The sequence below is a fragment of the Podarcis raffonei genome, chromosome 1 (assembly GCF_027172205.1).
Source record: "Podarcis raffonei isolate rPodRaf1 chromosome 1, rPodRaf1.pri, whole genome shotgun sequence".
Taxonomy (NCBI): Eukaryota; Metazoa; Chordata; class Lepidosauria; order Squamata; family Lacertidae; genus Podarcis; species Podarcis raffonei.
Window position 1 is genome coordinate 30,901,379 of NC_070602.1, and position 69,098 is coordinate 30,970,476.

The 69,098-nt window shown below is 43.0% G+C and overlaps 1 protein-coding gene and 3 long non-coding RNA genes across 4 annotated transcripts; 3 read left to right on the forward strand and 1 right to left on the reverse strand.

Annotated features, from left to right (window-relative positions):
• The first annotated feature begins 25,070 nt into the window (after nucleotides 1-25,070).
• LOC128408995 (uncharacterized) lies at nucleotides 25,071-26,420 on the forward strand. The gene is made up of 2 exons (XR_008329174.1): nucleotides 25,071-25,146; nucleotides 25,974-26,420. It is a non-coding gene; the product is annotated as an uncharacterized LOC128408995 (long non-coding RNA).
• Nucleotides 26,421-32,118: 5,698 nt separating this feature from the next.
• FOS (Fos proto-oncogene, AP-1 transcription factor subunit) lies at nucleotides 32,119-35,568 on the reverse strand. The gene is made up of 4 exons (XM_053379041.1): nucleotides 35,075-35,568; nucleotides 34,179-34,424; nucleotides 33,715-33,822; nucleotides 32,119-33,598 (listed from the first exon to the last, which is right to left on the reverse strand). Exons 1-4 carry the CDS (start codon nucleotides 35,213-35,215, stop codon nucleotides 32,990-32,992), a joined length of 1,104 nt encoding a protein of 367 aa, XP_053235016.1. The 5' UTR covers nucleotides 35,216-35,568; the 3' UTR covers nucleotides 32,119-32,989.
• Nucleotides 35,569-37,680: 2,112 nt separating this feature from the next.
• LOC128408999 (uncharacterized) lies at nucleotides 37,681-42,088 on the forward strand. Its single transcript, XR_008329175.1, has 2 exons — nucleotides 37,681-39,111; nucleotides 41,706-42,088. It is a non-coding gene; the product is annotated as an uncharacterized LOC128408999 (long non-coding RNA).
• A 7,341-nt stretch (nucleotides 42,089-49,429) lies between these two features.
• Nucleotides 49,430-50,411, forward strand: LOC128408984 (uncharacterized). The gene is made up of 2 exons (XR_008329171.1): nucleotides 49,430-49,643; nucleotides 49,967-50,411. It is a non-coding gene; the product is annotated as an uncharacterized LOC128408984 (long non-coding RNA).
• Nucleotides 50,412-69,098: the final 18,687 nt, after the last annotated feature.

Consider the following 69,098-nt stretch of genomic DNA (forward strand, 5'->3'; position numbering starts at 1 on the left):
AACCACTTTAGGCTACAAAAAACTTGTATCCATTATTTTCAACGTAAAGGTCTCATTCGTGTTCAGCTTGCAGGCCACATTTAATGAAGACAGTCCGTAAACAAGAAAGATTTACCGTATATCCATTTTCTTCCTGAGGGCAAAGTCCTTTGAGGAGTTGGGAATATGCTTAGCCTAGGCCCTAAAGAAAATATGATCAAGGAGGTGGATTTTCAAACATTTAAAGATATATGAGGAAGCAGAACTGATTTGATTTGATTAACTTCAGTAGTAGCTTTAAGAATGATGTGAGACTTAAGATAAATTAAGATGCAGTCAAATTATGATAACAGTTTGTATCGGCCACAAGTTTGTGTACCTGAATTAAGGAAGTCATTAGACGGGAAGTCATTTGTGTCTTTGAGTGGGTTTGTATTAAGTCTATTTGTTTTTTGTATGGTTTAGGTGTAATGGGTGTTTGTCCTTTTTCTTTGTGTATTACAAAAAAAAACATTTTTTTTTAAAGGAGGCAGAATTGAAGATAAGGCAAGAAGCAACATGAGGTAACTATAACAACAGCTCCGCAATGGAAGAAACTTCCTAAAGTTGCTGTGGAATTTCTTGCTGTTTCTTAAGGGAAAGTTGGTGCTTCAGAAGCTGTCTTCAGCCATCCTGGCTTCCCAGCACGGATGGTAAAATTGGACTTCATAAATGCCCTCCAGAGGACTTTGAGGGGGTGTGGGGTTGGCAACCTTGAATGGCGAGTGTCCTCGTCCTTTGGCATGCATTGGACCCTCTGCCATGATGATCCCTGGATCTTGGAACCAGCTGTTGCCAAATGGCTACGTGATCTAATAAATACATCAGATCATTTGCTTGGCGGCCAATTCTGAATCAGGCGTGCTGATTCAAGCGTTATGCCAATCTCCATGTTAATCTACTCCTTGCTTGCTGGTGTAAACCACAGGTACGGTGGCAGGGTTGGTAGAGGTGATACAAGGGAAAACAGCAGCTAAGATATGCAAGACCCCAGGCTATCTGTAGGCGCAACGTATTTCCAGCACCACCCTCCACAGGCTACATTTAGCAAATATTTCTCAGCTTTTATACAGGAACTTGGCAGGGATCCCTGCTGTCAAAAGTGTCTCTTCAACCCACTGCACCATCTACTGGCCAATGTTAACCACTGCATGCTTTTGCAGACTACGAAGTCAGTATTCAAAGAATTGGAGGGTCTGAGAATAATAAGAGTTGGAAGGGACCTCAAGGGTCTTCTAGTCTGACCTCCTTCGATGCAGGATTCAATAAAGTACACCAGCATCTAATGGGAATTGATAAAAATCTTACAGCAAAACTTTTACCGTTCTAATCAGCATAACACAGAACTGGTTCGGTGTGTAAAAAGGACTACAAGCAGACCTCTTTCCCCTGCACATTTTCATTTGACACCTGTCGGTATATATCTAAAGAAAGCTTGCAGAACAGAAGACCCATCAGCCAATCACAGGTCCTGCCCAGCCTATTTGCAGCCCTCTGGAGGAATTCCAAATATCCTGTGGGTTGTAGAATCAAGTCTCTTCTTCTGTTAGCACAAGGATTTACCCTTACACAATGGAACTTCCCCTTCTCCTCCCACCACACCCCCCCAATATGTTCTGAGGGCTCCCCCAAATCCTCCAGAGCAGATTTGTGGAGGGCTCGGAGGCACATGAAAAGGATAAGCCACACTGCACAAGCAAAAATCCCCATAAAACAAAGGCATTGGATTCCGCCCATTGTTTGTGACTTTCCTTACATCTTTGTGAGAACATCCAAGGCTTGTCTCAGCCTGCCCAAAGCAGAAATGGGGAGAATGCTTGCATCGCTCACTACATTTGAGCTGGCTCAAGACGTTTCCTGACCGAGATAGAACAGTAAACACACACCGCCAACAAATAAGGATGCATACTATGGCTGGCTGCATTATTTTGACACCTAAGGCAAAAAATCCCACCAGCACCCCTCTCTAAAGTAAGAATGCAATAATAATCAGTACATGGAATGAACTTGTTTGCCTTAACGAAGTCCCCTGAATTATTTAAAAATCTCTGAGCCATGCCTGAAAGTGGTTCCATAATTGCTGAGTAAAGTGAACATGAATCAAGTCTATTCTGCGTTAGAACGCTGAATCATTTCTAGTTCATTTTCATGTTCATTCTCTTGTTTCTCCTTAGACTCTTTGGGCTTTTAAGGTTACAAAATGTAATGGTTGGGGGAAGTAAATTAAACCATTTGCATTCCGCTGTGTACATGTTTTGATGTTTTCTTAGCCTTCATAATTATATTTTACACTTTAGCACAGCAGTCTGCAACATTCTAAAACCTGAAAGAAAAAATGCAAAAGATCATTTGGATGAACTTGAATTGAACTGCGAACTGCATGTGAACTTTTTGGGAAAGGGATTAATGTGAACTGAAATTAGCTGTAAAGGAAATTCGAACAGATTGCTTTGTGCTAGTAAATTTGTGGAGTCCCAAACAATTTCCCGCTCTCAACTTGGGAGGATTCAAGTCACTATGACCAGAGTAAGTTGTGGGTGGGGAAACACTTGCAGTAGCCTAACTTCTGGTGTCATGTTCCATTTCCAATCAATGTGAAGCAATCTTTCCAGAGGGGTAACTTGCCCTCATCAGACTCTGTTGTCAATGTGAAGCAGTAACTCCAGCTGTTGTGCTAAAAGCATTCTCCAGATAATCCCAAGCATTTTGATTAGGTCAGAAGACGGCTGGAGAATATGAAAAAAAAAGTTGAATGCTGGCTGAAGAGCATTACTTCGGGGACAACCACTTACCAGCAGCTCCTAAGGGCAAGCTTTCATTGGGAGCCACCCTTTAAAAATGTGCTCGTGAATGCAGACCCTCTAAGTGTCCCTATTTTCCAGGTACATCCCTGATTTAGAGAAGCCATCCCTGTTTCTGAATTCATAGAATCATGAAGTTGGGAGGGACCCAAGGGTCATCTAGTCCAACCCCCTGCAATGCAGGAATCTCAGCTAAAGCATCCATGGCAGATCGCCATCCAATCTCTGTTGAAAAACCTCCAAGGAAGGAGAATCCACCACCTCTCGTGGGAGTCTGTTCCACTGATGAACAGGTCTTACTGGCAGAAAGTTTTTCCAAATGTTTAGTCGGAATCTCCTTCTTGCAACTTGAAGCCATTTGTTCAAATCCTACCCTCCAGAGCAGGAGAAAACAAGCTTGCTCCACCTTCCCTGTGACAGCCCTTAAGATATTTCAAGATGGCTATGATATCTCCTCTCAGTCACTTCTTTTCCAGGCTAAACAGACCCAGCTCCTTCAAGCGCTCCTCATAAGGCTTAGATTTGATCCCGGAATGTCCCACTTTTCCTTAGGACGTTCCTATTTTCATTGGAGAAATTTTGGAGGGTATGGAGTTATCCGACCCATGAGCCACCTGAAGGCAATCCTGTATAGGGAAGTTTTTTTAATGTTTAATGTTTTATTATGTTTTTATATATGTTGGAAGTTGCTCAGAGTGCTGGGGCAACCCAGTAAGATGTATGGGGTATTAATCGTAAAATTATCATTCTGGAATGGGACGTCCCTATTTTCATCGGAGAAATGTTGGAAGGTATGTGAATGTCTGACAGAAAGCAGCCTTCTGCTCAGACGATATGTGTGGGCTTTAATGGGAACTAATCCTTCCATTGAAGCAAGGAGTTCCAGGCCCAATTTCTTCTTTGGAAGTGACAGGGCTGCGTTTTGTAAGCATTATTCAGCAGATAAGGAGTGATTTTGACCTCTTTCTCACACACTGTTTCCTCCTTACAGTTTTTGCAACCCTTTCCCCCTCCCTTCTCTCTCCTCCCTTCAGAGAATTGGCTTTACAACGGAACTGTAAAATAATCCAGCTGTTCCTATGGTGACCTGTTGGCAGTTGCCCGGAATGACACCATCAGGCATAGACCTGGCCTGTTCTCTGCCAACACCCAAATCTGTTTATTCTGAGCAAGGCTGTGTTTGCTTTTGAAGCAGGTCAAGTACATGTCTAAAAGCTGGATGAGAGATGATGCAATCCCAGAGATCGTCCAGGAAAGCTGCTGTTTTGCCTGCATCTGATGCTTCGAGGGCAGGGATGGGGAACCTGCGGCCCTCCAGATATGGTTGAACTCCAACTCCCATCTGCCCCAGTCAACATGACCAATAGTCATGGACAATGGGAACTATAGTCCAATAACATCTGAGGGGGCACACGTTCCCTATCCCTGCCCTCTTTACCTATTTAATTTAGTTTTTATCACAAATAGTCCACATCAAGGCCTGATATATCCAATTCTCTTTTTATATAGGCTGTTAACTGACTCTGTTTATGCAAGGGAGAAACGTGCTAAGAGGAAGGCACGCTTGGCAAATCCACACCATGACCAACTCCCGCCCGGAAACCAAGGTCCCCACTGTGGAAGGACGTGTGGGTCCAGAATTGGCCTCCACAGTCACTTATGGACTCATTGTTAAAACTGTGTTTATGGAAGACGATCTTACTCAGCTACGAGTGATCGCCAGAAAAGAAGATGTAATTATTCTTGGTAATTATCTCTATTCTTTAACACTGCACACCCTCCAACATTCCTCAGGTGAAAATAGGGACATTTCTCATTCCCCAACAACTGACCCTACTCAACTCACCATTTTTAGTGTGTGTCCCCCCCACCCCACCCCTCACAGAGCATTTCCTATCAGAGGAAGGGAAAGTGCCACCACTGCCACTACAGCAACGGGACACAGCACACAAACACCCTCCACCATCCTGAGAAAACCCCTTAATCCCGATTTTATTTTATTCCTTAGCAGATTTACAAAAAGAAAAGCACACACCAATAAATAAATTTTAGAAAGGGGCAGAGTCACACAAAGGATTAAAAAATAAAATAAAAACCAAGATTCCTTGCGCTCTGCTCCTCCTTTCTTCTCATTCAGGGGGGCCCTGCCCTCTGCCTGCCCCTCAAAGCCAGCACATCACATACAGGGTTGAGCGTCTCCTCCTCTTCCTCACCCACTCTCCAGCAGCCACTACGAACTGCCCAAGGGAGGAGGCTGGCAGGAGCGGTCATGGCGAGGCCACAGGATGCACTCTCACAGCCGCCATCATTCAGGACAAGTGCTGGCTCATCCTCCTGCCCGAGCTCAGCAGTGGGGGCACTGGGGGAGGAGATATAGGGTCAATCCAGGATCCAATCAGAAGCCGAGATGGCTTTCGTAATTCCGGGACTGTCCCTGGAAAATCGGGACACTTGGAGGGCATGACATTGCTGACAATTTAATCAAGTTTAGTTGTTTCAGAAATGGTTGCAATGTAAGGGGAAAGGTGAGTACAACCACGTTATTCTGCTGTAACCCCTTTATGTTTTGTAAAGGATTAACTATGTGGGGAGATAAACTGGGAGTTCATTTTTGACTTGAGGCCAGAAAAGATACCACGTACGTGGGCTCACTTGTCAGTCTGCCTAGAAGCAGCTAAGCTGCTCGTTTCGAAAGGGCTGCTTTGTTTACCTACTTGTGGAGGTTTGAGTTATGGTGACTAATAACAGGATCTAACTTTTATATGGTTCAGGTGACTTGAAATGTGTCGAAAACTTCTGGAAGTCCTTTAGCCTCCATGGGCAGAGGCAGCAATGCTTCTGAATACCAGTTGCTGGAAGCCACAGGAAGGAGCAGTGCTCTTGTGCTTGGGCCCTGCTTGCAGATTTCTCACAGGCATCTATCTGCTTGGCCACTGTGAGAACAGGACGTCAGACTAGATGGGCCATTGGCCTCATTCAGCAAGATTTTCATATGTTCTTGGTGGACTTTCTATTCGTTGGACTTTAATGATAGGCCAATGAGGATTCAGAGCCATTAAAGATAATACCTGGCTCTCCTACTAGTTCAACCAGTTTGGCAGACTACTACACTGTTACAGTCACAGGGCTGGAAGAGAATGTGAGGTTATCAAGTTCACGCACACACCCAATCTCATTATAATGTCAAGGTGGTTAAACCAATCCTCATAATTTGCAAGATCTGAATTAGTACAGAATTGAGTTGGACTGAGATTATGGCTATAGGTAAAGGATGCGGGTGGTGCTGTGGTCTAAACTACTGAGCCTAGGGCTTGCCAGAAGGTCGGTGGTTTGAATCCCAGCAACGGGGTGAGCTCCCATTGCTTGGTCCCAGCTCTTGCCAACCTAGCAGTTTGAAAGCACATCAAAATGCAAGTAGATAATTAGGTACCGCTCCGGCGGGAAGGTAAATGGCGTTTCCATGCACTGCTCTGGTTTTGCCAGAGGTGGCTTAGTCATGCTGGCCACATGATGCAAAAAAACTGTCTGCGGACAAATGTAGGCTCCCTTGGCCAGTAAAGCGAGGTGAGCGTCGCAACCTGTTTTTTTTTTTATTAATATTTATTGGAATTTTTCAAAAAATAAAGAAAAAACAGGAAAAAAATTAAAAACACGTAAGATTTACATTTCTTACTGTCAATGACCAATTTCCTTGACTTCCCCACACCTCCCCTTCTTGTATTCCAGTTCCAATTTTTAGCTCAGCAAGTTCTTGTCCCCAAACTTTACCTTATTTTCTCTAATTCATTTTAGTTAACCAATTTTAACATATAAACCTCAATCTTTATACATCAATACTTATTCTTAAAAATCTTATTCTAAGGTCGGCCCCAATTCCCTTCCCCGAATTCCCCATATTTTATGTTAGTGGCAAAACAAAATTAAATGAAACACAATATAATTGTACACCCTTTGGATTCCCAAAGCCCCACCACCCCCTTTCCCGGTTTCGAACCCCAACAAAAGTCCATCAGTCCATCTGCAATCAGCCTGGCGACCTCACGTCCGAGGCTCTTAATTCTCTCTCAATTCCTCTCTGCCAGTTTTTTTGATAGTCCTTTATATTGAACTCCAAATCTCGAAGAAGCTCTGTCCCAGTAAGCTCCATGTTTCTTCCAGCCAGGCCTCCATATTTAAAAGTGGAGCCAAAATCTTGTTTCTTACTTCTCTTAAGTCCAAATGTCCCAAAAGCTCCAGTTTCCACTTTAGCCAGGTTTGTATTCCATAGGTCTTCAGATCTCCACATAGGGAGATCTCTCCATTCTCCATTCTTCAATTCAAACCAGATTTTCATCATCCTGATCTTATTTTCCTTTATATCCATCTTAGCCGGCCTCTGGCTCTCCTCAATCATCTGTGGCATTATAGCTCCTCCTTCTTTTTCCTTCAAATCATCATGTTCCTCTTTCATCACATTCTCAGATTTCTCAAATTTCTTTTCTTGTTCAGCTGCAAAAATTTTAAGTTCAACTGCAAAACTTTCCTGTTCAGCTGCAAAGACTTGAGTCAAGTCCCTCCCAGGCTCAGTAACTTTATTTACTGTTCCATTCAATATTGTAACATTTGTAGCCAAAACATCATTCTGTGCCTGCAACTTTCCCAAGAGAAAAAAAGTCCTCTCCAGTTCAGCCAGTGTTTTTCCACTTACAGCCATTTTTGTAATGTCCTAAACCCCCTCTAGAGGGATTCTGGTTTCTTAGTATCTTCCAGTTCCAACCCAAAAGTCAAGTTAGCCTTTTCTTCTTTATTTTTAACAATTTGTTACCAAATTGTAACGAATATAACCAGCAAAGACAACAGAAACAAAGTTCTCCTTTTTTCCCAACTTTGACAGCTAGTTTGACAGCTGTCAAAGTCTTCTATGTCTCTTCCGCAGGCTCTCTCACCGATCGCTCCCGGGTCTTGGGGGAGGGGTGAATTCCGCTCTCAGTGTTAGCTCTTATCCTCCAGCACAATCACTTATATTGCCAAAACGTGGAGTTAATTGCTTTTATCCACAAGAAAGAAAGGTATTCTCTCAACCTTAGTTGTAAATTCCTTGCTTTAAGATGTTTACAAGGCGGGTAGGCGGACTTCCTCTTTACACCTTACCCGGTCGTGCCTAATTCCCAAAAAAAATTCCCTTTTAAGTCCAATTTCCGTGTTACTCACGGGTTGTTACTTTTAGTCCAAATGTTCAGAGAAAGAAGTCAGCGCTCTCCGTCCATGGCATGCGGCTTCACTCAGTAGGGGAAGCAGTCGACTCACAGCACCGCACCGCTCTCTGTCCCCCATTCCGGAGCCTTTAAAAAGGCTCCTTCGCGGGTCGGGGGGGCGCAAATGGTGCCCGCCGAGTCACCAGGTCCACAGGCTTCAACGCCTGTGGTTTCTAAAGGTCCCCACGTCGCCGCCGCGGCAGGACCCGACCCCTACTAAGCCGATTCCCTCCGGAGCTTGGAGCGAATCCGCCATTAGGCGATGGCGCTAACCCGGAAGTGAGCGTCGCAACCTCAGAGTCGTTTGCGACTGGACTTAACTATCAGGGGTCCTTTATCTTTTAAAGGACTACAGCAGTAGAGTTGCTGTGAGGGGTCAATTTGAGAAGCTTCACAGCAGTGAATGAAATACTCAGGAAAGGCGTGGAAGATGAAAGAACGGAGAGACGACTTGTTCATGCGCTATTTGTACACACTTCATTCTCAAACACAGGTTATCCAGACCACTAATCGGGCTGGCTGGAGGCAACCACTGGATCAGAGAAGTTGCTTCATCCTTCACGTAACAGGCCCCTGCCACATTCCAGCACTCGGCCACAATCGTTTTCTAAGAGCACTAAACCAATAAAAATGCCAAGTTGGTCTGGAGTCAGCACATTCTGTGTGACAAGGAATACCACACCTATGCACTGCCTGACGCCAGACATCATAGCAATTGTGGCTTCTGTAAAATCACTCCTTTTGCAAATACCAACATGTGGGGTTGTGCCCCAAAGCAACCAAATATCCAAGTATCCACAATGCAGGAGAAAGGAAATGAACACATTAAATGCTAATGAAAAAGTTTTGCCCTAATGGTGGAAGATACTTCAGAACCCATCATTCTCTCTGCTCAGGACACAGGGGTCTAGCAGTCCTGGACCCCCTTGGTCTCCACAGCATGAAATCTCTAAGGCCTGAAATCACTAACGCCTGAACCCTCTTAAGGGATTGCAAGAAGTTCTGAAGGGACCTCTCAAAATTGGGAATGGGTATTAAAATGTCAAATGTGATGCAACATAAACAAGTGGAACGATATTGCCCCAATCTTTATGTTTCATCAGAGATTTTAAGGGTTAACATTTTAAGGGTGCCACACAGTGTTCACCTTCCTTCCACAATAAATAAGGTGTTTAGTGTGTCTTTACCTAGATTCTGGAACTCCTTCACTATTAATTTTAAGCACCTTAAGAGTCTTCTCTTACATATAGCTCGACCATCAATTATTGTCTAGCATTGTCCAGATGTTAAGTATGTTTATTTTCTATGAACGTATTAAGTTCACCCCCTGGATACTTTGCATATTGTATGGTATATAAACCAAATGAATCCATAAATAGTTTGTTCATTAACGTAAAATGATGCACAATGGGGCAAAAGAAATCCTAATGTCATATATATACTTATGGGGTCTGACCTGGCGGTGACAGACCTGGAATAGGCCTGTGAAGAGGAATGCTGGGCTGCACTGCGCTGGGGTCACCCCTTGCCCACCTCTTTCCATGCCTGCTGACCATCTGGTGAGTGCATCAAGCAAGGAGTGAGCAAGCGCTGGCTGGGTGGTCATTCAGCAAGGGAGCTGGGAGCATGGCAGCAAGGCAAGGCCACACTCCGGGGCCCTGATACCCCTGCTGGCAGGCAGGGAAGGATGGGAAGCTGGGGACGGAGCCCGTCAAGACAGGAATCCTCACGGAAGCCAGCATCTGTGTGGGGGCGCTTGGTTCAGGCCCCCTCAAAATTGTGTGCCTGGGACCACAGCCCCATACCACACCTCTGGTTTGGGGTGGGGGAACAATCTCATTGTTTTTTAAGCTGCTAATGTGCACATGGGACGCGGGTGGCGCTGCAGGTAAAACCTCAGCGCCTAGGACTTGCCGATCGCATGGTCGGCGGTTCGAATCCCCGCGGCGGGGTGAGCTCCCGTCGTTCGGTCCCAGCTCCTGCCCACCTAACAGTTCGAAAGCACCCATAAGTGCAAGTAGATAAATAGGTACCACTTTATAGCGGGAAGGTAAATGGCGTTTCCGTGTGCTGCTCTGGTGCTGGTTCGCCGGAGCGGCTTTGTCACTTTGGCCACGTGACCCGGAAGTGTCTGTGGGCAGCGCTGGCTCCCGGCCTCTAGCGTGAGATGAGCGCACAGCCCTAGAGTCTGTCAAGACTGGCCCGTACAGGCAGGGGTACCTTTACCTTTAATGTGCACATGCCTATAGTGACCTTTCTGGATAAAGGGAACTGATGTTCTTTTTGCCTGCAAGTTGGGTACAAAGCTTTGATTACAAACTAGGGAGAACCCCGACTGCCTTTCCCACATTGCAGTGTCAAAGTACTCTGAGCCTCCCTGGTCTAAGGTAGCAATAATTGCATTGTTTTATGTTACTGATTTGATTTATTCTCACACAACCTGTAGTGTTGGACTGTGGGTAGGTGCTGTTTTGATAACTCAAGATCAAAATCATAATGCTAAAGTCAGCTTGGTGTACTGGTTAGAATGCTGGACTAGGACCTGGGAGACCAGGGTTCAAATCCCCACTCATGAAATTCAAAACCTCATGAAGCTCACTGGGTGACCTTAGGCCACTCACTGCCTCTTGGCCTAACCTTCCTCGCAGAAGTGAGAAACCTAGGGCCCTCCAGATGTTGGATTCTTGACACTGGTCAGCCCCAAGCACCGTGGCCAAGGAGCAAGGATAATGGGATTTGGGTAGTCCAGCAACATCTGCAGGGCCACAAGTTCCTTATCCCTCCCTGCTCGTGTAAGCCAACAAGCTTTCCTCCTTTTCCTGACCGTGTAGTATGTGTGGGAAAATCTCTCCCAGGAAATTCATAAAGCTGCCACATTATCCTTTTTAAAACCCTTTCTAACAGTTCCTTCTTAAAGATCTTTCATTGCAAAGTGTCTGCTAAATTGCCAAGTAACTATGGATTACCATTCAAAACATCCTCCTTTTGCTTTCACCTAAACAATACATGCCTTTTCTTTCCTACACTTGTTTAATCTTGCCTTAAACCAACATGATAAGCCCTTTGGGGTACAGATTGTCTCCTCCCATTATGACTGCTGCTATTAACCCCCGAAGATCTCAAAATCTGGGCACGTTCATGAGAGGGAAATCAGTCTATCAAATAGCTTGGAGCTAAGCCATATAGGACTTTGAATTGTGCCTGGAAACAGACTAGTAGCTAGCAGAGCAGTTAGAGCAAGTGAGTCATATGCTCCCTGTAACTATTCCTAGTTAGCAATCTGGCTGCAGCTCTTTGAACCAGTCAACGTTTCTGAGCACTTTTCAAAGGCAGCTCCACGTAGAGTGCTGTGATGGCCTGGGACTCGGGCTCAGACTCGGAACCAGAGGAGTCTCAGTCTGCACTGGATCCTTTGCCTGAGGCATCATCTGAACCAAGTCTGGGGCCTGATCCTGAAGAGTCCCAGTCTGCACAGGTTCCCCTGCAACAAACCCCAGCTGGGCCGAGTCAGGGGCCTGAGCCTACCCTGGCTCCGGATACGGGGATTACCTCGTTGCCCTCAGCTGGGCAATCACTTACAGCTGCTCCACTACCAGTTTGGTCAGGGTAGACTGAGGCAGCCCCTGGGTCTAGTAACCCACTGACGTCTCCCGAGCTGCAGAGACTAAGGTCTGAGAGAAGGAGAGACCTGAGTACTCACAGGAGGAGTGCTCGCCTTCAGGCAAAACAGGGAGTTGAGTCACCAGGGGATCAGGACTGGCCGTTACCTGGACAAAGATAAAAGGCTGTCAGACCCCGCCGCAGGTTGCGGGAGCAACATTGCTGTATGCCAGACCCTGCCTGAGATCCTGTACCTGTCCTTGCCTGGTTTCCTGCCTTGACCCTGTTGGACTGACTCCTAGTGGAACCTACGGATTCTGGACCGGACCAGGTTACCACCGGGCCCAGCACAGGTGCATTACACCACTCCAAATAAGATGCAACTGTGGTCAAATCAGACATCTCAGAGAATGGTCACAGCTGGCACACTAGCAAATGCACACCTGGCCACTGCATAGGCCTGGGCATCCATGCTCAGGGCTGAGTCCAGGAGCATTCCCAAAATGCAAACCTGTGTCTCCAGGGGGAGCGTTATCCCATCCGGCACAGGCTGAATCCCTATTTCCTGTTCTGCCTTCCTACTTGACCAAGAGCACTTCTGTCTTATCTGGATTAAGTTTCAGCTTATTCGCCCTCATCCAGTCCTTTACTAATAACAGGCATTGGTTTTTAACCTAGAAAGCTTCCTTGGATTTAGGTGGAAAGGAGAAATAGAGCTGGGTGTCATCAGCATACTGGTGACACCGAACCCTGAAATTCTGGACAACCTCTCCCAGCAGTTTCATGTAAATGCTAAATAGCATGGTGGGGAGAGAACAGAACCCAGAGGGACTCCACAGACCAGTGACCAAGGTGTTGAACAGGAGTCTCCCAGCAACAGCTTCTAGGTTTGCCCCTATGAGAATGGAATCATCATCAACACTATCATCTGACTGGGTTTCCCCAGCCACTCTGGGCAGAGTCCAGCAAAATATAAAAACATAATAAAACATCAAACATTAAAAACTTCCCAATACAGGGTTGCCTTCAGATGTCTTCTAAAAGTTGTGTAGTACTTTATCTCCTAGACATCAGATGGGAGGGTGTTCCACAGGGAGGGTTCCACCACTAAGAAGGCCCTCTGCCTGGTTCCCTGTAACTTCACTTCTCGCAGTGAGGGAACTGTCAGAAGACACTTGGAGGAGGACCTCAGTGTCTGGGCTGAATGATGAGGGTGGAGATGCTCCTTCAGGTATACTGGGCCGAGGCCGTTTAGGGCTTTAAAGGTCAGTATCAACACTTCGAATTGTGCTTGGAAACGTACTGGGAGCCAGTGAAGATCTTTTAGGACTGGTGTTTTATGGAACTTCTGTGCATCCTATTCTATTTTGTCTTTCTTATGAATACCTACCCTTTCTTATGAAAGAATGGTGCTCTGGACAGTTGCATCAAATCTGGCATCAAGGACAGAGCAGATGTGAATGAATCTGCCTGCAAAGCACTTTAGAACACTGACTGCCCATATATGGGATAGACAGTAGGGGTTTTCTACTTCCCTTTGCTTTCTGTTGGAGCTGAGATTTTGCTGTAACTCATCAGAATCCTCAAGTAAAGGAGCCCAAAAGAGAAAAGAGAAATGTTGGTGTCAGCAGGAAACAGACTTGCTGAGACAATAATAGCATATTAAGGGATCGGATGCAAAAGCAACAGCATAGTTAAAATTAGAAAAAGACCCTCCACTTTGGCATGTGCGTAGCATTAATCATATAAAGAACAGCACAGGTAGGAAACTCTGCCCTCAGCTATCTGGGACAGAAGTCAGGGCTTCCAATCGAAAACGGTGAGATTCCAAGAAGACAAATGATGGAAAGCATGACTCATGCCAAGGAACAGAGAGTTAGTTCTATCTTGGAGGTGGTCAGAGTGCAGCTTTCAGTCCTTTTGGACTGTACTATAATGACTGGAGGTCATGCCCCTTCTCCCTAGTTTATCTCTCCTTCCCCCTTTAGCCTATCATCCTCTCATCTCACCCATCCCCATGTTTATCTGACTAAAGTATTAGGACTCTGAAAGATGCCTTCCAACATGGTACTATCTGTGACCAACATAAAGGGGGCGTAATGAATTTAAAATAATTATTATGTATAACACCAAGTAGTCCTATTTTGTTCAACTTAACATTGCCTTTGTGGCTCCCAGACTTCCTGCACTGGTATTCTCATCTGTTTTCAGACGTTGTTCTAGAATCAGGTTTTTTATTCTTGCTGCCACAGAGAAAGCATCAAGGTTGCACAAAGAACTGAACAGAGGGGTTGCACAGCCAAACCCAGTGTCTTATTCATTCAAGGTTAGCCTTCATTAGGCCGAGTGAGACAACCACCTTAAGCAGCAGATGCTGGGGGGGGGCAGGGGCAGAGGTCACCTGCTGTTCTTTCCCAGCCCCTTGACTGTTCCCCATTACTGGATATGTGTGCCACACAACCCGCCCTTCATCTTCTTTGGGTGTGGTAGACCACAGTTTCCTGTCACCAGCGCTGAAGTAAGATTCAGTTCAGGTGACTTCTGTACATGGAATAGAGCTTCCCCTTGCCCTGTCTTATCCTTCACCTCAAGCAGCAAAACATTTTGAGCCAGCCCTGTCTTAATTTCACTACACTGGTCCTGACCCAGAGATGACAGGAAGCACATGCCCTCCAACATTTCTCCGATGAAAATAGGGACATCCCATTCCATAATGATAATTTTACTATTTATACCCCACACATCTTACTGGGTTGCCCCAGTCCTCTGGGCAAACTTCCAACATATATAATAATAAAACATTAAACACTAAACAATGTTTTAAAAATCCCTAGACAGGGCGCAGGGATTGGATAACTCATACCCTCCAACATTTCTCCGATGAAAATAGGGACATTCTAAGGAAAGCGGGACATTCCGGGATCAAATCAGAAATGGGGATGGCTTCTCTAAATCAGGGACGTCCCTGGAAAATAGGGACATTTGGAGGGTCTGAAAGTATGGCCTTTTGCCTCGGAAGTATAGAAGCCAAAGCAATGGACTTTTCACTGGGAAGGCATCTATTAGAGCCAAGACTGGACCAAGACTGTATCACTGCATGATGTGGAACAGGAAACGGCTCTCACACACAACCTAAGGCCAGCTAATTTATTTTGAGATAGAAAATCCCTCACAGTGCAACAGCAATCAATTAAATAATTAACCATTCACTCCAATTTCATGACACCCAAAATCAGCTGCCTGCAATAACAGGCTTACTCTGCCTGATGGTAGGACTAGCCTCAATTAGAGCTTTAGTACTGTCAATAAATTTCATCTAAGTGAGTTTTAGAAGAGTAGCAGAAGGTCACAGGCATCTTAATCACTGACGGTTACAGTAGCTTATGGTAGGGTTGCTATATTTCAAAAAGTGAAAATCCGGACACAAAAGTTGTTGAGCTCCCTTTTTTTTGCTCTTTGGTGCCAAAACAACACTGCCAACATGGGTTGCCATACATCCAGATTTTCCAGGACATTTTTGCGATTTCCGCCCAGACACTGCTTCCGACTGCAGTATTCTGGCTATGTCCAGGAAATTCCGGACGTATGGCAACCCTAGCTTATGGGATGGACTACTTTGGAAGGTGATGGGTTCTCCAGTGGCATTACTCAATTTATGCAGCTTAGACATGTTGCAAATTAGAAATAAGGAAACTTATAAACACATTTGTTAACTGCTGCAATATAGCCATTGTCAGAACATGGAAATCCCTACAGATATTATAGACCAATGGTACAATTTCATGTGGCAGACAGCACTGCTAGAAAAACTGACACAAAAATTAGAAGTGTCAAGAGGACAAAAGAAACCTGATGGTTTGGTAAGACTTTATTAATTACACAAACAATGAAATCTATGGTAGGACAGTACCTACAGCACATAGTTATCCCTTATTTATTTAATTTATATATATATCCAATGACAAAAATAAATGAATATTGAAACATATATTTTGAATTGTTACTGGTATAAACTATTATTTGCCTGTGTTCACCAATCTAAACAGTATACAGCGGTACATTTGGTTACGTACTTAATTCGTTCCGGAGGTCCATTCTTAACCTGAAACTGTTCTTAACCTGAAGCACCACTTTTAGCTAATGGGGCCTCCCGCTGCTGCTGCGCCGCTGCTGCGCAATTTCTGTTCTCATCCTGAAGCAAAATTCTTAACCCGAGGTATTATTTCTGGGTTAGCGGAGTCTGTAACCTGAAGCATATGTAACCTGAAGTGTAAGTAACCCAAGGTACCACTGTATGTTATTGTACATCATAAATGTAACTGTAATCGTTCTAGAATTCATTCTCTCTCATAATTCAATCAACAAGTTTAAAAAAGTATTATTTTGGCGGTTTTGTTTAATTTAATTGTTATAAGTTATATGTTCATATGCAACCAAATTTGTAAGTCTATGCAAACATAGTTTTTTTAATTTAAAAAATTGATTAAACCCCCGCCCCCAAATTTAAAAACAAACAAACAAATAAACATGCCTGATTTAACTGTATGGGAAGTTGCTTGACTGTTTCCTTGTTTTTCTTTATGATATGTTCAGGTTTATTTTGGTGTCAATGGATAATTTTAAGTCTGCTGATACCGAAATAAATGAATGCATATAAATCAGCATACAAACCCGGGGTGGGGGGGAAGCACGCACAGTTCCACAAAGCTAAGAGATGCCAGAGTTTATTACCCAATGAAACAATGCTGCATCTTTGTGAGCATATTCATATAGTGGGTTTGTTTCTCCTCCTTCCTTATTGGGAAAGTTCTCTCAAGACCTGCTGTAGTCACTGGAGAAGTAAAAAGGGAACATTTGCCCCCCACCCCTGGTTAAAACCTCAGCATCAGTCTGTTCTCTCTAGTTCTCTGTAATGTTTGTATCAGAAGAGGCTGTGCATGTTCTAAACTGGTGTCCAGATGCAGCCATGGGCAGTTTGAAGGCTAGTAAGCTGTGGCTGCATAGTGACAAGATTCAAGAGTCAAGAATTGGGTTTTATACCAGCTCTGGATGTGTTTGCCCTCCCTCTAAAACAGCACATGGATTGACGCCTGAGTCACAAGGGAATTGCTGGAATTTAATTGATCTTTGTTGTAAACTTTGCACAAGATAACTTTGAAAAGAAAGAGGAGAGTGCCTCTTTGGAATTAAGACCTATTAACAGCAATTCAGCACCCTAATTTTACAGTTGGTCAGCCTCAGAAACATTCCATGTAAAATTGCTAAGGTGAAAAAGTATTAAGGAGGGAGGTGAAGAGAAGAAACCTTTCCTCTCCACATGATCTGTGTGTAACAATTGCATTTTAGCCTTTAAGCCTCCTACTAGGGCCAGTCAATGCAGCATATGAGCTCACTGCCTTCCCTATAGCCGGGATTCTTCCATAGTGTCTACTCAGAAATCCCATTCACCAGTGGTCTTTTCCAATGTTAGTTAAAAGGTTCCCAATTTCAGTCTCTCAACATGTTATTGGTTGCTTTTCATCATGACTGTGGGCTTACAATAGAGGCCTAGTGATCAAATGACCTTTATTAGTCAGCTTCTCTTCCCTACTGGCGAGAGAGTTTGAATTGCTAGCTTTGTTCTTTATTTCTCCAATAGCAAAATAGCTCTTGTTATGTACTGAAGTTTTCACCCTGGGCCAGCAGGGGCGATACTGTAGATATGCAAATGAAGGGTAGAAAGTGACGTTCAGTGATTGGATAGTTTTAGAAAGTTGTTACAGTAACAAGGTACTGGAGCTCTATATAAGCAGGCTGACTGAGCCCTTCAGTTCAGTTCTGTTCTGGCATCTGAATAAAGAAGAGCTGTTTGAAGAATCGCTGTGTCGTCTGATATGTTCACCCACAACTTAACAGCTCTATTTCAGTATTTTAACAAGTGAAAAGAAGAAAAAGGGTAAGGTTTTAACCATGGGTAGGCAAAATAAGGCCCGGGGGGCAGATCCGGCCCAATCGCCTTCTAAATCCGGTCTGCAGACAGTCCGGGAATCAGCGTGTTTTTACATGAGTAGAATGTGTCCTTCTATTTAAAATGTATCTCTGGGTTATTTGTGGAGCCTGCCTGGAGTTTTTACATGAGTAGAATGTGTACTTTTATTTAAAATACCTCTCTGGGTTATTTGTGGGGCAAGGAATTCGTTCATTCTCCCACCCCCAAATATAGTCCAGCCCTCCACAAGGTCTGAGGGACAGTAGACCGGCCCCCTGCTGAAAGTTTTGACTAAGGCACAAGTTTTGACTAAGGCACAAGTCACTGGTGAAGGTCTGTCCACACTACCTCTGTATTGTCCATTAAAACGTGAGTGAACAAATGGTGACATTTGCAGAGAGAAGTGCCAGTGTGAAAGCAACCCTCTTCATCAAGAGGAGATGAAACCCTCTGTGACTATTCTGACTCTGGCTGTTCCCAGTTTCTGAGGTAAAGTGAATGCCACTGAGCACAAGAGATAGGGCCTTCTCATCTGCTATCAAACACATTCACATAATCAGTTTGCCTGGCACCAAATTTGATGTCCTTTAGGCACCAGGCTGAAACAGTATTATCCCCAGGGGTTTAATGGTCTCAAAACTAGCTTCCTGTTGGTTCTGAAGGTGTTCACTACTTGTAGAAAATGCTTGTTTTTATATAATAATATTACTAGTTTGAATGTATGTTATAGGTCACCTTGAAAACATTTCATTGAAATGTAGGAGAAAAAAGTTTTAAACAGATTAAACAAACAAGCATGGCATGGCATATTCCTGAGGAAGAATTTCTCTCTTATAATAAATAATATAATAATAAAATTTTATTTATATCCCGCCCTCCCCAGCCGAAGCCGGGCTCAGAGCGGCTAACAACAGTAAAATAATACTGCTTCAAAAAATGCTTTAGGGCACTAGTTGTGGCTACTAGTAGGTTGGACATATGCATAAGCAGGCAGTATACGTCTGACATCCGTTAATAGGTATCATCTATGCCAGGTGTGGAGAAGCTTTGGCCCTCCCAGTGTTGCTGAACGACAACACCCATCAGCCCCAGCAAGCATGGTTAATGATCCGGGATGATGGGAATTGTAGTTCAGTGACACCTGGAGGGCCAAAGGTTCACCACACCTTATCTATGCAATCATGCTTCTTACTATGTCATTTCTAAGGTATGTCGTGCAGGCATCCCTCTGTTGCACTTCTTCACATTTTCATTTTGCTTGGTTTTTCTGGACTTATCACTCAGTGACCCTCTGTACCTCTTTATTCATCTCTCTCCCATGGAAAATTCCTTGTCTCTGGACTGTGGCTTGCTCTTCTGGTTGGGTTAATATCCAACAATAATGCTGAATGTGTGCAAATGCACCTTGCCCTCTTCACAAACAAAGTGCTAACTGATATACATTTAACTTCATTCAGGATCGCAGCCTAAAGACATAACTAGATGGTGATTCTCCCCTGCCACCGCCACCAGGGGTGGAAAAGCAACATGGATTTCAAGATTTAGCGCACAAATAGTGTTCTTCTATATTCCATTCTGCACGGCAGTGCACATTTCTCCAGCAAGACAGAGCAGTGCACTTGTAGGATTTTGTCATCAGAAAGAAGTCTCACACTACTCCCATGTTCCTTTCCCTATGTACAAGAAAATTATCATCAACAACAAATAATAATAATTAATAATTTTTAAGCTGCTGTGTGCTCATCCAAACCAGCAATGGGGTATGGAGAGCATTTAAGCAAATATGTATGTATGCGAACATGCTGTTTTGAGTGCGTGTACTTCTTCCATTTTTAAAATATTTACATTTTTGAAGTTATACAAGCTGCCACAGGGTGGGGAGAAAGCAAATATGCAGAGAGCATGCCAAGAGTCATGGCACTGCCCCAGTTGGAGGCGAAAGCAAAAGAACAATTTTAATTACTTATGGCATGTGCCTTAAAACTTTTTCACCTCTGTGAAGGATCAGAGAATGTTATGCTGTTCATTAATGCCCACAAACCCTCCAAGGCACTCTGATAGAAAGTGCTAATCAGAGGCAAAGTATTTATTACAAATTCACATGTTTATAGCTGTGTCTCACTTAATTTTTAAAACATTAAACAAGGCTTAGGCTTAGTACTCAAAGCTAGTCATTATCACGTTTCTCAGAATGTGTGAAATTGCCTTAAGGGCATAACAGCTATCAAAGCAACCCGTAATTAAACTACACTTATGGCACAATTGAGAATGCACGGGACTAAATTAATATTAAAAAGTGGCTACTGCATGATGCAACAAGCATCTCAGAAACAATAAATTATGAGGCAAATACAGACAAAAGTACTTGTGTTAAGTTGGCTGTATGTGGAAAGTGGTTTGGGAAAGGGCTTTGAAAGGGACTTTAACTCAGGCTATGTGCACATTAGCACCTTGAAACACAGCAAAATCATCCCCCCAATTTCATTTAAAGTTGTTTCTTTATGTTGCTTTTCACACCACAGAGAGGGAAAGGGTGTTTTCACCAGATACTCAGCAACTAGTCTGTTTCCCTGCACTGAACTCCAATTCACTGGTCATGCATGCATGCACAACAGCTGGATGAAATGTATACATCTCAGTTCAACTATGCCTTCCATTTCCTAATTGGATGGAAGCTCGCTTGAGGAAAAGCACATAAAACAGAACAGAGGCTCCAGCTTCTCCAGAAGATTGTGGTGCCCCCACACAACGTCATACGATGTCCTGATGTTGTACAAATGAAATTCTTTGAATATTGAGGGGGCCCAGCTCCCTAAAAAAAAATATTCAGTGGGCTGAAAGTGCCTTAGCCCCTAGAAGTTGGCACCTATGAAACAGGAGTATTTCTCAAGAAGATACAGGATACCTATGGATTTTGGCTAAGACCATGCATACAGAACTTCAAACAGCAGTAGTTGGAGCATGGTTAAGACAGAATAAGTGGTAATGTGTACACAGTGTTTGTTAGCTGTGAACATGGCAGCCTTAAGTGGGAATTCTGGATGGCTCTATTTTTCAGCCAGTCATCTTATCTCTTTATTTTTCAAATTTTTGAATATAATTACTGTAGGTCAGGTACAGGGAATCTTTGCCTCTCCAGATGCTGCTGAACTATAGCTCCCTGGCCATTGGCTAATGGAAGTTGTTAAGATTCCTCACACTTGCTGTATAGCAACCTTCGTTTCTCTGTCTCTCTCCTTGCCCCCATTTGATGACCTCATTTCCTCTTTTGGAAGGCTCCAACATTCCCAGGGGATTACATTTCTTCTAATTGAACAATCACAACACACACATGCCTTGTCATGAGATACAAGTTCTCTGTCATTCTCAGGACACTCTCCCTCCTATTTTGTACCTATAATTGCTGTCAGCCTCAATGCTAAAAATAGTGTGTGAACTGCTCAGCACACAGCACTTCTGAGCCACGTGAACACCATGATCTCTAGGGAGAAACTACCTTGGCCACAATCCAACAGAGTTCACTATCCTAGAGCTGAGATCAATAGTCTTAAGTGTCTTTAACTCTTTGTTGGACTCTGGCCCTTCTTTGGGGGGGGGCACAGCTATAGGTTTCCCCATAGCTATAATAAGCTATCTGGAAATTACAAAGTATTTACTCTGTGAAAAAGAATTAAAGCTCATTCGAGCTTTCAGACATATTACAACTTCATTTTAGAGTTAGGGTTGAGTAATTTTCAGTGCTTGTAACGGATACATATCATATTTAACCAAATTTATTATATTGATTAAGCATACAGCTTTGTATGTATAACACACTTTTTGAGTGAGTTTCACAGAAATCCTAACTGAGCATGAAAAATGAACAGCTTCAACTGAAATAAACAGTAAATAGGGAATAGCTACACAGACAAAATCATTCCAGGAGAAAATATGGAGAACTATTTCATGATACCCTGATCCATAACACATTTCTTGTCATTAACCAGGGGGTGCCAACTTAATAAAATATTGGGGGGGCCCTCAGGTAAGCCCCACCCCCCATAATCGATCACATTATACAGTGCATACGCATTATTTGAGTGGCAATGCCGATCAACTTTGGGGGGCCCTTGCCCTCTCAAATATACTACTGGTGTGGTGAAGACCCCTCGGTCCCTAGGAGTTGGCTCCTATGCCATTAACAGAGACCAATGTTCAAATTTCTGAATAACCTTGGGCCATTCAGTATCACTTAGCTTAACCCACCTCACAGATCAAATGGGGAAAGCCCATGTATTCTGCCCTAAGCTCCTTGGAGGAAAGGTGGGATACAGATAAATTGATGTCAGTGGGACTTACTTCTATGTTAGGTACTTCATACTGAGAAATGTAAATGATTTCAATTCCTTCTAGATGACAGAAGTTTTCAAGGTCTCCTAATGCTGAAAGTCTCGTGCCCAGAGACAGAGGTGTTGGCTTCCACAAAGTAATTAACCATTAGGTGTGCATCCAAGAGGAATATACCACTTCCCGTCTCACACCTGTATGGTTAACAGGGAATTATGTGTTATTAGGTTATGTAACCCATGCCAACGTGCACAGAAACAATCTCCCTCACTTAAGTTCTCGTCTTAGGGATATTGTCACCAGACTACATTAACAAGGGAGTTTACCTTTAACTAGCAAGTAGATACGTTACTGGAGTAGAAATGCAAAGGAAGCGTGGGTGGGTGGGTGCTGTAGGTAACTGCAACCCACAAATTGATGACAGAGGCATTTATTTATTTAATAGTTTTATATCCCACACCTTCCTCCAAAGGTGCCCAGGGCGGAAAATGTGTCAACACTAATACGGCTAGCACTTCTAAAAACAATTTAAAATACAGGGGTCAGCAAACTTTTTCAGCAGGGGGCTGGTCCACTGTCCCTCAGACCCTGTGGGGTGCCAGACTATATTTTTTTGGGGAGGAATGAACAAATTCCTATGCCCCATAAATAATCCAGAGATGCATTTTAAATAAAAGCACACATTCTACTCATGTAAAAATACCAGGCAGGCCCTACAAATAAACCAGAGATGCATTTTAAATACCGTAAAAGGACACATTCTACTCATGTAAAAACAAACTGATTCCTGGACCATCCGCGGGCCAGATTTAGAAGGCGATTGGGCCAGATCCGGCCCCCGGGCCTTAGTTTGCCTACCCATGATTTAAAACAACCTTCCAAAAATTAGTTAAAAGACAACCCCTGAAAATCAGTTTAAGACTTCTGAAATATCCATGTGCTCATGGGTGCAATCATGAGTTCAATATGTAGCGACTGGCAAGGTTTCTGAGCCTCTCTCAAGCATGTTTTTAAACATCAAGAACCCACACAAAAAGATAATAAATAACAAGAATGTAGCCATGCTTTATTGTGTTCATTAAGGATTCAAAGTAGAGACCAGGTTTCTTTCCCTTGCATGGTGTTATATTGATACGTATAGCAAAGCTTAATGACACTGCATTTTATTGCCCATTACTGCAACTGTGAATGCTTGCTGTACTTATGTTTGATGTATTGTGCACCTTGCATAAAAATGTAAGAGTGAACCTCTGGCATTTAAAGGCGTTCTGGCCATTGTTTATATTTTTATGCATCACCCATAAGTACGTACCTACCTTGAGTGGATACACCTATCTGACGAAGCCGGTTGTAGTCCACAGGTGCTTATGCCACAATGCATCTTTTATAAGTTTACACTCCCAGATTAGTGGGAAATTCAGAAGAACTTTCTTCTGAGTGGGCATTTAGGGTTGTACTGTTCATCTTTAAGGAGCCACAAGACCCTCCTTGGTAACATTTAAACAACTTCTCAATATCTTGACTATTCAAGTAGATTTATAAATGCTGCCCAGGCATGATGGAACTTGGACAAGAGCCCTTTTTTAAAAAGTAACACACACTCTAAGAAATATAATTTCAAGTTATGGGCACTGAAAATGGGAAAAAGAACTGCATTTACTACATTAAGTAGAGAACTTGCCAGAGGCAGCCTGCCCCATTATGCCACCTGAAGCAAAACAGGAAAGTGCTGCCCTGGTGCAGCCATATTTACAGTTTCTAGGTTTATTTTTATTATTTATATTACATACATACATATTTAAAAAGACTTATTTAAAGATCTCTCTGGAAGTCATTCATCTGGTGGTAGGGGGCTCCCGCGACGGCACCCTTTGGATTCTGCTACCCTAGATAGCTGCCTCAGCCCACCTCACTGCCCTTGGAAACCACCTGCATTTCATAGCACCGCAGCTCCAAAATGTGGGTCTGTTGTTGAAGAATACTGCTTGCTCCCAAAGACCTCAGTGGTGCACAGTGCATTTTATTTCTGGGGGTACTCAGTATGCAGTACCGACAGCTTTTTTCTTCAGATGTTAAAAGTGTGGCACTTAGGGTAACAACTTCATGGTGAGTGCCATCACCTTTTTTTCTAAACAAGAAAGAAAGAAAAGAGCCCTGGTGGCGCATGGGTGCCAACTTAACATGAAGTGAGGGGGCAGGTAAGCCCCCCAACCCACATAATTGACCTCAAGACGCAGGGCACCTGAACGACTTGAATGGTATTACCCATCAATTAGGGTGGGGGAGCCCCATCAAATATTTTATTCATAATTATTCATAAAGGAATTTTATTCATAATTATTCATAAAGGAAACAGCTTATAAGAAGTAGATAAGGATGCCAGATGCAGCATAAAGGAAGTATTTTATTTGGTTGTTTGTATTGTTGTATATTATGTTGTTTGTTATGTTTGTGTCTGATGGGGGTGGATTTCTGTGTTGGGGGGTGGGGGGTTGTGTTATGTTGTAAATAAAATTTCCAATAAAATTTTAAAAAACCAAATATTTTATGGGGCGGGCGCCAAGGGACCTCAGCCCCTACGAGTTGTTTCGTATGTCGGCGAGTTAGCACACTGATTAGGGAGGGAGACACCATTGTGTTGGAGGGCTTTACCTATTTGCTTTTAAGACATCCAAAACCCTTATCCCTGCGTCAAAGCCGAGCAAACCCTCCCCTTTCCTGGACTCAATAAAGCACTTCTGCTTCTATCTGAATCTCCACTGTGCTGGTTCTAGCAAACGCGAGGCTTTGCCTGCAAGGCTATAACGGGGACTCTCTTAATCGGGGGAGGCCGACAGAGCTCGCCTAGCTCTGGCGCGCCGCCGCTCCTCCGTTACCAGCGCAACAACGCGTTCCATTCTGGAACCTTCCCGAAACAGGAGCGAGCAACTCGCGCCCTCGTAGAGCAGCGGGAGGGAGGAGGAGGAGGACAGGCAGAGGAACGTGCCTCCACTTCCATATATGGTCGCGGCCGGAAGACACTCCGTCACGCCGTCGGCTCGCAGCGTCTCTGCGGGCTCCCCGACGTCACGGCGCTGACGTGCTTCGCGAAGCGCCCTAGAAACCAAACAGTAAACAAGAGCGGGGCGCCTTAGGAACTGGGGCAGAGGGCTGGAGTGGGAGTCGGAGAAACCCGCTGCGGCTGCGGAGGGCGGAGGCGGTGCGCGCGGGGCCGAGGTCAAGCGGAGTGCCTATCAATCGCTGTTCTTTTTTAAGCCCGGCTTGGAATTCCCTTTTGTTTTGTTTTGCTTTGCTTTGTCTCTTCCGTTCTTGGAACTTGCGGGGAGCTCGGGAAATGGCTTCGTGAGGGCCCTCCCCACCCCCGGCTCGGGATCAAAGGGGCAAGGGAACTCCCGGCCACCTTCCTGTCACAATTTCAGCGTCTGGGTTTTGCTTACAATCGCTTCCCAGCTGTAAGAGCAGGGCAGGCCCGAGCTCTTCCCATGTTCCGTCTTCCGCCGAAAGGCTGCTTTGCTGGTCCGGCGAAGCATGAGCAACGAAGAATCTTGTGGCACCGGCTTAAAGATTAACATATTTATTATGGCGCAAGTTTTCATGGACCACAGTCCGCTTCGTATGAACTGTAATCCTGAATTGGCAAACATACATACAGGGTGGGGGATGTAGATAGAGGAGTGAGCTCAGAGGGAAATGAAATACAAATAGAACAGCGAGGATTACCTGGAACCAACTATTTGTAACTATCTGTAGCTATTTTTGCTTTCAGGTGATCATTGCTATCTGTTCTTTGTGCAATTCATGTTGCTACAAACCACTCATTAGAAAATGCTTTTCAGGCCTCCCTCCCCAGCTTATAAAGAAAATGAGAAGCCTTCAAAATGCCCCATATGCCCCTGCCATAAAAATCAACGTATCTCAGATATGTTGGAGGCACTCATATGCCAGCAGTGAAACTTCTTATAAATAAGGCTATTTTGTGAGTGTGATAGGTGGTTGCCAACCCCAGACACCTTTCTTTGCTTTCAGGATCTACGCCATCTGCATACTGTGCAATAAACAACGATGCAATCCCACTTGTATACCACAAACCATTGTTCCTCTTTGCCTTGGACAGAATTCTGCAAGCTAACACTCCCTGTCAAGAACCAGACTGTAGAAAGCTGTCTTCTCCCATTATTCAGCATCATGTGCAAGTGAAACCTGATTTTAATGCAACTGCATCTGGATTTGTACCCATAGTACAGTTTCTCTCCCATGAGAAAAATTATATCCCTTTTTAGCCACCTAAAGTGGCTATACCAACAAATATACTTGTAGATTTATGCTAAACTTGTCAAAAAGAATTCTTTACTGATACATGCCTTCTAGAAAACAATTCTCATAAAAGATGAGCATACTTTAAAATTAATATTGTATGTATTATGTAATTATATTTTAAAACCTAACTAATAAACAATGCACCATTTTTATTGATCAGGTTGCTTATCTTGTTCCTCTTGTTTTTGAATTATTTTGTTTAAATGTTTTAGATAATTTTATATGTATATTTTTTGAAGAGCTGGGACTGTCCTGGAAACACTTAAAACAGAGCATGAAATGTGTTAGATAAAATAAACAAATAATGACTTTTTAAAAACCTCATGGGTTCCTTCTTTTTCATTGCTTAGTATGTTTAAGCTTAAGAGGAAATCCAATAGGCAGAGGAGGAAAAGTCATACACAAAAACAGTCCCAAGAAAAATGGGCAAATCTAGTAATTTTCTTTGCTTAGCAGATGCAGTTTTCTCTTATCCTTCACAACAGACAAAGATCCATTAACCTGTCCTGGGCATTTTGGAGATACCTTCAGCTTCCAATGTTTTAATTGGTCATTTAGAAATAGATAGGTCTAACCCAGCTGCAATTATTGTTCCATGTCAAGTTCCTAAATTGTTTGAAATACTTCAAAAGCCATTCTTTCAAGCAAAATACACATTTAGCACGTTCGAGGAATGGAAAGGTTGCTGTCAGAAAAGCAAAACCACATGATAGTTCCATAATACATATGTCAGTGATGCTTGACTGGCCCTGCATCTCCAACAAGAGTTCGCACCCATAAGCTTTCTATACCAAAGCCTCATTACATAGAATATTTTTTTCCTTTTCTTCCCCAACTACCTTTTTATTGCATGTATGCTGCATATCCTATGGTGCAACTCTAAGCATGTTCATTCAGAAGTACATCCTCCTGTGTTAAATAGCATTTACTTCCTAGTAAGAGTGTTTAGGATTATAGCCTGATATGTAAAGTAGAAGGTGCAACAGTTAATTTGACAGGGTTCAATTAAGCATGCTCCTAAGTGAATGTGAATAGGATTATAACCCTGGGAAGACAAATCACAATGTAAGGCATCCTATGAAATCTGTAAGGTCTCTGCACCAAAAGAATATAATTATAAAACTGGAAACAATTCAGTCTATCATGCACAGATACATTTGCAGTTATATTTAGAAAGCAGTATAACTGAGTATTACTCATAATAGTAATATTTCTTCTGAAATATTGAGATGTGAGAGATATTAGACACAGTATAATACTGTATTGGGGAAATATCAGTAATGCTTTCTAAATGAAGCTGCACATGGATTATTTGGATAATGCACTGTAAGGCTGATATCCCGAAGAATGTAGAAACTGTCTTTTTAAAAACATTTTAATATAATTTATAAGGATATTCTTCATGGGATTTTCATAAGGTCATGTTTCATTTTAATACATTTATTTGAATGGGAACTCTATTATGCCCTCATTTCTCATTGTTAAATTATATGTGATTACACTATTTTCTTATATTTTGTGCCACTAAAAGATATTGAAAAATATAATCTAGAAAATTAGCTTTTCAAGGTCCAAGATAAAATTCCATGACAGGAAAATTGCTTCCAGCTCTATTCAGCTTTTCTGTGTGATTTAGATAAGTGATCATTTTATTAACCAATGTTCGGACTGTGTAGTTATACTCTCAGAAGTAGAATAAACATGAATGCTACCGTAGTACCTTGATGGGACAAAGGGTATGGTTGTTGGATCAAAGCTAGATATATTTCATTGATTTTCCTGCTTGCAATCCTTGTGACTACTATGTTTTAGGGAAACATAGCAGAGTCACAAGGATTGCAAGCAGGAACATCAATGAAACATACCTTTCTTTGATCCAATAACCATATCTTTTGTCCCATGCAAAATACATAGCTACTTTTACAGGTTCACTTGAAAAGAGTATTTCTATTCTCAATATAAAAATACCAAGATATGCAGTTATGCTTGATAGTCTGGACAGAATATTTACCAGTGTTGCACGTGTGTTATGGAGAAGTTGCAAAGAAATAAGCAGGTTCAAATGCTTAGAGTACAAGGGGCATGTGATTATTAAATTATTATTCTATATGATTATTGTAAAATACATACTATTCTCACTCAGCCCACAACCTCTGTTGCAGTGATCATAGTTTATTAGATGCATCTGCTCTGAGGAGAGCATTTTTGCAACTTTCTCTCCCCAGGCCAGGAAAAGACTTGTTCTCAGTTCTACACAAATGTAGTTATCCAGATAACATCTCTTGTCATTTCTTCTGTATGCATCTATAATTTCTCACTCGCTGCCAGTTTGGAAGCAAAATTAACAATGGTTTTGTCGTGTTACTTAAACGTAATCATTGGTACTTTTCACTGGTATTCATTGGTATTTTGCTCGTGCTACAAATATTAATATCAGTCTACAATATCAATATTTCCATCATACTATTTTTTAGCACTTTGCTCTAAAATATATTATTGGTACTCAGCTCTTTGTACAAACTAAGCATGTAGTCAGACCTTTAAAAGAGTTTTGCAGCACCACCAATTTCCACAGGCAAAGAGGTGAGTTTCTGAGTGTTCTTAGAAAGAGGTTTTCTTTTTTGCTGTTGGAGAAACCGTCGCCTACCAGAACGGAAACAGCAGTTTTATCTGCACTCAAATATTGCTTCTTTGGGCAAGGGGTTACCATGAGGAACCTTAAGCTTGGGGGGCAGATGCATGTCTCTGGGCCACTGGGTCCAGCCTTCAGGACTGTGCCCTGCCCACCCCTCTCACCAGTTTACACCTGCCATTGGCTTTGCCCTCACCCTCCTCAAGTGCTTTTGCCTGACTGGAATGTATTTTCTGAACTGTGATAATGCATCACGCTTGCGTGGATGGAGAGATGTGGGTGTAGATGTCTCTGACTTTTGCATAGCTGGAGTGCAGCCTGCTGTACAAGAATAAGAGTCCACCCACTGTTGCTCCATTCACTTTTGCCACTGCCTCCACCCTCCATTGGCATGCGGATCCCAGAGCAGGCTGCCCAGGAAGGAGTGCAGCCCTCAGGCTCAAAAAGGTTCCCCACCCTAATTGTTTTAATTTATTTATTTTATCTTGAGATACCATTTAGTACCACAGCTTCTAAGCGGTGTAGAAAAGGGATACAGCATAAAATCAATGAAGATGAAGTATCATTTTTAAAAAGCTTGCTTGAAATGCCTCCTGATTATTATTTTTAAAATCTTCACGAAGCACTGGAAGTTCCTCAGAAAACTGAACCTGTCGGATATCAGCTGGGAGGTAGTTCCACAGAACTGGAGCCACAATCCTGAAGGCGTAGTTCCTGGTGGTTATGTCAAGTGTCTTGAGTCATGGGAAATAACTGACTCACTCCAAAACCTTAGCGATTGGGATATAAGGCATCAAGCAGTCCTTAAGATATCCTGGACACAAGTTGTTAAAGGCCTTGAAAATCTGTATAACTCTTAACCTGGCCCAGTATACAGGTGCAAGCTTCCAGAATCTTTGATGTGTACACAAAATTATTTTCCCTATTCATTTTCAGGGACAGCTCTAAGCATATGTCCCTCTGGAAATAATAGGAAAACATCAGAGTTCCTGTACTACACAGGAAGCTCTCTTAGGCCAGAGACTATTTATCAAGAGACTAGATGTTCATCCATCCCAGTTGTTACTGAGTTCATTCCCTGGCACCCCCAAGTCCCAAGTGATGTGACAGAGTCTCTGTCTAAGGCTCTGGAGAGCTGCTGTCTGATCCAACTTCTCTGACTACCAGCAGTATTAGGGAGAGACTTTGTCACATCACTTGCAACCAAATATTTCAAGCTGCAGATGCCATGGAATTGTTTGATTGTAGAGTACATGTATCGCATTGACTTTCTTCACATAGTATGTGCTCTGTCCACTGAGCTATATGGTTTCCCCCCATAATGGTAATATCAAAGCAAATTATAAATATGTGACTTTCATTTAATATTTTTGTGGTTAGGGTACCAGATTTACCATTTTGCATATGATTTGTCAACTATTAGCACCCTGTTAGATCTAGCTCTACATACACGTTACTGGCTCTGTCATGTTCCCTTAATCTTTTTCAAGTATCTGTTCTAGAGAATATGCACTATATCACTAAAAACACCTTTTCTAGAGCCTTAATGTGTACCATCAGCTGTCAACTTTGAACTCTTTTAGATGTGGGATGAAACTTGCTCATCTTCACATCATGTGAGACCCAATTTATCTTACTTGTGATACAACACACAGCAAACTCTATGTACACCTATTATGTAATGCAGTACATACGTATGTGAGTAGTAATTGTTACGACTGTGTGTACAGCAGTTTCTCTCCATGCCAAAAGCAGAGTTGTAGTCACGGTATCAGGCTAGGAAGTACCAGCTGACACAGTGGGTTAGCATTACAGTTGCAGGTGTGGATTGTGCCGTCTGCCATATCAGCCTCTTTAAACAGGAAGCTATGAGCCCAGTCCTTTGTTGGGCTTGGGGTAAATTCAGTGAGCATGCCTCACATCCACAGGGATCATGTGTCTGAAAGCAATGTTGGCCACAAAAGAGCTTTTGCCACAAATATGCAAGGAAGACCTACTCAGTATAGCATTCCTGTTCAGAACAAGAGACAGCCAACAATGTCCTTCCCCAAGATATTCCATTCCATGCTGCCCTCTCACACCCCATTTTCTTTCCCAGTCACCTTCTATAGACCTTCTACTGGGTTGCTTGGAAGGGCACCTTACAAAGGTTATTTAGAACAAAGTGTATTTCTGCAAAGCTTGTGGCTTTTCACCCAAGCATGCTGCTACTTCTTAACAGAAGCCCTGCTCTATCAGGCCAGTGGCCTAACATCCTGTTCTCACAGCAGCCAACTAGATGCACTGGGGTCCTGTTTGCAGGCTTCCAATAGGCTAGAGCACTCTTCTGCTGCTGTTTCAAGCAACTGACTCCCCTCTTGTTTCTCAATGGTTCCATTTATTTTGGTATTCACCACCTGCATCCCTTGTTTGAAGGACTGAACAGGTGGGGTTGAGATAAGAGTAGTGAAGTTTTAGGTGGCATGTTAACTTTAAACTGATTATTGGCCTGATGCAACTGTTCTGTCCAAAACAGCACTCAACTATCCATTTTGTGGTAGGCACCTGAACAAAACTCAATAATACATTATTTCACCTTTCCACAACAAGCAACAGAAGAAAGCTTTTCTCATGTGTTTGTGTGTGATGAAGGACATGAGGCAGAGGAAAATGAAACATTGCAGAGATGTAGGAAACAATGAAGATAAAAGAACAAAGTCAGATATACTCAGGGAGAAGGAAACAGGAAGTCTGATGTGACGAAAGAGCAATTATCAGAATAGAAATAATCACAAGCCTAAAGGAAGTGTAATTTCTCCACCGTATGATTGAGATATTTCACTGCCTCCAATTCCCGATAACTGAACCCATGCTCCTTTTCAAGAGTGCACCTGAGATGTATAGAAACTTTGTATGAGGTGGCAAGCCTATGCACATTTACCTAGGAGCAAGTCCAACTAAACAAAGAGGATTTACTTCCTAGTAAATTTGGGTGTTAAAATTTTGTGTATGCCTATACTAGTGTGCTGAACAACAATTATTTAAACAAATTGATGAATAAAGGTGCAACAAACCCATATACTAAGAAGCTGGATATAAGTGTGCGTTTAAACAAAGGATTATGCTAGTCCCATTTACCAGCATCTAACCCCTTCCAGCAAACCACAGCAGATTTGGACACGGATTGTGCTAAATTGAAGCCTTGCTACTTGAGAGGTTTTACAGTAAAGAGACTCCAGAGTCTTTATAGCATTCAACTTAAATGCTTTATTGACAGTGTCTTGAACAGTAAGCAAACAATGCTTAAATGTCATCCAAATTCACTTTCCACATGTCAATTACCTCAAGGTAGAAAAAATTAAAATAAAAAATTAAATATATCCATAAATAAATTAAAAACACAATAAAAACGTTTTCATGGAAAACTTATGTCAAACCATTCAGACCACTTCAACAATGTATGATCAGTTAAAGTTACAATGAACATTGATGTACAAGGAGAACTTTAGTACATGGACAACATAGCTATTTATTAATCTACTAGAAAATAAAATGGTATCTTTTCGCAGTTAAGTTGGGTCATTGCTAAGTCATCAAAACACGATATTGCCAGGAACACAGTAGTTATTGTTAGTCAGCTGCACTAGATACGAGTTGAAGATACCCAGCACCATATTAAGAATTCCAATCATTAAACCAACAGATTAATTAGTTAATGCTAGTGAATAGTAAAGAGGAGGGAAGGGAGTCACCAACCCAGCCATGTTGAACATGCTACGAAACTACTAGTTCTCATTGATGGGGGACAAGACAGATTCCATGCGGTTTTGCTACATCTCTGGAAGAGGTATCAGGCCTGGCGTCTGGCTGCGAGGCAGCCCCTCCAGCAAAGTCATTTCCCTCCAAGGGGGCTGCCCATACCAAACCTCCGGAATGGAGGGCTTCGTCTTTCCCTAGGCCTCGGGTGGGATCTCGGAGCTCCACAGGAAGGAGAGAGCGGCTCCTTGGCGGCCTAAAGCCCCATGCAGCAGCAGCAAGGGCGGGTGGGCTCGGTCTCCGCCGTGGTGATGCCCCTAGGCCCGCAGCGACGGCTCGGGGATCCGGCGTCCCTTCTTCACAAGGCCAGCAGGGTGGGCGAGCTGAGCGAGTCGGACGACGGCTCGTTGCTGCTGCTGCCCTTCCGGTGCGCGGCGGCGCAGCTGGGGAAGGCCTCGGTCTCGGGGTACGTGAAGACGAAGGACGAGGTGTAGGTGCTGGGGCACGGCGTGCAGGTCACCACCGGGGTGCAAAGCGGCTCCAGATCCACGTGGCCCGCGGCCCCCAGGGGCTCCCAGTCCGCCGCGTAGAAGGAAGAGGAGCCGGACAGGTCCATGTCCGGCACGGAGCGGGGAGTCTCGCGGGTGGAGCGCGCGAAGAAGTCGTCGAAAGGCTCGGCCTTCAGCTCCAGGCCGCTGCTCTCCTTGACCGGCGCGGCGCGGCTGGGCTCGTGCAGCAGGGGGAGGGCGAAGGCCTCCTCCTCGGACTCGGGCGAGCTGGCCACGGGGGCTTCGGCCAGCAGATCCAGCGTGGAGGCGGCCAGCTCCTCGGAGAACTGCAGCTCTTCCGGGATCTTGCAAGCGGGGCGATGGGCGGCCAGGATGAACTCCAGCTTCTCTTTCTCTTTCAGCAGGTTGGCGATCTCTGTCTGCAGCTCGGATTTCTCCTCCTCCAACTGGTCGGTCTCCTGGGGACACAAGCAAGGGGAGGGGCGAGTCAGCTCAAGTCTCCTCCGGGCGGGAGAGAAAGCAAAAGGACAGTGCCGGGCAGGGCAGGATCGCCGGCCAGGTAGGAGATACTCACCGCTTGTAGGGTATCCGTCAGCTCCCTCCTCCGGTTGCGGCATTTAGCAGCTGCCATCTTGTTCCTTTCCCGGCGGATCCTCCTCTTTTCCTCCTCTTCTGGGGTCAGCTACGGAGAGAGAACAAGCGTGGACGTCAGTATCCAGTGCTTGAGACCAGAAAGTGCGCTCCCTAACTTCGGACCACAAGAACAACTCTTGCGCTTGCATGGAGCAAACGACCCAGATACTGCTACGGATCTGAAAGGGGGGGGGATCTCCACCCGCTTGCAAAACTGCCTTTATGCCCTTTGTCATTTAAAGGGAACAGCTATCTGATGTCCCAAATGTCCACCCCGCTTAGCCAGAAATTGGCTTTGAGCTATAATAATATATTGTTGGTAAATTAAACTACAGCCCTCTCTCGTGTTCTCCCTCTTCTCTTGGTTTCTAGAGGCTTCATTGCAGCCAAAAGCTGAACACACACCTGCTCAACTTTGCCCCTCCTGCCGATGCTTTGGCCTCTGCTTCCTGTCGTCTTGACAATCCCAGCCCTGGAGTAGGCACCGGTCTGGTGAGCAGGGAGCCCGTAGGGGTGGCTTCGGTTCTGGGAAGGGGCCACTGAGGAGATCAGAGTCGGTTGCACCATCCACTGCAAGTCTGGACTTGTAGAAATAGCAGTCACGGTGGGAACGAAGTTGGCACTGGAGGCGGCTAGGTCCGTGCAGAAGTCCTGGAAAAACCACAAAAGGAGACCCTGTTAGTTACCAAGTTGGGGGGAAGGGGTCAGAGAAATGCGATGCACGCTATGACAGCTCTAAGCCCCAGAGGCCGGTGCGCTATTTTGAGCTGGGCCTGCAGTCCCTGGGGCCAGATTGGCTCGGACGCTGCTGCTGCCATCATCAGACTACACATGAACAGGGGCTTGTTATAAATATCTCTGACGTCTGCGCTGACGCAAGCGCCGCTCCGGAGTCTCCTGAATGAAGCCGCGATTTATCAATGAAGCCGCTTTACGCACCCGCTGCAGAACACCTCCCGGGCGAAGATCCATTCCGCCCCCCAACCCCTTCATCATTTATAGCACCAGACAAGAGCTAGATTCGTCCACCACCACCCATTTCTCTTTTTCTATATGGCCAATACTGCCTTCCCTGGGCAGAAGTGCTGGAAACACACCATACAATGTAGCATATACCGAAAAGTAAAGAGAAAAGCATGCATCATATACAGGCCAGGGGAGCTCTCCCAAGCCTCAGCTATCAACATTAGGAGCTGCTCGGGTCCTGTCATTGAACCCTATAGCGACAGAGAAGCAGATATAGGCAGCTATTCTCCCAACCCGACACCCCGTGAGCCATAAGCAGCCCCCCGATTCCTCACCTGTGAGTTGACAGGCGAGCCCATGCTGGAGAAAGAGTCCGCTGGTGAGGGATAGTATGTGAGGCTGTCCCCAGCCGGAGAAGCGCTGCTGCAGCGGGAGGAAGACGCGTCGTAGTCAGCGGTGAAGCTCTGATACATCATGTCGGCTAATCTGGGGGTGTAAAAGCCCTTCAGGGTGGTATATCTTTCCCAGATGAGTATCCGAATTGAGCGAGTCCTCGGCTAGGCGAATGGGTTACTTAGAAACCCCAGCCGCTTCTATGCTTCTGCCTGCTTGAGCCACACTGCTGCTGGAGTAAAGAGCGGCACCTCCGCCTTTTATTCGCTACGGCCAGGACTTGTGAATGAGACGACGTCACGGGCGAAACCAATCCTCACGGGAGGGGAGCAGCGGCGATCACGAACGACCTCTGAGACGGCCCGAAGTGCCTGGCGCTAGCAGAATCGCTCTGAAAACAAGCTGAAGGTCGTCTCCAAAGCGTCGCGGAGATTATGAGGAAGTTTGGCGGCGGGTCTCGGCCTTTAAAAGTCAAGGAGAGGGGCTCGGTTCCCTCTCCCAAAATGGTTTGCTCTAAGCTCGGGAACCCCTGACGTAAATATCCTTATATGGCATACATCCTGTGCAAAGGGGGCGTAACTGACGGGAACGCTTCAGGGCTGAGGCCAAGGGATGGTGCGTGCCTGTGGTAGCAACGGCAGGGGGAGTGGAGAGTAAAAGCAGCAAGAGCCGCAGCAAAGGCTTCTGCATGCAGATTCTGCCCATTTACTGCTGACCAGACACTGAAGTGACAGCTTGAAGAGACAGAGATGCAATTTTGCCCATCATCTCCACAAGGAGAGTCATATAAACCTTCGCAGAATTCACTGATTCTATGATCTCATAAGATCAGCACCTCTGGAATTTCTAAATTTTAGATGTTATGGCATTCACAAGAATGTCCTCTGCCCACTCTGAAATAGGGGTGATGATATGCAGCATAAAGCCAAGGTGATTAAATGGGGGATACAGAACAGATTTCTACTCACAGGTTAGTTTTTTTAATTGCGTTGGACTGCTGTTTGGTGTTAAGTCCAAAGAGTGCAGTGATCATATGAGAATAATTATTATTTATTCTGGACAAGGTTTGTTCTTCTGGATATAGACAATGCAGTCCTCATCATATTCACACATGCAGCAGGCCTCAGTGGTCATTATTCTCACATTACTGTCTCAGAAATGAGATGAGCAGTCTTGCCCATAATGCCCTGAGCCTTCCTGTTGCCGTAAGTGAACCTACCCACATCTCTGGGCCTGATGAGTTCTTCTTATAAGGATTTAAAATGTTAATATTGGCACTACTATCAAATCTCTATTTTATGTTTATTCACGTTTAAGAATGTTACATTTACAACCAAACAAAACTTTTCTAATATCAATATTACTCATCACACTACAGGAATGAAATTTAGTGAGACTGAAATCGTATACCCACTTATCAGGGAGTAAACCCCACAGAACTTAATAGGATTTACTTCTAAGTGTAAGCGCACATAACTGTTCATTATTGCCCTTTCACTTTTTATTAGGATCAAGTGAATTCAATATTGCTTTAAGGTAAAGGAACCCCTGACTGGTAAGTCAAGTCACAGACTCTGGGGTTGTGGCGCTCATCTCGCTTTACTGGCCGAGGGAGCTGGCATTTGTCCACAGACAGCTTCCGGGTCATGTGTCCAGCATGACTAAGCCGCTTCTGGCGAACCAGAGCAGCGCACGGAAACGCCGTTTACCTTCCCACCGGAGCAGTAGCTATTTATCTACTAGCACTTGGACACACTTTTGAACTGTATTAATCTTTAGAACCATTGTTATAGAAAATAATATTCCCCTGAATTCAGTATTTCAAGCTGCAATCCTATGTCTCACTGAATTTATTGGAGCTTACTTCCAAGTAAACATGCATAGGCTCAGACTGTTACACACATTAAGGGCATTTTAAGGTAACTTTTCGTTGTGAAATTTTAGAAAATATTATCATGTGGACTGCAAACCCATGTATTATATAATCTGTCTTAGCCTTCCATAATTGTTATCGCTTGTTCATTTTCTTTGGAATTTGTAACACGATAGGCAGCCCTAATTAAAGGCTTTCCCATTCCAGTTCACAAAGGTTGTTCTAGTTCATGCAAGGGACGATCCTTGCCTCCACTACAAACAGTTACAAAACTTCCATTCATTTCAGTTGTGTCAGCATTTTACCTTCTAGTAATTACATGCAAACATGCATGTGAAGAAACCAACACTGCAGTTCATGTACCATTTACTCAACACAGTACTGGAGAAACTGATTGCTCAGGGGTTTCTAGAATGGTTTTAGGTCATTATTGAGGTCATCATCTGTGGGTTAGGTACTAGGGGCTTATGAGAGGAAGGTTCATTCCAGGTGGACACCTCCTGTGACTTGCTTGGAACTACCAGAATATATTCTAAGGGGATTTATGAAGCAAATGTCTTGCTGCTGAATTTCAGCAATAAGAATTTCACACTTTTCCTTGTGCTCAGAGCTCTTCACATAGATTATTGCATATCATTGTAAACACAGTGGAGAATTATTATCCATACAATAATATTACAATTTAAAGCCCTAAATGGCTTGGGTACAGATTGTCTGAAAGATCACCTTTACTGATATAATCCTGTCAGTATGCTAAGATCTACCACAGTCAAGATTAGTTTGCTGTATGTAAGAATGGGCCTTGTCAGTGGTGATCCCCAAACCATTCAACTTCTGTTCCCAAAGACCTTCCTCTTTACAATTGCCTTCAACTTAGATGATTAACAGCTTGGATCTCCAGAGTAGCTTCTCATTTTTTTGACTACATGGGCATAACCAGGATTTTTGTGGCGGAGGCAGGCTTTTGTTGGGGGGCAAACCTCAGTTAAGTATTTGTATTGATTTTTATCGATTGGGGGGCAGCTGCTGCCCCACCCCCTTTGCTACACCCATGTTTGACTATATTTTTATATTGTAATTTGTCTCTCACTCCCTTGCTCATTACTTTGTGAGAAAGTAGTCCTAGAAAGTGGCTTAAAATACTTTTAATTAATGAATTAAAATAATAATATAGTGCAGAGGATCAAACATAGCCAGTGATCTAAGACAGCCCACCAAATTCATAGCAGTGCTAAGATTTGAACTAATAATCTGCATGCAGCTCATTACCCATCCTCTCAACTACTATATACTTTTAACAGACTAAAGCAAGAGATAATAGACTCAGGCTCCCCTTGCAGGCACTGGATTTATCACAGCAGGATACCCAGATTTCCAGTTTAACCTGGAAATATCACCAGATTAACCACTAAGTGGTTCCCCCCCCTTTTTTTTTACTGAAACAGTTGTGTTGATAAGATAGCAAGATTTTAAGTCACACAGAACACTCCTTCGGACTGGAGGCTACATCTCAAAGCAATCCCCGCACGACGCTTTTCTTCCCATCGTGGGGCCTCACTTTCACTCTACATTTCTTTTAGCCGCTTCTATGCAGCAAAAACGAAGCAAATAAACTGAGGTTTATGGTATGCAACCTAAACCGCGCAGCTATTACCATGGGAACCTATATTTACTGCTCCTGCAAATAAAATTCCTGTCTCCCAGGACCCGAATGGTTTCTGCGTGCAGTCTTGGATTGGGAAGGAATACCGCATGTGCGCCGTATGTATGGAAAATATAACCTAACGTCCTTCCTGAAAAGAGAGAGCACGGAGCTATGGAATATTCTGCACGTTCTCTAGTGCCGCGATCACGAGACACTGACTTAATCCCCCGGGGGCTCTCACTAGGAGAAGAAGGGACTGGCTGATGCAAAAGTCTCTCTCCAGGAGAAGGGTGAAAATTGCGCGCGGGGTTCCGGCTATTCCCCATTACTGGAATGTCCCAGAAACAGAGTGCTTTGCCAGGAGGGAGGAGGGACCCGGCCGGGACTGCTGGGATGCGCCCAGCCCGCCCCTGGCGGCCGGTAGGGGCTCTTGGGAGGCTGCCAGGGAGCTGCGGTAACAGGTAGAGGAGGGCTCTCTCCTTTCCCGGAGCTGGGATTTGTTATGATCCGCGCTTGTCCTCTGCAGGGAAGCCCGGAGAGCCGGCGAGGAGGGAGGGAGGGAGCGAGGCGGCAAGGCAGCCAGCCAGACCGCACTCGCCCGCCGGGGAGGAGCTGGCGTGGCCGCCGCCGCCGCAGCAAGGCGAGCCGGGTGGCGCGTTGGTCACAACAAACAGAAGCTCGCTCTCTCCCCGGCGCAGTTTCTAGGCAAGGGAGGAGCTTCGCCCAGCCCGAGCCTGCCGATTGAGCTCATAGGCTGGAAAGGCGGCCATGCGGGGAGGGATCTGGGCCCTGGAGGCGAGGCGGGGAAATCGGGCCAGCTGCTATTTCGAGGTGTCCCCGTCAGCGCCAGGGACAGGCAGCTTAGGTGCCTCGCCCCGGGGAGTGGAGCGATTCTTCTCCTGGGTGGGGCGAGACAGGTCCGTGGGGGCGATTTTCTGGCTCCCCGGATTACATAAATCGGCTCAGGCCCCCGAGAGATAGAAGCCCAAACTCAGGACGAAACGCGGCCCTCCTCTTGCACCAGCTAGAAATTGCTTTAGGCCTGCTGGTGTATGTTGCCAGCTCACCCATCAAGAGCAAAATACAAGCTCCCTTCCCAGGTTGTTCTAGCCTAAGGACAAAGGATCCTTTTGTAAAGTAAATACAGTACAGTAGATGATTTTGTTGTTCAAATAGCTCATCGGTTAATCTTTGACCTCACGTTGTTAGTTGTTTTCTTTGAAATCATAAATGGTTTGTCCAGACTTGGAAGGTCTGACCTTATTATTGCCATTATACAAACGGGCAACTGAGGCCAAGAGAAAGTAACTTGTCCAACATGACGAACATGTCGTCACACAGATTTCAGTTCTATAACTTTTTCTTAAGTCCCAAGCGCTAGGTAGAGCAATTCTCAGAAATGTATACCCCACACCAATCAGCATACTCCATATTTAAAACCACAATTCATGTTACGTCAAAGTGTCTCTGGCGTCAAGCTGTACAGGGATGTACAGAGACGAACAAGTCTGGAAGAATCCAGTCAGCCAGTCAGTTGAACTCTGGTCAGCAATTAAATAGGCACTCATATAACCTCCAGTCTAAAGTTGCATTGTGATGTATTTTAAGACTGCAAAAAAGCCATGTTGAAAGCAGCCTTTAAAGTAGGTCATCCTATCAACATATCAAAAATAAGGTACATGGCTGAAATATTATATCAAGCTTTGCTGAGTTGTGAAAGAGATGCTCACTGGATTATAATATAATATAAAATAAATGTTTTGGTTTATAAAAGCCAGTTCTCAAAGTTCCATCATACTACAGTGCCACAGTTTCCCGTGACCAAGAAACAGACCTGAGTATGAGGCTGAGCAGATGAACAATAACATGACAATTTTATATTGCCAATTACATTTTCTGTAAAATAAAGTGCCTTCTAAAATAAGAAACATATGGTAATCCCAATCATGTAAGCACCAGCAGACAACTCTGCAGTAACCCCTACACTACAAAACTATTTCAAAGCAGTGTGTGAACATAAATAGCTTCAGTAGACTAAATCAGAATCAGCTAGGGCAGCAAAGGACAGTGAGCATGATAAGGTTAGATCCAAGCCTCGAGTGTTTAAGGAGTTGCTCACCCAGTTGGACTGTGAAGGAGAATAATTCACATAGTAAAATGACCACATTCCAGGTCTCACAGCTGTCTTGATTTTTCAGACTTTTGCCAAATGTGCTCATTGCTGGGAATAACTAACAGAAGCAGCCTTCAGTTTGGACACGTAAGGCAAAGGTCTGAGGACAAAACTAATTTGTAAATAAATATTTGTACAAGCCATTAAAGGACTTCTTACTCAGTTCATCAGCTCCATGTGTTTTATTGCTGCCTGCAAACTAGACCAACCCAAAGTGCATAGTGGTCAAAATAAAGCCCTAATCTACTTAATTTTATTGTTTATTGATTGGATTTATGTCCCTCCTTTCCTCCAAGGAGGCTCAAGACAGCATGCGTACTTCTTCCCTTGCCCTTCTTGTTATCACAACAATCCTGTGAGCAAGGCTAGGCTAAGAGATAAGTGACTGACCCCTAGTCACCCAGTGAGCTTCAGAGCTGAGTGGAGGTTTTGTTTTGGTTTGCTTGCTTGGAAGTAATTTGGTTAAAATAGTGCAGGAGGAAAGAAACAGTTCCACTAGAACAGGTTACTAAATTGTGCTTGTATAGTTTTGTTGGACCAGATGATCCTTGAAGACCTTTCCAGTTCTACCATTGAATGATTCTATAAATAGGAAAAGTTAAAAGGATTACACCTATCCAGTATAAATTTCTAATATCAGGAATACTTGATGTACAGTGTTATGAGTTTGTAGTTTCCTCACAGCGTTGCATACATTGTGAGCATCAGCTGCAGTTGCGTGACCTCAGATGACAGAGAAAGCACAGTTGATGGAGCAGGAAGAAGAAAAATCCCCTCCGTGATATACGTTGACAATGAAAACAAGGATAGAAATATGTTTACTACTGCCTAACAAGACATATTTCTCTCTCCCCCGCTATGCCCTTCCTGTGTCTCCCACAGCACCTTCACCGCTCTTGACTCTCCAACTGCGCTGTGTCCTGCTCAGACTTCAGGAAATATGGAGAAGCTACACATCTTTTTGTTTCCAGCCTCCTCTGCCCAGATGCAGGAGAAGCTCAAAAAGGCAGTCCCCTTTGTAGTCTCTCCCACCCTTCTGCAAAGCTTTTAAGGGAGACAGGGGAGTGTTTGAATAGGGCTGTATGCATACTATCCAAATCTGACTGGTGTTTGTATATATGAGCCTAAAGCAAGACCCCTGAGCTGCATAAAACTTCAGAGGCAGAACAATAAATCCATCATTAGTTTCTCCAAACATGTCCCGCTCTATAACATTTTTCTACTATATCACAATAAATTCTCTGTGCAGGTGGTATTATGATCACTATCATGGCATTCACTCAAATGCTGCTCTGTGGTCTAGTTAACTTGATAAAAGTTTACTGTTAAATCTGTGAGACATACAAATTGACCAAAAAGCCCCTTAAGTATCCAAAGTCCCCCACCCTGGCCCACAAGTATTCTTCTTCCCCTTAAAAAGTTCTCAAAGGGCTACAGGTTACATCATTTGTAGCCTTGGCTGGAAGCTTGCCCATTTTGTTTAAGCAGAGAGCAAAGGAGACCTGTTATGATGTGGCAAAAATAACAGTTAAAAGCAAAAGTGAAGGTGGAGTGAGTGGCTGATGCTCTCTAGGGAGGTAAACCTTTGCACACACAGAGACTTTACGAATGCCTGCTGATGTGTACAAATGTCACTCGCCAGGCAATTAAAACATTTAAAGTTGTCTGCCCATCCCTGCCTACACTTTGCTAGCTAGCTTAATTCTGAAGCTGGAGCATTCATTAAGGAGGTAGGCCTCTTACTATAGCAAAACTATACTTGGCAGACGTAGCTGTGGAGGGTGGAGAAGTTAGAGATTTGGTAAGACCAGCACAACCTCACTGCCATTCTCACTATGAAATGAGCAGAGCATTATGCGAGAATTTTACCCACTCTGCCTTTTCTAGGTTAAGGGAGACCATTGGTAGTGCTGCCCAAGACTTCCCCCAGTCCAAAATCTCTGCCACTTGGCACAGGAATAAGACAACATGGATTTTAAGTTACTTGGTCTGTTGCCTTATTATTTTCTCAGTTCTCAGTTCCTTCCTGTAGTGTCCTGAAACTAAATGATGCTTCAGCTCGGAATAGCCATTATTAAAGCAAATGGATTGCACCATGTTCCAGTGACATCTTCCAGTACTTTCATAGCCTAAGGAATTAAAAGGAGTCACACATTATTTACCATTTATTTTGATACTCCAGACAAAATGTGTTCTGCCCCCTCTTCCTGTGAACTGCCAAAATAAATAAATATTAGAAGCAGTGTCTTTAAAATCTTCTAGCCAAGGACTGACATACATGTTTCTCTGATAGGAATAATGATACAATATTGTGTCATTTACTTGTGTTGCTAATCCACAGTAGGAAAGCAGGACGTGGGCAGTCCAATTACATATAAAAAGGCTTCCTTTTCATAACAGATGAGAAAGGAATGGAAATGTGTGTGTGTGTGTGTGTGTGTGTGTGTGTGTGTGTGTGTGTAACTGCTGCTGTTTTGCGCCAAGTCCATATTTGTGACCAGCAAGGCCTATTCTGTACGCTATGATTGTCAGATAAAACCACTTGAAACAGCCTCTCTGTCTGTAATGACTTGTCCTCTTCATTGTCATATTACAGACACCACACTATATTTCCACAGCATGTGAAGACATTTGACAGCTGTCACCATCAGGAATGTGTGCACTTCTGTGGAATATCATGATGCAGAATTGCAACATTAGGACCAACTCTTCATGTTTAGGTGGCTGTAGCATAAAGTTATCACAAAGAAGCTATCACAAGCAGCATATTTATGACGCAGAAATCAGTCTTTGAAGATTTCATAAAATGATAGTGTGGCCAAAGCATAACATGGCTCTGCCCTGCAAAACATATCACATGCCCTCCAGCCCCCAGGGGAGATCTCAGGAAACTATCCTTCCTCCCTCCAGTACAGTAGCTTTTCATACAATCGGTGGGATTTTCAAATACATTAAAGCTGCAAACCTATGTACCTTTGCTCAGGTGCAAATCCCATGGAACTCAAGGGCACTGAACATATTTGGAATCTTCCCATTAATAAAATGCTACCCATGCTACAGGAATTGATTGGTGCTTGTAAGATAATAGTTTCCTGTTCCAAATACAGGAAACAGCAGGAGTACTGTACAGTGGTACCTCGGGTTACATACGCTTCAGGTTACAGACTCCGCTAACTCAGAAATAGTGCTTCAGGTTAAGAAGTTTGCTTCAGGATGAGAACAGAAATCGTGCTCTGGCGGCGCGGCAGCAGCAGGAGGCCCCATTAGCTAAAGTGGTGCTTCAGGTTAAGAACAGTTTCAGGTTAAGTACGGACCTCCGGAACGAATTAAGTACTTAACCCGAGGTACCACTGTACTTTCTAGAACCACAGTAGGAACTTGAAACACAATCCCATAGGATCAAACTGTAAACCCCAGCCCATTATTGCACACAGAGGTATTCAGTGTAATTTACAGCACTAGGGCTGTATGATGAGACTGCATGTTCCTAATGTACTTACAGTCCATTTATTTTTAATGGACAAAGGTCATTTGAGGGCTCCAGTATTTGCAAATTCATGTGTCATTCCTCACCTTCCAATCAGGAAGATAAATGCAATGGTATTAATATTATACCAGACTTAGAAGACAGTTCTGAGTGGATCCAGTATAATAATCAAAGAAGTCGCATCCAAATCCTATGTCAGCTTGGTCACAGCTATCCAATAATGAAATATATCTTACTTTACATAAGACCTCTTATTCCCAGGTTATTTTACTCTTAATCACAGCACTGAATTGAGTTATGAAAATACTTAGCAGTTCAAAAATTAAGATGAAGCACCTTACCAATAACCAGTTTAAACTACTGTGCAGCTTTGATACGTTTGCTGAGCTATTGCTTGCTTTGTTCTTTCCTGCCATAAATAGCCAACTTAAAAATTGTGACTGTTAAGATAAGGATTAGCTGCTGTTAACATTTCCTGTAGATTTTATGCTGAGGGCTGCTGTTATTTATCTAAAGCTAATATTTAAAGATAAAAATGCATTATGACATGCTATCAAGCACAGTCTCTTAGTTCTTTGGTGTCTGTATTTCCGGCAAAATATAGGTCATAGTCCTCATTTCAGATGTCGCTGTTTCTTCTGTTTCAGAAATGGTTCTTTTATTTTGCCACATCCAGAAATAATTATTCTGCTTCAGAATTGGAAGAGCTGTTTACTGACACAGAACACAACTTAAAACAACTAGATGCAAACTGTCTTCAGCCCTCTTCAGTACAGTTTGGGAGAACTGTGGCCCTCCAGACCAGACATTGTTGGGCTCCAACTCCCATCAGCCCCAGTAAGCATGGACAATGGTCTGAGGTGGAGGGAGATGTAGTCTAAAAACATCTGGAGGGCCATGGATTCCCAGTCCCTGCTCTACAGTCTTGGAAAGATTAAATACCATCCACTTTGCTTCACTATAAGAGAACTAATGTTTGAGTGCCAGACATTAGTTCATGCACAACATACTGTACTGTACTTCCAGGAACATCCGTTTGCCCAGAAAGGAAGTCATAGATACATTGTTCCATTCAGCTGTCCTATGGGACACTGGAAGCTCTGAACACTGTTTCCATCTACCACACTGAGAAGAAGCCCCATTCAATACAGTAGCCTTGCATGGGATAGCTAAATTAGTGAGTTAGTCAATGTATTTCCAAAGCACCAGAAGTCTCATATTTGACAAGTTAGCATTATATTTGGGGTTATTTGGGATATTATAAGCAACAGAGCCTGGTCAAGACATTTTGTTGTCTGAGACAGAACAGCAAATGCACCCCACCCCACCATCAATTCCAATACCAACATGTTAATATTTCCCCCTGCCGCCCCCCCCCCCAGGTTTCAGGGTGAGAGGATGCATAGAAGGTTCATCTCCATGATGGGGCCCTGGCTCTGGAACGTCCCCTCAAAGGTGTGTCTGCCTCCTGCATTGTTGGGTTTCAGATGCCAATTGAAAATACTTTTATTTCCCTGGGCTACCAAGCAAAAAGCAGCATGATGTAATTACCTAGCTGCATCTACTATAGAGGATCTGCCTTCTAAGGGGCAAAATGAAATTGGTCAGTCAGTCATCTTGAACTGCCCCAACTTGCCTTTGCAAAGGCTGTAGAAACAAAAGTTGAGGGCTATATCGAGACCCACATTCTTGTCTACTCACTAAAACCACCTAATGTATGGACCTTGACGTCCTGCAGTTACTTCAAACAGACACATTAGCAACGTTACTGCAGTGAGTAAGATAGAGGGAATTCTATCAGTTCTGAAGCCAAACAACATTTGTTTATTTCTGCTTGTTCTGGCTTCAGCATTCACATTTGAAGTGATGGCTACGCCTGTCTTAAGGAAACTTTAGAGCTATTTAATGTGTAGGTAAAGGTAAAAAAAGGTAAAAGACCCCTGGACGGTTAAGTCCAGTCAAAGGCAACTATGGGGTTGCGTCCCTCATCTTGCTTCAGGCCAAGGGATCCGGCGTTTGTCCATAGGTTTACTGACAATGCACACCTTTTGAGAAGGGAGTAACTATTTCACGTGCTGGGTGTTCCCGGAGATTAACTTTCAGGGAAAGCTCGCACAGATCTTCAAAAACTTCCAGGTGTGTAATGAGACAAGTTAAACCTGCTGTACCACTTAACCTCCTAGACTGGCATCTAACCCAGTGATGGCAACACCAGTCTACTGTACTACTTGCAATCTTACCTGTTTGGTTTTGGTTTTTTGTATGGGAATACTGTATTCTTTCCCCGTGGCAATAAAAGGTGGTGGGAAGAAGAGCAATTTTTAGCAGAAATGGGTATTGAAAAGTTTATAGTTATATTTTCTCCCCAGCCAGTTGTCCATTTCTGATTTCCTTTGCAGCAGCAAGACAAAGAATAATAATTGCCTATCACATGCCTGTTTTCTGCCAACAGCTTTTCAGGCTCCTTGAGCAGGTTTTCTTCACTTTGAGTGCCTTTCCAAACAGGTCCAGTACAGTGACCCTCACAAGTTGGGAAAGACAGATGTGTGTCAGAAACTTGATAGCCTTCCCCACCAGCATAATAATATTACAAAAGGGTTCTTCTCTCTGTACATAAGGGTGTGTCCTCAGTGTTTCATCACTTTTTCTTTTCTAACGTCATGAGATGGGTGTTCAAGCACAGAAATACTGCTGTAAGCCATTCTACTAAAAAAACAAAAAACAAAACGAAGAAGAGTCTTCTGGCACCTTAAAGACTAGCCAGTTTTGTTGTTGCATGATCTTTCATTCACTCCAGTCTATGAAAACATGTGCTGTAAAAAAACTAATTAGTCTTTAAGGTGCCCAAAGATGATTTGTTGGTTTTGCCGTAACAGATTAACATGGCTAACCTTATAGAAACTGGTTTTGTTTCACTAGGAAGCAGTGTTATCCCTCATTATGAAATCTCATTTCCCCAAATGCAGCCTGCAGCTGAGTTCAACCTATGGTGTGGATCTGCATATACTTTGCTGTAAGAATGTAGGATGAACCTGCTGGATTAGGCCAATGGCCTGTCCAGTTTGCATCTGATCAGACGCCTGCAGAAAGCCTACATGCTGGAAATGAGTACAACAGCATTCTGCCCACCTGCAATTCCCACCAATTGGTATTCAGAGGCATAACGTCTCTAACAATACATTTAAATGTCTTATTATAAAATCATAGCATTATGGAGTTGGAAGGGACTCTGAGGGACAGCTAGTCCAACCCCCTGCAATGCAGGAATCTCAACATGTGGTCTCCCTTCCAACTTGAAACCATAGCAGACCCTGCTAAGCTTTGAAAATGTGCTATCATAACGATGATGTATAACTTGTGGCTACAGCTTGATATATGCCTATAAATCCTGTGTCTTTAGAAGAACAAGTCAACTGTAGGATTATTTCTAAGTAGTACCAAGTCTGATGTCCCTCTCTAGAGGTCAGGTTTTGGAAGTATGAGCAATGGGGGAATCAAAAAAAGAGACAGAACGGTGCCATGTTTGTATCCTCAGAAACATAATAACATTTATTAAAGTTGGATATGGTATTGCACTTTCATAGATAACACTATCAAAGACATATTACAAGATACACAAGCCAAAAGTGTAGCTAATTTCTGCATAGCATCTGCACGTGTGCTAAGTTCACAAATGGAGAGTAATGAGCCAGCAACGGAAGTGCTGCTTGAAGAAAACCTGTCTTGATCTTGCACAACACCTGAGTAATATTTATTTGTCTGGAAAGATCGTCAATCAAATACAGGTAAGTGCCCATCCCTGGGCCAAGCAGGAAGCAGATATGCTACCCACGAATGGTGCTCCACCCGCACAGCAGCAAGGAACCAGACATGCAATAAAACTGACCTACCCTTTGAAAGCGGCATTTGTGCTACTGGGATAAAGTATTGTTTACCTATAGTACCTGTCATAGTTAAAAATTATTAGCGTTTTTGGACAGAGGAAATAACAATGTACAGCTGCTCCTTAAAAGTGCAGGGAAGCACTGGGCAGCACAGGTGGGTGGGAACGAGTGAAGAGAAACACAGCAAGGGTTCAGCATGAAAAAGATATGGTCAAGTTAAGAGCATAATATGATCTCTTCCTTGGGGTAATGAATACACATTAATGTACATGTTTGTTTATTATTGATTTACAAAAGTATTTATATACAGTCCTCTTGCAAAACCTCAAGGTGGTGTACAATATCATAAAAACATTCAAAACCAATACAGAACAATAATTAAAATGAATGGCTACTCAAGCAATATTTTAAACTGTATAGGTCCGCATATGTGTTGAGGAATGAATACAGATACACACAGAATGTCATGCAAGACTTTCAGGCGTGTAGCCAGCCATAAACATGTACACAAATAAGTGATGCAGATGTTCACGTGTATACACCCTCTTCAGACACATAAACAAAATATGTTAAACGTAATGTATAGATGTTACCATATTAAAAGAAATGCACCATTCCCCCACAGACAATTAGCATAAAACCCACATGTAGGTTGCTACATCTGAGGATGTTACCCACTTCCTTGTTCACAGTATACATACAAAATCATCAAACATGACAATCTAGTTGCAGGTTTGGTGCTAATTCTTAAAGATCCATAATGCCTCAACACACAGGTGTTGTACAAGAGGCAGTTATACATGTGTTCCGCATTTTATGGCACTGATAAAAATTAATGACCAAAACTGGGGTGGGGGGGAGAGAATAAAATTGATATCCCATAGAGAAGTCGTAGAAGTTTGAGGAATCCTAAAGGTATGCAATACTTGATAGTGCATAAACACGTGTCCATGGTACCAGAACGATACACACGACCTCAAGAGGCAAATGAAGTCTGTTTCTCCCCATATGTAAACAGCTTTCCCCCAACAGTCCAGAGACTCCGTGCGAACGCTTCTATCCTCCTCCTCCCGTCCCCGTCTGACCCCCGTTGCAGGTTCAGGGCCAGGTAGGCCCACCTGTTCAGGCCTGAGCAAAGCGCCCCGCCAATCCCAGAGCTCCTCTCCTGCGCATCAGCCAATCCCGTCCCTGTTGCCGAGCTTTGGCTGGCTAACTGACGTTGCTCTGGCGACGGCAAGAACGTTGGGCGCTCACAAAACACACCGACGTCAGCGCGTAGTAACCACGGAAACGAGCCCCGCAACGTCATCGCTCTTTCTCCCTTCCCCTTCAGAAATCGTTAGCCACGCAGGCGGCGGCGTCACCCGCTGAGGGGAGGAGGAGGAGGAGGCTCCCGGTTGTCATAGCAGCTCAGGGAGGTGGGGCTCCGTTGCCAAAGCAGCAGGGAAGGTAGGGCTCGGTTGCCATGGCAGCGGGAAGGTCTGTTTTGTTTTGGGGTGGAGCTGTAATTAGAAAGCGAGGGCTGAGGGCGGCGAGGTGCCGGCGGCCCCACAGCGAGAGACCGAGAGGGAAGCTGGTTTGTTTTGATTTCTGAGATCCCGGGGGCTTTGGTGTCTCGAAGTGACGCTCCGGGAGCAACTGGTGGGGGTGGGGTGGGGGGTTGAAATCGGGATTCCCTATAATAATAATAATAATAATAATAATAATAATAATAATAATAATAATAATAATAATAATAATAATAATAATTTATTTATACCCCGCTCATCTAGCTGAGTTTCCCCAGTCACTCTGGGCGGCTCCCAATCGAGTGTTAAAAACAATACAGCGTGTGTCCGCCTCACAATATTCGGAGATCTGGACCAGAGGTCGATCCCGGCAAGCGTTCGTTGTGGGGACGGACAAGGGGGTGGATCCTGTCGTGTCTGCCTCAAGCGGCGAAACGTGAGGAAGCGCACTCGCGCTGTCTGCCGCACACGCACCAAAAGGGAAACCCAAGTCTGACGCACCGATCAACAACAACCCCCGCGGCTCTCGACTCAAGTCTTTTCTGCTCTTTCTTACGTAACGCAAGCCGTGATCCCTGCATCCCCCCCAAAAAAAAAACAATTCAGCGTTGTCCTCGTGCCTTTAATAAAAAGATAAAGCAAATCGTATCTTAAAAAAATAAGAGAGAAATAAAGCCGGCTTGAGCATGTGCCCCAACTGACAAAATAATTAGTAGTCATGTTGATTATTATTATTTTTTAAATGTTGTTTAGGTTCAGATGTTGGTAGATATCCAACAATCAAGTATGATGGGAGCTGGAGTCCAACAATATCTCACTGCAATGGCAGTTTATCTGATATTTCTGTTATATTCCATTTAATATATTTTGTCTATGTGTATGAAGAGGGTGTATACAAATGTTAACATCTGCATTGCTTTGCTTGAATACATAGCCATCGGTCAGCTCATCTTAGCTTAGTTCTGAATTGAACCAGCAGTTTAAAGTGTTATCAAAGAATACTGGGTCTGGGTATGGGGGAGAGACACTGTCCAAGTGTTTTATATTCTATATTCTCACACGGCTGCTTTGGAATTGTGGTATGGCAAATCCATGAGCCAAGGTAGTTTTGTTTTTAACAGACTCAAGAATTGCTTTAAAATTTACTCACTATATGGCCTTGGAGCGTACATACCTGTTTTACACACACCCTGCTGAAAATTCCTGGTTAAATCAATGGTTCAGAGTCAATGTATTATTCTATAAATTACAAACTCAGTTTCAGCAATCAGCAATTCAGCAATAGAGAGGAAGAGGTTAAAGCAGCCAATTTCTGAGCATGTTTCAATGGCAGCAGCCAGTATGGTGTGTCTATTGTATTATTCAGCACAATTAAAAAGCAGTATTAAATTATTATTTGTAGCAAAGCGCTCTTTGTTACCTTGCCGTATTTATATCGCTAAGATATACCTATCCATCAATTCTGCTGCCTGCCTGTTTAAGAAATACCAATCAGTCAAAGCTGGACCTATGAAAAATTATCACATTACCCACTTGGTATGTATAATGTTTTGGTTTTCTAATGGCCTTTGTCTAATCAACATTGCAGAGCACAGTAGTTAAAATCCCAGTGAACATTTTTATTTGCTGTGATTATATCTGTAAACTCCACAATAATTGTGTTAGCTTCAGCACTCCAGTCCTTACAGTTATGGTAATCTTGAAATCCGAGGTTTGCTTCAAATAAGCTTCTAGCCCTCATGAGTGTGGAGAAATGCTTCGGAATTAGACCTTGGAAAAAAGATTATATAGCAGGTGGCAAATCATATGAGTGTATATTCATTATTTCTACAATATTCCTTTTTAACTCAGAATATTGGATTTTGAAGGGCTGACTCATGATGATATTTGAATTAGAGTTAAATTTACTAGTCTGATTACGGAAGACCCACCTACAAGTAATTCCCAGGAATACTAGGATGGCGTTTCCAAATGCTGTTGTAAATATACTTAGACATTTATGACAATTGATAAACTAGTGACTGAATACTGTCTGTTGGGAAGGGAGATAACGTATTGGTTTTGAACTGGGCACTAGCCCAGTTTTGGTAATTCTCTGCACCATATGCCTGCTTGAACTGTCAAATGCCACTGCATTCTCTCAGATTGCAGTTGTAATTGTTGCTTTAAGTTTTTCTTTATCTCTATATTCTCTGCCTGCTAAAAGACTGCAGGGTCAGTTCAGACTTGTTCTTGCACCACACCTATCTGCTAATAAGTAGTATAGTACTTACATATGGGGATTCCCTCACCCTGAACCTGGGGTGGGGTGGGAATTAACAGCAATTTCTCACGGCAATCTATGAACTCCCTTTCATCATAATGAATATGTTACAAAACTATAGTCTGTAAGATGCATGTCCTCAGGAGAGTGACGTGGAAGGTTAGGCAGCAATTCTGAAATAGTGATAAGTTGCTGTAAAAAAGAGGAAGTGATTGTTGACATAGGGAAATACAATCTTGAACACTAGCTTGGGGTGTGTGTGAACTCTTCTGAACTCCATTGTACGTATTTCTAAGCAAACATGGGTAGGATCAGGCTGCACTTTTAATCAAATGCGGGTCTGAACATCTGACATTAGTCCCTCTCTTATGCAAAGGGTAGAAATTACTGATTGATTGTCCTATCTTATTCGGGACAAGTCTGGGCTTGTTACCTTACTCTGCAGTTCTCTTTCCTCCATTGGCAATGCAAATGCTCCTTAACAAATAAATAAATATTTCTCTCAGCTATCACTTCCATAATTTTTGAAGAAGGTTGCCAGAAATATTTTAGGGACTGTATTCTGGGTATAGTTTAAATCCAGAAGTACGGGTACACAATTGTGCATTCTGAGCAGAATTAGAGAAGTATCCAGCCTTAGAAAAAGGAATCACCTATTAAATGTTCCAAAATATTAGATATGCACCTAAACACATTATAGCCGGTTTATTTCTTTGGACCCGCAGCTTGCCCTATCCTAAAGTTTTTGGGAAGGTAGCAATACTTAAAAACAAAAGCCATTAGCAGAATACAGACAGCTGGGTAAAATCTCATCTCTTATCCTAATGTAGTATGATATCATATACTATCCCACCAACTTCTACTCATCGTTTCTCACTGGGTAGAACCCATTCACTGGGTGACTAAGGTGTCACTTTTCTTTTTATTACTGCTCCCTGCTGTTGTGCTTTTAATCTGCAGATATTAACAGGTGGTAACACTTAGGTCAATGCTGTTAAAAACTTTACCAACCAATGTCTGTAAATTTCTGCTAAAGTCATGAAAGTAGGCCAGGCTGATTTGTTTCCAGTCAAATGTCTTCTCTTACGTGTTTTTGTTCTGTTCTAGATTACAGATTATTAGCTGTAGTGTTTATTAGCTAACACTAGCTCCATATGAAATTCCAAGCTCCTAGAGTTTCATGTGTTTGTTTTCAGACTTTAAATCTCTTCTCACAGAGGGTTCCCATAAGGCAAATATGTGACAGTCACTTATTTATGCAGTATACTGTATATTGTCCAACATCCCCAGTCATCTAGTTTGTTAATCTTGTTCATCAGTGGATTTAAGCATGTACTGGAGCAGACAGTGAATTACTCATATGACATCACTATTATCTCCTTGCGTAATTCCTAATCTTTTCCCAGACTTGCTAAATATGTGGTGTTTTGCTGGTTCAGTTAGGTAGAAACAACCAATGGTGGTAAAAATAAATATTTCTCATTTGGTGTATGATACAGTTGATGTTACAGCAATGAACTCTTGATGTACCTAGGTCCTAGGCTTTCAGAGATGGTATGTGGACTTGGAAAAATCAAAGGTAGCCATGCTGGCCCTACCATTAGGCAAACTGAGGAGGCTGTCTTAGGCAGAAGGTGTTCATGGGCAGGGAGCAACAATGGAAGATAGGCTCTTCATTTCCCTTTAACTTAACCTGTTGTCGATGCTGTCCTATTGCTAGTGCTGAAGTATGATTGAACTGCTGGTCTCCATTGGCTTCTGTATGTGGAGGGGGAAGGGAGGAGGCACCATCTTTTCCTTTGCTTCAGGCAGCAAAATGTCTTGGGTTGGTCCTGACAATTTTTTAAAATGTATTTTAATCCATTGGTTTTTCTCTTTAAGTCACATCTACAGTTGATTTTTCCCCTGTCAGTGGTGAGTGTAAGAAATAAGGTTTAACCATAGATTGAACTAACAAGCCACCGTTCGTTTTGCATGTTTACTTTAGAGATAACTGCTTTGTTGATGTGCTGTGTTGTGTTTCCTTCTTTCCCACCTGTATGTAGATTGTATAGGTTTTATTTTTTGTTCATTGTTGTGATTCTTCATTTCTTTTGCTCTCTTGAGATAATTGGTTCTCTGGATGAATATTATCATATGGCTCTGATACTCTGTAAAATGCATTCATTATAGAAGAGGGAAGAAGACGAGTTTGGATTTGATATCCCGCCTTTCACTCCCTTTAAGGAGTCTCAAAGCGGCTAACATTCTCCTTTCCCTTCCTCCCCCACAACAAACACTCTGTGGGGTGAGTGGGGCTGAGAGACTTCAAAGAAGTGTGACTAGCCCAAGGTCACCCAGCAGCTGCATGTGGAGGAGCGGAGACGCGAACCCGGTTCCCCAGATTACGAGACTACCGCTCTTAACCACTACACCACACTGGCTCCACTAAGTATTACCTTGCGGTTTTAAAAATACGCATTCCCTTTCTTTCTTATTTATAAATATGGTGGCTGCCACTTGCAGACTATCTCTTCCTCAGAAGTACCACATACTTTAGTAAAACATACCTTAATTAGATGGTTTGAGGGTAGCAGTCAGCGTTTAATAATCACATTATTCAGTAGCATTATATGATGGCCCTTGCGAGCAAGCTCCCTTTTGTGAAATAATTACATCCAGTTTAGGTATCAACCACTTTCCATTCATGCACTCCCATTTTTATGCATGTGGAAGTTTAGTAAGTGGCACGTTTTGATGCTCTAGCAAATAGCATTTCAGAATTTTACAGAGGTTAACCAGAAAAAGAACATTTATGAATATGACTTTTGTTCCACATTGTAAAAGAAAGCCTTGATGAAAGTGATCTATATAGCTGTTTCTTCTAGAAGGTTTTAAAAATTGTACTCAGTACAAATTTAATTTAATTTAATTGTGTCAGATTGATGGTCAATCACTGTGCACCCCTTCTCTCACTGCACACAACTATCTTGGGGATGTAAGAAATGAATGGTATGTTGTCGCATGGCATAAGGAGCCATATTATGCTATGCTGATAATAATAAGAAGAACAATAGCCCGGCTATACACATTCAGTCCTTTACTTGATTATTAGCAGATTGATGTTTCATAGTGGAGAAACATCATAAATGTAGATTGACAAGTATGTGGTGGTGTTCAACATATGATATGTCCATCATTAAACGAAAGGTTGCAATGCCTAGTATACATGTCAGATTAGCAGATGATCTAAATTGGAGAAGAACTACAGACATTTTCAATATTGGAATAAATGAAAGAAAAATGATTTCATCAAACGAGTACTATGGTGCTAAGAAAATTAAATTCAACACTGACAATTGGAAAAGTCACACCCATTAATGAACCACGCAATGCACAAACATAAAATAGAGAGGATACCTGGCCAGGCAGTTTACTGAATATGTAGGACCATGTTAGGACCTTGATAAATAGCCTCTGGTACTGGCAGTCTGGGACATAGCCTTGTCTTTCTTCACATTCTGTTCCCATTGATTATAATCAGTGATTATTTTTGCCTAATCTTTAATCCTTGTCCTTGTTTTTCTTTTTTATTGCATATCTAGTTTCATGGTTTTTTTGTTTGTTTGCTTACATAGCCAATACATGTAATGAAAAGTGCTGGCAGGAGCTGTATTTGTTTATACGCAGAAGGCATTTTTAAAAATTCTGCACATCGTCCTGTGCAGTTTTGTGTTCTGTCCAGAAATGATTTTTATTTTTTACAGCGCAACTCACTATTTTGCTACTTAAGGTAATGGTCCAGCTTTCTTAACCTGAAAACAGCTTGATTCTCTGGTCATTTCCCACCAACTGCTGGCAGATTGGGATACAGTTGTTTTATTTTGTGAGCATATAAGCAGATATGAGGGTTTTCTGTTTATTCTAGGAGCTTGACAGTAACAAATTGCCCTTCTACCATTTTACCATAGTATGAACAGAGAAAGTGATATTCCGGTAGCTGCCCCTTTAAAAACACCCAAATGGTATTGAATTATCATATGTACTCTTAAATATCTCATGAGGGAATATAGGCTCTGCCAGGGAAATTACTGGAACTGTAATTGGGACAAGACTGATCTTTGCCAGAGATGAAATCCAAGAAGCCCCTAGGCCCAGGGAGTTATGTGACAGGAGCAAAGCTCATAAATACACATAACATTTGCAACTCACATGTAAAGCATATGTCTCATTCATTTCTATTTTTATAACAAAAACATACTGTAACTATTGGTTAATGGGGGTATTTTTTCCCTTAAGCAAAGGCTATTTTGAAGCCCTGGAAATCATTTTGGTGAATGTGATATATTTGTTTTATGATGGCTTGTAACTGGTGTTCCCCTTCTTCCAGATAGACACAAAAGCTAAAATCTGAGTTTCATTGGAAGCAACTGTAGTAAGATCTTTCCATTTGAGCTGATTTGAAAAAGCCATGTGTGCATTCTCTGTATTTAAAATGTTATCTGGGATTTCACTTGGAAGTGAGGACTGTTTTACTGTGTCTGCTGTTAAATTTTTTTGTCCTGCCTCCTTGGAAAAGCTTAGAGATTTTGCATGGACACATTTGGTCTGATCCTACAATTCATGTGTTCTTTTGATGCTCTCTATAGCAACTCCATGCCATGGAGTGGGCCCAGGTTTCCCAGAGTGAGTCAAAAATACAGCAGTCCAAGCAGGAAACTAGTTGTAGTAATTAGCTGTGTATTAAATCTCCTGATAGTTACACATTGGCTCAGGTAAACCCATTTCCGGATATACCTTCCTTATTTCCATAATCAGCTAGCTGAAATAATTTGATAGTGGCAATGTACCTTTTAGCCTAACCAAGGAAACAGAGACTTTGGAGAGTCTGATCTTGTGACACCTATCTTTGTGTGGTGTTTTTAAACATTAACTGAGAATTAAATGGCAAAAATACTCTCTGTTTCGATTACTGTTAACTGGTATTTTATTGCATGTTTTAGCTTACCTTTTCCAAAGCACAGGATGGGCAGCTGGTAATTCACTACACAAATTGTGCCCAATAAATAGCTGGAACAAGGATTCCATCTGTGTGGGGGTTTTTTGTTTTAAAAATAAAGCTTCCTTGCTTTTCATAAAAGAGTGGCATCAGCCAAGTCATACGCATATAGCACTCAAGTGCCACACACGCACAGAGTACTCAGCATCTGTGAGAAAAATTGTGTGGAAATATATGGTGCTGATTAGCTGCATTAGAACCAGAGAGGAAACAAGGCAGCTCCAAAGCAATGTGGGTCATGGCTAGATGCTTTATATAACCCAGAACCACAGAGAAAACCAAAATAGCTGCCTCCCTGCTGCTCAGCTAGTCTCCTCCATCAAGCGTGGATAAATTTAGAGCAGGCAGTGACGTTCACCTACGTCTGCATAGGGACTCCAGGGAGACAGAGAAAGCCAGGCTCAGGGCATTGCCATCAGTAGCACAGGCTGCCAGAGCATTCGAGCACAATCTGTCACTAGGGCAATTGTGCATGAACCCAGGAGATGGGGAAGGTAACTAAATGGTGCATAGCCATTTCTGATTAAGAAACACCAGAGTTGTATAAAAAGCAAATGGGAAAAATGACTACTGCAGATTCACGCACACAGGATATTTCCAAATTAATATGAATTTTCCTGTATCTACATCAGAATTTTATTAAATACACAGCTTGTTTAAGTCAACCCATATAAAAATAGGTTTCAAAGCTACTGGAATCTGAGGCAATGACAGTGGTGAAGTGGCTAGTTTTAATCATTGTGGTCCCCTGATTATCTGCAATTGAGATATCACCTCTTTGGAATGGATAAAGGCCTTTTGCTGAAGGGGTAATGCTGTAAATTACATCTTGTTGAAAACTCAGAATAACTACACAAGAAAATGAGGTGGAAATGCCCAGATTACAGTTGGTATTAGATATTCGGATCCATATTAAAGCATGTAAATATGCTTGAAGCTGATTTTCAGAGATGCTGGCCATGATTCTCAATGCCTTCAAAGGAGCAATGATCAGGCTTTGGAAAACCAGGTCAAAGCTGATTTAAGGGCCTATATATGGCTGTGTATCTAACGTCAGGCTTGTACTCTGAACACTTTGACTTTAGCTTCTTTTCAATAGCCTATGGCCCAGATTCTAATTAGAGGTGTTATTTCAGAAAAAGATCAGAATGACTTAGTGCAAAATCATAGATAGACACGCTGTGCATTATCTAGAAGCCAAATATAGAGAGGAATCAGACACACCCAACAAATACCAGTACAACCAGTCTACATCTGTTCCTACCACATTCTTAGTCCTCCTTCCCTCTAATATTGGGTGTCCCTTACTTATTTTTGTTAGTTGTTTTCCATTCCATTGAAATCAGTGCTTTCTCTCTGAACATTAAGTATAGATGAAGTTTTTATGGGTGACTGAGGTTACTGCATCCATATTTGCCTGGACTGGGCCAGCCTCTGGGATATTTGGAATTCAGTCTGGAGGTGGGGAGGCTGGGCCCTCTCAGCAGTATGGGTCTACTACTGAGAGTGTCATAAGAACCTAATAATTGTCTCACTGAATTGGACTAAAAGATCTATCTTCATAAGTGGCCAACTAAATGCCCCTTCAGAAACTCACAAGAGATAGCCATTCCCAGCTGTATAGTTCCAGCACCTAGCAAAGTCATGCAGCACCTGAAATCATAAGAGGTTTTATTTCTTAGCTGTCACACCCAAACCATATTTTACCCGTAGCAGCATGACTATTGATGCCATGCGGATCCTACATCACTGTCAGTAAAATGTATAGGATAGGGATTTCTGGGGGAGGAACATGGCAGACTGAACATCTTCTGTTGGTAGCTGGCCAATGGAGATAATTACATGGTGACTGATGATAGCCAAGGCATAAATCTTGGCTAACAAATTCACTCTAGAGATAAGAATGAACAGGAGATTAACTTCAGATGCTCTGAAAAAGTTGTTTACTACCTCAGGAGACTGAGAATCTATCAGCTCCTTGGAATCTGGACAGGGTGAGTGACTTAGAGCAGATGAATCAATATCGTGCCCAAATAAGTGTCCTGAAGATCATAAGGTCGGCAAAAGCCTCCCTTTCTCTAATTATCTTTGAGATGGGTACAATTTACAACTGAGAGGTTTCTCTGTCTGCTGGTTGAAATTTACATCTGGTGTGTGATCTACTTTCTGGCTTTAAGAAGAGTTGATCATTAAAAGACTGAAGGCTTCAGAACAAAGAGCATATTCTGATTTTTTTAACCAAGAAAGTTAAAAATTATCAACGGAGTTCCGAATGCTAATTTTTTTTAATTTAAATTTTATTTTTAATTCCGTTTTCCCAACAAAAGTGTTGCCCTTAAACTGAAAGTACCGGTAATTTTTCTACATCACATTTCCTCTGTGGGAAAGGAATGTAGTTTGAGAAGGGTGGCTAGGGCAATCCAACCAGATGGGTGGGGTATAAATAATAATATTATTATTATTATTAAGAGACAATGCTGTTAAATTCTTAAGGGAGAGACTGTGAAGATCTTGAGGTAGAGACTGAATTAATAAGATCAAGAATACTCAGTACGGCAAATACATCGTTGGACATTCCATTGACCTTTGGCATTTTTCAGCAATTGTTTGATGAGCAAATAAAAGAGATTAGAGCTGAGCTTGATGAAATGGTGAATGAAAGCAGACCAGAAAAGGATGAAATGGAAAGTGAAATTAAAGAGAACACAGAGACTTTGAAGAACATTATGGATGAAGGATTGTCAGAACAGGAGGGTGACATGGTAGCGGCAACAGTTGGTGAAATGGAGAAGTTTTTCACACAGGTGTTTAAAGGAATGAAACAGTCAAATGACTGAGTTACTTCCAATATTGTTACTTAAAATATTAACACAGCTGGTTCCCAGAGCAAGGCAGCACATAATTACTATCCTTCATATTTTACTGACAGTTGTGTGACAGCAGGCATGGCGCAGAAGTTCCCACACCATTGTTGGCAGCCTGTGTATCAGATAATAGCTACAGTCCCATGAATTTGCCTTTTGTTTGTTTGTTTGTAAAGGTATAGAAATTGTTGTGCTGAGTTGGATGACCTTAGGCTCTAGTCGTGTGTTTTTGTGTGCACATGCACACACACTCTCCCTATTAACTCTCTTCATGCTGCTCTGTCCATTGCTGTTCTCCAGTTAGTCATCTTTTTTTTCTAAACTGAAAGCCCCAACCTCTTTTTAGTCTTTCCTTGAAGGGAATCATTTCCCATGGTGAATATGCACATTTCTTTGTGCAGCTGTCTCTTACCTCTGGTCAAACAGAGGTGGGGGTTTTTTAGGGGGTGGGGATTGAAATAATAATACCTGCAACATCTGTTTACTTCAGGTGAAAGTAAAATAAGTGTCAGTCCCACATGCAATGACTTTTTTTCTTTCAAACAAACATAAATTTTTGGCAGGGGCCGTATTGACAAAGCTATTGTCTGTCTCCCAGCCTGTATCAGTCAGAGTGCTAAAAAAAACAAAAAATTGCAACCAACTGGGTCCTGTGATTTCAAGTGTTCAGTTACAGTTGCTGGTGGAAAAAAGCAGCAATAGAATTATTCATACAGTACAGCCTAATTTAGCCAAGGGTCTTTCCAGGCACTACACTTTTCCCAGAGGAAGGGGAGAAAACAGACCTCACGACCATCACTAATTCACCCAGACAATGTCACCTAGCAAGTTCTTCCATTGTGGAGGAATTGCTGCTTCCCAGCACTCAATCTACTAAATGCAGTTGCTGGGAAACTGCTATTCCTGCTTGAGAAAGTGTGAATATCATGTTTGTTTTGCTGTGAGGATGGTGTTCCTGTTTTACTTATTTATAAAACCTATACTCCGCTGCATGGTTCTGTTGACATGCAAGGCAGCTTATAGATAGCATGAGATGCCGTAAAATACAATACAACACACACACACACTATAAAAAGTAGCCAAGAGTTTAAAATATTAAGAGAATAAAAACAACACACCAGCAACAACAAAGCCCTGGAATAGAAGCAGAATCTTTAGAGATTCTCATTTATTTTACTTTAGTTTATTTTCACTATAATAATAATAATAATAATAATTTTTTATTTATACCCCGCCCTCCCCAGCCAAGGCCGGGCTCAGAGCGGCTTACAAGCAATAATAAAAACAAGATGAATGATTACAACTTAAAAACAAAAATAAAATACAACATTAAAATAATGGAACATTAAAATATTAAAATGTAGCCTCATCGCAGGAGGAGAAGGAAAAGAAAAAAAGAAAGAGAGGGAGGGAGGGAGGGAATCAAATTGGCTCCAAGCCAAAGGCCAGGCGGAACAACTCTGTCTTACAGGCCCTGCGGAAAGAAATCAGATCCTGCAGGGCCCTGGTCTCATGAGGCAGAGCGTTCCACCAGGCCGGAGCCAGAGTTGAAAAGGCCCTGGCTCTGGTTGAAGCCAATCTAACTTCCTTAGGGCCTGGGACCACTAGGGTGTTGTTATTTATGGACCTTGAGGCTCTCCGTGGGGCATACCAGGAGAGGCGGTCCCGTAGGTACGAGGGTCCTAGGCCGTGAAGGGCTTTAAAGGTCAAAAGCAGCACCTTAAATCTGACCCTGTACTCCACCGGGAGCCAGTGCAGCTTGAAAAGCACCAGGTGAATATGCTCCCATGGCAGAGACCCCGTGAGGAGCCTCGCTGCAGCATTCTGTACCCGCTGGAGTTTCTGGGACAGCTTCAAGGGCAGCCCCGCATAGAGCGAATTACAGTAGTCAAGCCTGGAGATGACCGTCGCATGGATCACTGTGGCCAGGTCGGGGCGGGAAAGGTAAGGGACCAACTGCTTGATGCGGCGAAGGTGGAAAAATGTCGCCTTGGCTGTTGCTGTAACTTGCGCCTCCATGGAAAGGGAGGCGTCAAGGATTACACCCAAACTCTTAACGGAAGGCAATGGCACTAATTGGGCCCCCGCAAGAGAAGGGAGTTGGTCCCTCATCCCCATGCCATCCCGACCTAGCCATAGGACCTCTGTCTTCGAAGGATTTAGTTTCAATCGGCTCCCACGAAACCATCCAGCCACAGCTTCCAAGCATCTGGTCAGTGTGTTTGGGGCCGAGTCGGTGTGGCCATCCATCAGCAGATAGAGCTGAGTGTCATCAGCATATTGGTGACAGCCCAGCCCAAAGCTCCGGATAATCTGGGCAAGGGGGCGCATAAAGATGGTGGCATAAGCTTTGGTCCTTCAATATTATAAAGAGGAACTGGAGAAAATGAATGCTTCACTCCTATTGCCTTCTGCATATAACTTCTTAGCAAATTCGATCCCTAAACCCCAAAATAAACTCTCTATGGCATCTGGTACTTCCTGCACAAAGGGGAAGCAGAAGCCCATTATATGAATGAACAGCACCCCTTGGCATCCAAGGGGAATTCAATGTTGATAATTGCCCTGGAAATCCCCACAGCTTCAGTTGTCTGTCTGGCTGACTCAGATTTGAAGAAAAAAACAGCCATCAGGATGTCTGTATGCTACCTGCATCAGGGCACAAGCTCTTCTTCATATCTTCTGTATCAATGGTAACTTGAGAGGTTTCCAGGTCTCCCCCATCCAGACCAAAGGCAGTGTTAACCTTGCAGTGTTATGGCCACTGAGGGCTTTAACTGCACATGACATTAACTGTGTGGCCTGCTGCATTGTGTGTGGGTTTTTGGAACACAGTGCTTGGGGAAGGTGAGGTTTAACCATTTACTCTCCTGCCACAATCCTGAGAAATACTGTCCCTCGGCCTCAAAAACCTTGCCACCTCTGGAATGCCCTGCCCACACTTTTGCAGGGTGGAAGGAGAAGCTTCACACTGGTGGAGTGAATGTTTTTTTTAAAAAATCAGAAAAATATTTATTGGTTTTTAAACAAATAAAATAACCATTAAACACTTGTCTACATCTAGATAGATGTACATCTACAGTGGTACCTCAGGATACAGACACTTAAGGTAACAGACTCCGGTAATCCAGAAATAGTGCCTCAGGTTAAGAACTTTGCTTCAGGATGAGAACAGAAATCGCGCAGCAGTGGCATGGCGGCAGAGGGAGGCCCCATTAGCTAAAGTGGTACCTCAAGTTAAGAACAGTTTCAGGTTAAGAACGGACCTCCAGAACGAATTAAGTTCTTAACCCAAGGTACCACTGTACTGGTGTTTCTTTTATCCATTGTCTCTAGACATACACTTACACATTCAGTGTTCCACCTTAACGTAACCTCTCCACTGAGAATATTGAGCTGTTGGAATAACAAGGTCTAGATTTTGGTCATTAACATAGTTAAAGAAGGGGAACCACATTTCTTGGAAGGAGGGATTTGGAGAAGGGGGTTGGCCTGTAACTGAGGATATAATGGAGAATACTCCATTCCAAAAAAAAAAAATTGAACATGGGGGCATTCCCACCAAACAGGAATAAATGAACCAAGCTTTCCACATTCCTTCCAACATAAAGGGGAAGGGAGGGATTGACTGGTGTCCAGTGCCATCAGAGGATAACCTTGGTGGAGGGACTCTTGCATCACTCCAGTGGCAGCCAATGGGAGGCTGCTTTAGCTGGGCAGAGGAACACCTCAGCCCAATCTGCTGTCACCCCGTCCAGCATGGCACAAAGCTCTTATTTGGATTCCTCTGCCCCTTGATTGATTGCTTCCCAAAGTAATTTAGCTATAAAAACTCATATAAAAACGATTTCAAATCCAATACCAGTACAGGCTGGGGTAGTAAAAATGTTTAATCAGTGCTATAACACTCTTTCATTTAAGTGCTATTGTGTGTGTTTTTAAGGGGGGGGGGAAAGGATTTTTAACACTCAGGGTTTTTTTGCACCCCTAAGTAAATTAAGTTTTGTTTCCCTCTGCCCATTTGTGGTTTGTGTCTCTGTAGTGGTGACCTCTAGAGAATGTTCCATGACCCAAGGAGAAGGAATACCAGTGCATAGGGTTGCTGGGTGCTGACTCTCTTAAAATTACACAAGTCCTCTTAATAGACGCTTGCCGTGAAAGTTGCATGCGGCGAGAGGTGTGCTTCATCCCATTACAGGGCTGCAGTGTTAAGAATTCAGCAGCTGGTGGAATTTTCTTCTCTCTGCAGTTCTTAAATATAGATCTTTTTCAGAGACGCACTGCCCAGTCCTAGCTCCCCTGTTGTATGCTTCAGTCCAGAGCCAACTTAACATAAAGTTATGGGCTTTTAGGTTCAGGTTCCATGGACTGGCTGGTGTTGTCTTCCTCCAGCATGGAAAATGAGCTGTTGTCCAGAAGCTTGCATATACCATATTTATGTGAATCTAACGGTGCATCGAATCTAATGTGCACCCTAATTTTTGTGACATAATTTGGCCAAAGAAGGTGTGCATTACCTTCGAGTAAATACGGTAGCTGCTTTTGCACATACACCAAAAGTGTGGAGCTCTACACAGGTATGAATGATCACAGAAATATATACCGGTATTTCTATCCTCCATTTCTGGCTCCTGGATTTCTCAAAGAGCAATTTCTGGTTAGCTGGCACTGGCAACCCTAGGAAGTGTATGGGAAAGACCACACCAGCACTAATAGCTTTATCCACACTTCCTCTTGTTCCGCTGCTTTCCTTCTTGGAGCAGATGGCAATTTGGGCTTTCTCCAGATTGACATTTGCTCTGATTGAGTACTAAAGAGAGGGTTTTCCCCAGGAAAGGAGTGGGACAAGGGGAAACTGCTCAGACTCATGCCTAGAAAGTGTGGGTCAAGTGGAAAACTGCTCTGGCCCATGTTTCTAGGCACAAGACAAGCAGAATGGTGGAAGAGCCCTGATCCCTAAATTGATGGCATTCCAACAGTAATGAACACATTTAATGTTACAGCAGGCCTTTTTATTCGACTTTCCTTTGTTTCTAGCTTTTCTTTTGTAGTTATATCTGTAGTTTTATTTTGCTGTGTTAGCAGGTGGTTAGTTCATGAATAAAAATAATGTGTGCACTGCACACGTACATCTAGGCTGCCTGTGGAGTCCAGCCTGCTGCATTTATCACACTTGTCTTCTGGGTTTAGATAGTCGATAGTCCTGCAAGTGCTTATTAACTGCCTAAAACACAGGGACCCTTCACAGGCATTAGAGGAACAACTTACCTATGTAAATTTTCCCAAATCCGCAGAAGCTCTTCTTCAGGAAAGCACCACAGATCAAGAGACTGGCTATGCTAAGTCAACGAAGGATTCTGGCCATTTTCCTGTGTCAAACCACCTTACTGCCTAACATGCCTCCTTTGCAAAATGTTTTTGATGGCTTTAATCCATGGTGCCATATTAACAGCAAGTTCCTTTTTTCCATGTCCTTGAGGGCATTTTGAACCTCAAGCCAACCAAGCTGGTGAGTCTAGCCCTTCTTACGGAACTGCAGAATGCAGAAGTACCCACATCTGGTCTCAGTCACACTTATTGTGGTCTGGATGAGGCACCAAATCCTGCAGAAGTCTTACTTTAGAAAAGATATTAATACTACCTCACTCCATGTGCCAGTCTGCTTTTTTTGGTGGGGTGGGGGACCAGGACAAGTGCCTTCCTCTTGTGCTGGGAGGAAAGGGGACTTCCTGTGCTCATTCAGTGCTTCCCATTCCTACCTTTTTGCACACTGGCCTCATGCTGACTCAGTCTTTATCAAGCCAACTTCCCCCTTCCTTCAACCCCCTGCCCCACAACAGACATATAGCGCTAGGGAATCTTAAGGCATTAAGATGTCCTGATTTTGAAGTATTGTATTTGCTCCATTGTCTAGGCCAGTGGTTCCCAAACATTTTCTCCTATCACTTGTAAGCAAGAAGGCAGGCGTGTGGCCTTGTAGGAATCAAGACTGGTTTGGCACTGTTCCATTTGCCCTAATGGATCAGCCAAGTTTACTGCTGCCAAGTAAACATCCAAGAGATGAGGTTCCATTTATTGTACAGTGGTACATTGGTTCTCAAATGCCTTGGTATTCGAACAACTTGGAACCCAAACTCTGCAAACCCAGAAGTGTTCCAGTTTGTGAACTTTTTTTGGAAGCCGAACTTGCTTCGTTTTGAGTGTTATGCTTCCGTTTTGAGTACCACACTTCCATTTTGAGTGTCACGCTGAGGTCTGTCTGTTCTTGCTATTTATTTTGTGTTTGTGTTATTGCGGCTCTTTTTTTTGTTTTTGTGACTTTGTGGAACCCAGTACAGCTACTGATTGATTGATTGATTTAGTGACTGCAGTACATTGTTTATTGCTTTCATTTTATGGATCAATGGTCTCGTCAGATAGTAAAATTCATGTTAAATTGCTGTTTCAGGGCTTGTTTTTAGAAGTCTGGAACAGATTAATCCATTTTGCATTACTTTCCATGGGAAAGTGCACCTTGGTTTTGGAACGCTTTGGTTTTGGAACGGACTTCCGGAACAGATTAAGTTTTAGAACCAAGGTACCACTGTAATAGCCAAGCAACGTGTCTGACAGCACAATCCCAGACATGTCCATTCCAAAGTAAATCCTACTGAGTTCAGTTGAGCTTATTCTCAGGCGTAAATCCCCACCCACCAGTTGAGGACCAGTCCTTTACATACCCCTTAGAAGTAATCTAGTTATAGGTTAATGCTAGAAAAAGCGAGCTTGGGATCTTTTGTGTTAAGATTCTGGAAACAGGCCTGAGGGAACAACAGACCTGTGTATTGGAGTTGTTAAATTTTGGTGCTGCTTTTCTCTCAATCTGTAAATTTTCTATATAAAGGTTTCGAGAGGTTTTTGTGGCGTGTTTTTTGTTTTCGTTTTGTAATGAAGTCATAAATCACCTGTATTCTGATCCTTCCTTCTTAGGGAGGCAATTTTATTATTTCTTCTCAGTTCCTGAGAGTGAAATAATTTAGTCTCCCATATTGACTACTACTGCAACTAGCCTATCTAAACTGTGGTGTTCCTTTTCAGAAGCCTTGAATGAGGAGACTGACAGATGGGAGCATGATAGCTGGAACATGTTATCTCTCTTCATGTGCCGTATTAAGATTGTCCCAAATCCTGGAAGCACAAATTATTATAAAAATGAAACCATGACCTTTGTTAGCTCAAGAGCAGCAAAAGCATGAATGACTACTTATTCAGTCATTTGTAGCATCTTCAGTGGAGACAGGCTGCAAAATGTGTAATATGAAATCTAATCAAAAGAATTGTTCGATCCTCAGTTGTGTTGAGTTCTACACTTCTCTTTTTGACCTAATATGTATCTTTCAGACCAGATTCTGCCATGTTCATTTCCCTATCAAAACCAATTTAACCTTGCACCAGGTGCAGGAAATGGAGTGATGGTAGTTTGCTTCAATACAGAAATTATTTTCATGTTTGCTTTTAGTTGATTTTGGCCAACATCCTACAAAGCCATGTGCATATGCAGCTGGTGGTGTCTTTGAAGTTAACACGGCTGAATAAGCAAGCTTATTTTAACCTGAATAGCAACTTGCCAGTTTGGCCATGAACAGAAACTTCAAAGATGATTTCTGGCTGCACATATACATATCTCCTGTTATATGCACATACACTTTGTACGATTGGACAACTATGACTTTTTTAAAACTCCTTGTGCCAAGCCTAGAACAACAAATAAACTCACTAAGAGAGATATACAGTACATTAACTGAAAGCATGCTTCCGTACATGGACCTTTAAACCAGTGCAAAGTGCATTTCACACGCAGTCCTGGTGTCTGGTTATACACATGGTGGGGCACATAAATTTGGGCTTGCACAATATTCATATACCATGACAAAGTGTGCCTGGGTTTTAGGAGCAGGGCCTGCACTTGTATTTAGGCACACAGATCCCAGTTCTCTGTTTACATTAAAGGTTCTATGCATGGTCAAAGCCATGCACAAGCCTGAAATTGCTTCTTCTATTACATATATATAATCCGCACACTTAGATTGTGCATTAATCGTCCCAGGGTCAATGCAGAATTTCACACTTTATTGATAAAAGCTATACAGAGACATACGTTTGCCAACACTAATTTAATAGTTTTCTTCTTCTGAACGTTGGCTTAACTTAGCTTTAAAAAAAGACATATGTGCAAGGAGTGGGTACTGCTTATGCAAAATCAGAGGCTACTAGATGCAAAAGAAGTATACTGATATGCTATGTCACATTAAAAACATAAGATGGGGATAAGAATCAGTAGTGTGTGGCACCGACTTTATGGAACAAGATCTTCACAGAAAGACTGCTAAGGAAGACGCTAATCAAGCATATTGACTTCAGTCTTGGTGTTATGGAGTCCTCTTCTCACACAGCCTTCTGCCTGCTATGGCAGGCAGGACTGCAGCTCCTCTTCAAAGCTAGGTTTGTGTATGTTAGTGGTCTGCAACACTAGGCAGGTGTTGTTAAACAGGGGCTGCTTTTTCTAGATCACAAACTGGCAATCCCTTGACTTCAACTGATGCCATTTCCTTTCCAATGGTGGCACAAACTATAGTGTGTGCCTATGCAGCTTCCAGGCTACTTAGTATTTTAGTTAATGTTCCATTTAACAGAAGTACTAAAAGACACTCGAACTCAGGACGCAAGGGAGAAACGTGCCAAGATGAAGGCATGCTTGGCAAATTCACACTGTGATCAACTCCCGCCTGGAAACCAATGTCCCCATTGTGGAAGGATGTGTGGATCCAGAATTGGCCTCTGTAATCACTTACGGACTCATTGTTAAAACTGTGTTTATGGAAGACAATCTTACTCGGCTACGAGTGATCGCCAAAGAAGAAGAAAGAAGAAGCAATAACAACACTGGGGCCACATTTGATTTGCCAGCAGCTGGTATGCAGAGACAAACTAGCCATGCTGATCCTAAACCCATCCAGTAAAAAGTAATCCTGTTGCTTTAAGTAAGACTTCATTTCAGGTGAGTAAGGAGCACCATCTTACAGCACCGACACAGGCAGATTCGGCCACCCACCCACCTACCCGCTTTGATCTAGCTGCATATACTCCAAATACAGAGGCAACGTTCATAGATAGCATCATAGAGTTGGGAAGGGGTCCCGTGTGTCATCTTGTCCAACCCTGGAAGGAATCTCAGCTGAATCATCCATGGCA

Coding starts and splice junctions, on each gene's coding strand:
- FOS (XM_053379041.1), bottom strand. CDS start 35,215: ATGATGTATCAGAGCTTCACCGCTGACTACGACGCGTCTTCCTCCCGC. Junction 33,823..34,178: donor GGAGGGGCAAAGTTGAGCAG/GTGTGTGTTCAG, acceptor CTCTCTCCGTAG/CTGACCCCAGAAGAGGAGGA. Junction 33,599..33,714: donor TGACGGATACCCTACAAGCG/GTGAGTATCTCC, acceptor TTGTGTCCCCAG/GAGACCGACCAGTTGGAGGA.